Source organism: Salmo trutta, chromosome 27, assembly GCF_901001165.1.
Source record: "Salmo trutta chromosome 27, fSalTru1.1, whole genome shotgun sequence".
NCBI lineage: Eukaryota > Metazoa > Chordata > Actinopteri > Salmoniformes > Salmonidae > Salmo > Salmo trutta.
The window spans coordinates 14,617,370-14,689,458 of record NC_042983.1 but is presented as its reverse complement, the minus strand read 5'-3'; the positions used below and the strand labels follow the sequence as shown (position 1 = coordinate 14,689,458).

The 72,089-nt window shown below is 41.5% G+C and overlaps 1 long non-coding RNA gene and 1 pseudogene across 1 annotated transcript in view; both read left to right on the top strand.

Annotated features, from left to right (window-relative positions):
* The window catches only part of LOC115165175 (uncharacterized), a 9,598-nt gene extending 248 nt beyond the window's left edge, over nucleotides 1-9,350 (top strand). The window contains exon 2 of the long non-coding RNA XR_003870092.1: nucleotides 9,195-9,350. This is a non-coding gene — a long non-coding RNA (uncharacterized LOC115165175). The remainder of the gene's footprint in view (nucleotides 1-9,194) is intronic.
* A 33,602-nt stretch (nucleotides 9,351-42,952) lies between these two features.
* LOC115164050 (UDP-glucuronosyltransferase 2A1 pseudogene) lies at nucleotides 42,953-52,325 on the top strand (annotated as a pseudogene).
* Nucleotides 52,326-72,089: the final 19,764 nt, after the last annotated feature.

Below are 72,089 nucleotides of genomic sequence, written 5' to 3'. Positions count from 1 at the left end.
AAAATAAAAATAGATGGAGGTATCCATTCAATCACTTCTCTGAATTGTTTAATTGGGATAGGCTACTCTAGCATGTAGTCCTCTCATGTAGTCTGGTTTTTGGGTAAAGAAGATATTTGAAGAGGAAACACAGCTTTACTGGGATACTCAAGAACTGTCATCTAACCATCCTTTCTTAAAAAATACTGTCCGGCCTGCTGATGTCATTGCTATACAAAAACAGACAACTTTTCCATAACCCTAATTATAACACATTGCTCTGAATAGATCCCCTCTAGACCGGGCGGTCAGTTACAATGCTGAGTTTCTCCTCCTAGAACTTCATGACATCCATTGTGCATTTGGCCACTCTCAGTGCTGGACTGAAAAGCTTTGGTTGCTCCCTGTGTGGAGTGGACTGACATAAGGCTAGAGCAGAGGGCAGTGGAAATGAGCGAGACATGTGAAGGGTAGCCGGGAGGGAAATGGGGTTAGAACTGTCAAGGGCACTGCTTTTGAGTCACTCTGACAACTCAGTTGATGCAAATCAATCAATAAATAGTTTCCGATAATAGACCGGCTGACTCCACTTAGCTTGTAATTGAGCTGAGAGTAGGAAGCACAGCTGTTTCCATGGCAACTCTCCCACCCACCCCCAGCAAAGCACAACGATACATCCGGAGGTTCTGTTAGTCACTCTACTTTATAGGCTCATCAAACATGGCCAAATCAATTGATGAACCCAGATAGAGTATTCCCCTTTCCTTTCAGTATGTGTTTACCAGAACAGACTGAATTGAAATAGGATTGACACCTGTTATTTACAAATCTACACATACATTTCTCTTGCCAAATATGATCCACCCTAAATAAGAAGAGGACTGGACCTTTACTGTTGACCGTGTGAGCAGACAATGCTTGGTTTAAATGTTTGTCTGTGTTAAATGTTTAGGCCAAGCCACACATCCCGGGGGATATCCTCTGTTTGGCCAACCAGGCGGATGACATGGGAACAATGCTCCCAAAGAGGGTTTAGGGTATTATCCAGAGGGACAGGAAGAGTTAGTTGGTGATTGGTCAACAGTACTGCTATTAGTAGGAGTGGGAATTATAAACAGGATTCTTCAATGAAGTGTTTGTTGTCGTTCAACGAGAGATAACTAGTTTTCATGCAGATTTTTCCCTTGAGAAATACCCGCACCAAACATCTTAGTTAGATGTAAAATTGCCCAAATACGACCTCGTTGGCAAAAACATCAAAATGAATGACAGATTTCTTGATTCGTTTTAGATTAATTCAGACTATTTTGAGGAAGTATACTGGCTATATTGTTACGTCGTCTAAAGAGAGACAAACATTACTATTTTTAAGGGAGTATGCGAGGCACAGGTCTTTTAGGGGAGTATGCGAGGCACAGATGTTCACTTCGCCTAGCCGAGTTCTGCCAGGAGCATACCAAACCTAGTATGCAGGCGCCTTTATAAAGACTCTTCTCGTCTTGGATGAGTCTACCTTGTTGTTGTCACACACTGACGTTCTCACTGCTCACCTGTGTAAATATTTGGCTGTTACTCCACAGTCTGAACCCCTAATCCATGCTGACAGATTGATGCTCAGAGGAGGGTAACTCTGAGACAAACATGGTTACTCAACAGACAGCGGTTTGTCAGGATGACTCCCTATCTGTATGCGCGTCTGTGTATAGAATTACCTTGTTGTTTAACTCACGGTTTGGATAAATCAGTGCTGTCACGTGTGTGAGTAGTTATTTGCGTGTGAGCGCATGTGTTCAGCATGTGCATTCATCTCTGGATTAGATATATGCCTGTAAACACTGTAATGACGAGATATACAGTGCCTTTAGAAAGTATTCATACCCCTTGTTTTAGCCCACATTTTGTTGTTACAGCCTGAATTCAAAATGGATGAAATAGTTTTTTTCTCTCACCCACCTACACACAATACCCCATAATTATGAAGTGAAAACCTGTTTTTCGAAACTTTTGCTGATTTATTAAAAATGAATACAGAAAACTAATTTGACTTCGTCTCGGGCCTAACAACAACTGTGCCAATATATCCTCCAAACACCGGCTTCTCGGGCATTATCACTTAATTATACAATGGGTGGGTCTAATCTTGAATGCCGATTGATTAAAACCGCATTCCAGCCAGCGTCTATTCCACAAGTTGCCACCGGCTAAATCTATGACGTTATAATGCCTATTGACTCTGTTCCATTTGACTGTGCAATCCACTGTCTCACCAGCCCAGCCAAGCAACTTATAAACTTGATCTCCACTATAAAAAGCATCTAGACATTATTTTAGACTAACATTTCCTTTTCAACAGCGGAGATTTGTATAAACCTTGCTGTCTGTCTCTCCGACATTTGCAACATTATTTCAATTATCAAATTTTATCTCCAACTGTCCTATAGTAATGAACGTGTCGGGAGTCGAGACAGACAGGCAGGCAGCGTTTCTCAGCCAATCGAAATCATGAATCAGCTGGCATCATTTTATGGATATATACAAAAAAATGTCAATTGAATCAAGGTAAAACGAAACACAGCTAATTTGCAGTCTTTCCAGCTTCAATTTGAAGTGATTGTGTTACTGTAGCTGTGTTGTTGGCTAGAACAACAGTGTCCTGACGAGTGAGCACATTTTCTATGCCAGGCGAAATCGCTCCTCATTGACTCATGTTATGGATGTATTCAAATAAATGTCACTAGAAAACAGTTTAAGCAAATGGAAATGCAGCTACTTTGCTGTTATTCTGGCTGACTGTAAATTAGCCGTAGTTGACTAGCTAGCAAGCAAGGGATAAGAACGTTGCCAGCCAGTATGGCAATGGAACATTTAGAACAAACGACTGGGTCATGTCCATCGATACAGAACAAAAAGAATGAACAAAATAGTATGAATAAATTAATCAAAATAACTTTTTTTATGAAAATATGTCAATCATTATTTGAATATGTTGGAAACTCGTTTCGGGCCTAACAACACCCATGCCAATATATCCTCCAAACACCGGCTTCTCGGGCATTATCACTTAATTAGAGTGAGTCTGCTGTGAGTCTGCACACCTGGATTGTAAGATATTTGCACATTATTCTTTTAAAAATTCTTCAAGCGCTGTCAAGTTGGCTGTTGATCATTGCTAGAAAACCATTTTAAAATCTTGCCATAGATTTTCAAGCCAATCTAAGTCAAAACTGTAACCAGGCCACTAAGGAACACTTAATGTCATCTTGGTACGCAACTCCAGTTTATATTTGGCCATGTGTTTTAGGTTATTGTCCTGCTGAAAGGTGAATTTGTCTCCCAGTGTCTGTTGGAAAGCAGACTGAACCAGGTTTTCCTCTGAGATGTTTCCTGTGCTTAACTCTATTCCGTTTATTTTTATCCTAAAAAACTCCCTAGTCCTTGCCGATGACAAGCATACCCATAACATGATGCAACCACCACCATATTTGAAAATGTGCCTTTTTCTTTTCACTCTGTCAATTAGGTTAGTATTGTGGAGTAACTGCACTGTTGTTGATCTATTCTCAAGTTTTCTCCTATCACAGCCATTAAACTCTGTAACCGTTTTAAAAGTTCTCATTGGCCTCAAGGTGAAATCCATCTTTGGCAACTGAGTTAGGAAGGACAACTGTATCTTTGTAGTGACTGGGTGTATTTGTGCAACATCCATAGTGTAATTAATAACTTCACGATGCTCGAAGGGATATTCACTGTCTGTATTTGTATTTTTACCCATATACCAATAGGTGTACTTCTTTGCAAACCCTTGGAAAACCTCCCTGGCTTTTGTGTTTGAATCTGTGCTTGAAATTCAAATCAAATCAAATTTTATTTGTCGCATATTTAGCAGATGTTATTGCGGGTGTATCGAAATGCTTGTGTTCCTAGCTCCAAAATTGTAGTAATATCTAACAATACACACAAATCTAAAAGTAAAATACATATTACGACGAGCAATGTCGGAGTCCGGAGTGTATATAATATACATATTGTAAATATATACTGTATGTGAAAGACATTATGGACAGTATGTGGATAGAATATGTAGTATATCTGAAGAATACATGGATAGAATAGTATATGTACAGGAAAAGTTTAATAAGATGGTGTAACGCCCTGGCCATAGAGAGGGGTTTTTTGTTCTTTATTTTGGTTAGGCCAGGGTGTTACATTGGGTGGGCATTCTATGTTCTTTTTCTAGGTTTTTTGTATTTCTTTGTTTTGGGCCATGTGTGACTCCCAATCAGGCACAGCTGAAGTTTGTTGTTGTTGATTGGGAGTCACACATAAGGAGCAGGTTTTTCCTTTGGGTTTTGTGGGGGATTGTTTTCTGTCTCGTTCGTTTTTGACCAGACAGGACTGTTAGCTTTCGTTGCTGTTTGATGTTTTGTTTATAGTGGTTCATTTTATTAAATATTTATAATGAATCCACAACCTCCGCTGCATCTTGGTTTTCTTGCGACGACAGCCGTTACAGATGGCCTTGACTAGAATACAGTATATACATATGAAATGGTAAAAAAAATAGTATGTAAACATTATTAAAGTCACCAGTGTTCCATTATTAAAGTGACCAGTGTTCCATGTTTATGTATGTAGGGCAGCAGGGATGAGTAACCGGGTGGTAGCCTGCTAGTGACAGTGACTAAGTTCAGGGCAGGGTACTGGGTGGAGGCCGTCTAGTGATGGCTATTAAACAGCCTGATGGCCTTGAAATAGAAGCTGTTTTTCAGTCTCTTGGTCCCAGCTTTGACGCACCTGAAGTGACCTCGCCTTCTGGATGATAACGGGGTGAACAGACTGTGGCTTGGGTGTCTGAGGTCCTGGATGATCTTCTTGGCCTTCCTGTGACACCGGGTGCTGTAGATGTCTTGAAGGGCAGGCAGTGTGCTCCTGGTGATGCGTTGGGCTGACCGCACCACCCTCTGGAGAGTCCTGTGGTTGCAGACTGTGCAGTTGTCGTACCAGGCGGTGATACAGCCTGACAGGATGTTCTCAATGGTGCAACTGTAAAAGTTTGTGAGGGTCTTAGGGGCCAAGCCAAATTTCTTCAGCCTCCTGAGGTTGAAGAGGTGCTGTTGCGCCTTTTTCACCACACTGTCTGTGTGTGTGGACCATCTCAGATTGTCAGTGATGTGTACGCTGAGGAACTTGAAGCTTTTCACCTTCTCCACTGCAGCCGTCGATGTGGCTGGGATGTGTACTCCATCTGCTGTTTCCTGAGGTCCACAATCAGCTCCTTCATTTTGCTGACGTCGAGGAAGAGGTTATTTTCCTGGCACCACTCCTCCAGGGCCCTCACCTCCTCCCTGTAGGCTGTCTCATCGTTGCTGGTAATCAGGCCTACCACTCTTGTGTCGTCTGCAAACTTGATGATTGAGTTAGAGGCGTGTTTGGCCACGCAGTTATGGGTAAACATGGAGTACAGGAGGGGGCTGAGCACGCACCCTTGTGGGGCCCCTGTGTTAAGGAGCAGCGTAGTGGAGGTGTTGTTGCCTATCTTCACCACCTGGGGACGACCTGTCAGGAAGTCCAGGACCTAGTTGCACAGGGCGGGGTTCAGACCCAGGGCCCCAAGCTTAATGATGAGCTTGAAGGGTACTATGGTGTTGAAGACTGAGCTGTAGTCAATGAACAGCATTCAAATATACACTACATGACCAAAAGTATGTGAACACCTGCTCGTCGAACATCTCATTCCAAAACCATTGGCATTAATATGGAGTTGGTCCCCCCTTTGCGGCTATAACGGCCTGCACTCTTCTGGGAAGGCTTTCCACTAGATGTTGGAACATCGCTGCGGTGACTTGTTTCCATTAAGTATTAGTGAGATCAGGCACTGATGTTGAGTGAGTAGGCCTGGATCACAGTCAGTGTTCCAATTCATCCCAAAGGTGTTCGATGGGGTTGAGGTTAGGGCTCTGTGCAGGCCAGTCAAGTTCTTCCCCGCCGATCGAGACAAACCATTTCTCTATGGACCTCACTTTGTGCACGGGGGCATTGCCATGCTGAAACAGGAAAGGGCCTTCCCAAACTGTTGCCACAAAGTTGGAAGTACAGAATTGTCTAGAATGTCATTGTATTGTATGCTGTAGCATTAAGATTTCCCTTCACTGGAACTAAGGGGCCTAGCCCGAACCATGAAAAACAGCCCCAGACCATTATTCCTTCTCCACTAAACTTTACAGTGGGCACTACGCATTCGGGCAGGTAGCGTTCTTCTGGCACCCGCCAAACCCAAATTTGTCCATTGGACTGCCGATGGGGAAGGGTGATTCATCACTCCAGAGAACGCGTTTCCACTGCTCCAGAGTCCAATGGCGGCGAGCTTTACACCACTCCAGCCGACACTTGGCATTGCACATGGTGATCTTAGGCTTGTGTGCGGCTGCTCAGCCATGGAAAACCATTTCATGAAGCTCCTGACGAACAGTTCTTGTGCTGCATTTATTCCAGAGGCAGTTTGGAACTCGGTAGTGAGTGTTGAAACCGAAGACAGATGATTTTTATGCGCTTTAGCGCTCAGCAATCCCGTTCTTGTGTAGCCTACCACTTCGCAGCTGAGCTGTTGTTGCTCCTAAACGTTTCCACTTATACGTTTCCACAATAATAGCCCTTACAGATGATCCGGGCATGTGTAGCAGGGAAGAAATTTGACGAACTGACTTGTTGGAAAGGTGGAATACTATGACGGCGCCACATTGAAAGTCACTAAGCTCTTCAGTAAGGCCATTCTACTGCCAATGATTGTCTATGGAGATTTCATGGCTATGTGCTCGATTTTATAGACCTGTCAGCAACAGGTGTGGCTGAATCCACTAATTTGAAGGGGTGTCCATATACTTTTGTATTTATACTGTAGGTATTCCTCCTGTCCGGGTGGGAAAGGGCAGCGCACAGTGTGATTGCTTCATCCGTGGATCTATTGGGTTGGTATATGAATTGTAGTAGGTCTAGGGTTTTGGGTAAGGTGAAGGTGATATGATCCTTAACTAGCCTCTCAAAGCATGATGATGACAGAAGTTAGTGCTACGGAACGATAGTCATTTCATTCAGTTACCTTTATTTTCTTGGGTACAGGAACAATGGTGGACATCTTGAAGCAAGTGGGGACAGCAGACTGCTCGACTGACATTATGGTGTATTGTGTGTAGAACAGTGACACAAAATCTTAATTTAATCCATTTTAAATTCAGGCTGTAACACAACAAAAACAATTCAAGGTGTGAATACTTTCTGAAGGCACTATATAGCGTTTTGGAAATGAACTCGTCATACAGTGCATTCGGAAACTATTCAGTATTCAGTTTTTTTTCCTTCATCAATCTGACACAATACTCCATAATAACAAAGCAAAAACAGGTTTTTAGAAATTTTTCCAAATATATAAAAAATAAAAAACTGAAATATTGCATTTACATAAGTATTCAGACCCTTACTCAGTACTTTGAACACCTTTGGCAGCGATTACAGCCTCGAGTCTTCTTGGGTATGACCCTACAAGCTTGGCACATCTGTATTTGGGGAGTTTCTCCCATTCTTCTCTGCAGATCCTCTCAAACTCTGTTAGGTTGGATTTTCAGGTCTCTTCAGAGATGCTCGATCGGGTTCAAGTCCGGGTTCTGGCTCGGCCACTCAAGGACATTCAGAGACTTGTCCTGAAGCCACTCCTGCATTGTCTTGTGCTTAGGGTTGTTGTCCTGTTGGAAGGTGAACCTTCGCCCCAGTCTGAGGTCCTGCTCAGTTTGGCCGGGCGGCCAGCTCTAGAAAGAGTCTTGGTTGTTCCAAACTTATTCCATTTAATAATGATGGAGGTCACTGTGTTTTGGGGACCTTCAATGCTGCAGAATTTTTTTTGTACCCTTCACCAGATCTGTGCCTCAACACAATCTTGTCTCAGACCTCTACGGACAATTCCTTCGACCTCATGGGCTTGGTTTTTGCTCCCAACTGTGGGACTTTATATAGACATTTCCAAATTATGTCCAATCAATTGAATTTGCCACCGATGGACTCCAATCAAGTTGAAGATACATCTCAAGGATGATCAACGGAAACAGGATGCACCTGAGCTCAATTTCCAGTCTCATAGCAAAAAGTCTAAATACTTAAGTAAATCAAGTATTTCTGTTTTGTTTTGTTTTTATCTATTTGCAAAAATGTCTAAAAACCTGTTTTCCCTTTGTCATTATGGGGTATTGTGTGTAGATTGATGGGTATAATTTTTTAAAATCCATTTTAGAATAAGGGTGTAATGTAACAAAATATGGAAAAAGGGAAGGGGTCTGAATACTTTCCAAATGCACTGTATGTTGTCATGACGCCATATTCCCAATCAACCATAGTCCAACATCATCCACTCCTTACATACTGATAAAGTGGATCTTACTCTACAGTGAAAGACACAAAGCCAAAGAGAGAACACGACTTGGGAATTCAACATTCAGCCCCTGTCCTTGAACATGATCAGACATGAATCGCTTCAACACCCAGAATCTCACATACTGTACACCACCATTCCCTATCATGATATGCTTAGTGCCGCACATTCTCGACGATGTGCTCACCACTCACATTGATGATACATAAGATTTGTTCGTTGTCTTTTGTGCATACGAGTGTGTACATACATTGTCCAACGGAGGACAACAACTTAGAGATAGAGCTCAATCTCTGTCTGAAGTTGGAGGGTGGTGGGCGCCATGTATTGTATCTTGTCCTAGAGATACAGGATAAGATGTCAATCAGCTTAATGTAGCCTACCTGTCTCAAGGTGTAGTTATCTCTAGAAGTAACACGTGCAAACAGACACACTTTAGGAAAGTTTTTTTTTTGGAAGTCCATGGAGGTATTTTTAGAGGCTCCAGAAGGTATTTTTGTACTTTTAACCGCCGCAATTGAACGCTCCTCCCCGTTTCTTTATCATCTTACCAGGAATAGAGGCTAATTCAGGCAGTCAGCATTCAGTGATGTTATCTCTTATTCAAAGCCCAGGCATTGAAGGCTGTCACAGTGCTGACTTGTGTTCTGTCCCACTGAAGGATTCTTTTAGCGCTATCATGTATTTTTATCATCTCTGCCTGGTTTATGAATTTCCCTCTAGCAGACATTTTCGGGAAGTTGGATTGTGAGATAAAGGTGACAGACATAATGATGTCTCTCTCTCTCTCTCCTGCCAGGCAAAGACATGAGGTCATTGTTGAATCTGTATGCAACTGGAACTGGAACCTGAGCTCTGAAAACTCTGGGGCTACAGATGTTGGAGCATTAATCTAACATTGTCTTACAAAAAAGGCATTACAGCCAAAACATCAAAAAATAAAGTCTCCAATCTATATCCTTGCATTGGCTTTTCTATAACTGTACAAACACATCAAGCTCCAGAAGTGTGTGTAATAGAACAATGTTGTAGGAGCTTTGTGTTAAAGGAAGAACAATTTTATAATTTTTTTGTACGATTTTATACAATTTTCTTTAGAAAATAGACAAAGACAATAGACAACTAAACAATTCACAGACATGGATCGACTAAACTCGACATGACATTGGCTGGGACTTAACGCCTGACCTTCAACATAACATAAAGGAAGTACTGTTAATATTCTCTCCTAAAGCTCTCATTTCATTTCCCCCCACATCACCCGGAGGCAGATAGTGGGAGTCAGAAGAAGACCACAGTGACACCAACACACACCCCAGATGAGACTGAAAGACCAGCCATTGGTCTGGGAGATGATGTGTGTGTCAGACACACTTACTGCCACAGGCCCAGAGGCAGGTGTCTTTAGAAAGGCATTATACACATACCCCTCTATATCGGTTTATGTAATAGCTAATCGTGCTCTGCATGTTGGTCCTACTGTATATGCCTATGCCTCCCAGGCAGTAATACTATTCCAGTTTTGGACTGCTCTGCCAGAAACAAGTAGTTACATCACCGTGGAGTAATTCATGTAGCCAACATGATTGATTATGTGACAGTCTCCTTTCACAGATCACTTAATAAACCTGAGCGTGAGTTCTACACAGACAGAATCCCAATCTTTCTTGCAAAGGAATAGTGTCTAAAAACTCAGAGTAGGTATTTCTTGTATTGCTAACATCCCACCTACAACATTGACCCAGGCCAACAATGTTAAGGCACTGCAGGTTTCAGAGCTAGACAAAAGGTTATACTGTACTGCAACCAGAGCCATGCCATTTACAATATTTAAAATTCTAAATACATGGCTCAGCTGTATATGTTCCTTAGCTGCCTACTAGCTGGCAATGTGTGAACCCACAGCAGTAGAGAACTCCAGTATATTTTGTATTCACTGCATTGTTCAATTAGCTGCTGTTGCTAGCTGGGTCTGGAGAATGAGTCACCTCTTAATGTGTGAAGGTCGTGTGTGGGGAGGGAGGGGGGGTAGAGGCAGAGGAGGCAGGGCCGTTGCTGTTTCTGTCCACTGTAGGTGGATGGGGGGGGGGGTTAAGCATGTGTGTGGGGCAGGGGATGGGGCAGGAAATCAGAGTCAGTGATGACGCAAGGACCTTGCTGAGAGGGCTTCCGATACTTATGGGCTATCAGCACTCAGTAGCTCAAACGCTGTGACACAGGGTAGAATAATAGAAAGGAGCTATAGAGAAGAACACAAACACAGCAGTGTACCACAGGAGGTTGGTGGCACCTTAATTGGGGAGGACAGGCTCGTGGTAATGGCTGGAGCGGAATGTGTGGAATGGTATCAAATACATCAAACACATGGTTTCTATTCCATAAGCTCCTTTCCAGACATTATTATGAGCCGCCCTCTCCTCAGCAGTGTGTGTGTGTGTGTGTGTGTGTGTGTGTGTGTGTCTGACCCACTGGAATTGTGATACAGTGAATTATAAGTGAAATAATCTGTCTATAAACAATTGTTGGAAAAATGACTTGTGTCATGCACAAAGTAGATGTCCTAACCGACATGCCAAAACTATAGTTTGTTAACAAGAAATTTGTGGAGTGGTTGAAAAACAAGTTTTAATGACTCCAACCTAAGTGTATGGAAACTTCCGACTTCAACTGTATGTGTCAATTAATCCCATAAGGGATGGGTTGCCAATTGGAGATTTGACACGAAAATACAATTCCATTCATAAAAAAAAATGTAACTCATTCCTTCATCTCCGGCCCTCTGTGTGTCCTTAACACATTTAAAATATATACAATTTTCAAGTAAGCTGATTTTAAAATATAAAAAACTGAATGATAAAGTTCTGAAACATTAATATGAGGGTTTCAGCATTGTCACGTCCTGACCAGTAATAGGAGTTATTGTTTATTGTAGTTTGGTCAGGACGTGGCAGGGGGTATTTGTTTTATGTGGTTCAGGGTTTAATGGTATATGTATTTATGTAAGAGGGGTGTTTGATTTATGTGTTCCGGGATTTTTGGGTAATGTTCTTGTTTTGTATTTCTATGGTTTTCTATGTTGTGTATTTCTTTGTGTTGGCCTGGTATGGCTCTCAATCAGGAACAGCTGTACATCGTTGTTGCTGATTGAGAGTCATACTTAGGTAGCCCTGTTTCACCTGTCCCTTTGTGGGAAGTTGTATTCGTGCACTGCTATGTTTAGCCTGCAGAACTGTTAGCTGTCGTTCGTTTTTGTGTGGTGTTCGTACTAAAATAAATATGAGCATTCATGTACCCGCTGCATTTTGGTCCACTTCCCACGATGGCCGTTACAAGCATGAAATATATTTTTTTACACACTTGTATTTATTTGACTATTGTCAATATAGCTTTTTTGCAAATGTTTTAGTGCCAAACTAGTGGCAGTTCTGAAAAAAAGTCAATAGTTGTAAGAGTTGCAGTCTTTGTTACTGCTTATTTGAATGTAGGATGATCAACTATGGTTATCTTCAGTGTCACTGACCTCAGAGAGAGTTGAGTGTCATCACCCCCTTGACCCAGTCTGGATGGGCATGAGCATCAAAAGCAGTGACATCACAAAGACACTAATGCTGCATTCACATGCCATTCGAGACTAGTAAGCATTGACATTTCAGACTTGCTAACTGGTTGCATTGAATAATAATACTAAAATGTAATTTAATATTAACAATAACAAGCACTACAAATAACATGATTAAGGTTTAGTGAACCTACCGGTTCCAAGTGGAATAAGCATCTACTTTATTTTTCCGTGCACTGTAATTTACAACATGATAAGAGCTAGGTAAACAGTAGCGGTGCGTGGGTAAAATCACTGGGGAAGCCAAGTCAGGAAGAAATAGTAATTTTACAACCTACAGTGCCTTTAGAAAGTAATCATACCCCGTGACTTATTCCACATTTTGTTATGTTAGAGCCTGAATTAAAAATGTATTCAGTAGATTTTTTCCCCATCTGCACACATACCCCATAATCACAATCACATGTTTTTAGACATTTTTGCACATTTATTGAAAATGAAATACAGAAATATCTCATTTACATAAGTATTCACATCCCTGAGTCAATACTTCGTAGAAGCACCTTTGTCAGCGATTACATCTGAGTCTCTCTGGGTAAGTCTCTTAGAGCTTTCCACACCTGGATTGTGCAACATTTGCTCAAGCTCTGTCAAATTGGTTGTTGATCATTGCTAGACAACCATTTTTAGGTCTTCAGGGTTTAATGGCTGGGAAAGGAGAAAACTAAAGATGGATCAGCAACATTGTAGTTACTCCACAATACTAACCTAGAGTAGAGAAAAAATAAGGAATCCTGTACAGAAAAAAAATATTCCAAAACATGCATCCTGTTTGCAACAAGGCACTAAAGTACTACTGCAAAAAATGTGGCAAAGCAAGTAACGTTTTGTCCTGAATACGAAGTGTTATGTTTGGAGCGAATCCAATACAACATATTACTGAGTACCACTCTTCATATTTTCAAGCATAGTGGTGGCTGCATCATGTTATGGGTATGCTTGTAACTGTTAAGGACTGGGGAGTTTTTCAGAATAGAAAAGAAAAGGAATGGCGCTAAACACAGGCAAAATCCTAGAGAAAAACCTGGTTCAGTCTGCTTTCTACCAGACACTGGGAAATGACTTTACCATTCAGCAGGACAATAACCTAAAACACAAGGCCAAATCTACACTGGAGTTGCTTACCAAGAAGACAATGAATGTTCCTGAGTGGCCGAGTTACAGTTTTGACTTTAATCTGCTTGAAAATCTATGGCAAGACCTAAAAATGGTTGTCTAGCAATGATCAACAACCAATTTAACAGAACTTGAAGAATTTTGAAAATAATAATGTGCAAATGTTGAACAATCCAGGTGTGGAAAGCTCTTAGAGACTTACTGTCACGACTTCCGGCGAAGTTGGTGCCTCGCTTTGTTCGGGCGGCGTTCGGCGGTCGACGTCACCGGCTTTCTAGCCTCCACCGATCTACATTTCTTTTTCCATTTGTTTTGTCTGTATTGTACACACCTGGTTCCCATTTCGTTTGAATTATTTCCCTATTTAACCCTCTGGAGCCATCATGGTTTTGTGCGTGTTTATTGTTGTCAGTTGTCTCATTTATGTGATTCTGGATTTTCGTTCTCCTTGTTGGAAGATTATTTTTGAGTAAAGTTACTATTATTACTCATCTCTGTGTCCTGCGCCTGACTCCGCCTTACCCACATCACCTAGACTCTGACAGAAACACGCACCTTCACTGGAGTCAGCAGGTGCACACAACCCTCCTCTACCTATGGAGGAGCGCGTCCAGCAGCACGCGACTATGTTGCAAAGTCTCGGCACAGCCATGGATCGCGTGCTGCAAACCATGGAGCAATGGGAGAGAGGGGGATTTCCAGCAACCCCATCATCATCACCCCACTCCACTATGTATGATAACGCAGGGGGATCATAAGGAGAGAATTAGTCTCTTTCTGATCGATTCACCTGCGTTTCCTGTGGTGTTGTTGGGGCGTCCCTGGTTGGCCAATCATGACCCCACTATTTCGTGGAAACAGGGGACTCTCAAAGGATGGTCACGTCAGTGCTCAGGGAGGTGTGTAGGTGTTTCCATAGGTGCAACTACGGTGGAGGGTCCAAACCAGGTCTCCACCATGCACATCCCCCCTGAATATGCCGATTTGGCTCTCACCTTCTGTAAGAAGAAGACGACTCAACTACCACCCCATCGACGGGGGGATTGTGCGATAAATCTCCTGGTAGACGCAGCACTTCCCAGGAGTCACGTGTATCCTTTGTCACAGGAGGAGACGGCAGCTATGGAAACATGTCTCCGAATCTCTGGGACAGGGATACATTCGGCCTTCCACTTCACCAGCCTCCTCGAGTTTCTTTTTTGTGAAGAGGAAGGATGGAGGTTTACGCCCGTCTATTAACTATCGAGGTATAAATCAGATCACGGTGAAGTACAGTTACCCGCTGCCTCTCATAGCCAGTGTGACAGAGTCATTGCGCGGGGTGCGCTTCTTCACAAAATTGGATCTCAGGAGCGCTTACAACCTGGTGCGTATCCGGGAGGGGGATGAGTGGAAGACAGCATTTAGTACCACCTCTGGGCACTATGAGTACCTCGTCATGCCGTACGGGTTGATGAATGCTCCATCAGTCTTTCAATCCTTTGTAGACGAGATTTCCAGGGACCTGCACGGGCAGGGTGTAGTGGTGTATATTGATGACATTCTGACTCCACTTTACCCACATCACCTAGACTCTGACACCTACCCAGAAAGGCTCACAGCTGTAATTGCTGCCAAATGTGATTATAACATGTATTGGCTCAGGGGTGTGAATACTTATCTAATCAAGATGTACACTAAGTGACCAAATGTATGTGGACACCTGCTCGTCGAACATCTCATTCCAAAATCATGGGCATTAATATGGAGTTGGTGTTTTATTTTTTATATGGGGATTTTGCTATGGTTATTTTGCATTCAACTTTCCCACAACTCTCTGTGAATGACACATGATAGTTGCTTGGCTTTGGAACATTATCAGCATATTTAAGGAACTTGACAAAATAACGTTATTTTCTTGGTATTTCATTACTTTAACAGAACGTTTCCTAAAAGTTCCAACATGGTTACATTTAATAACATTTTTGGTAGTTCAAGGAACATTCTCCAACTGGTTTGACATTTGGGAATTTTCTCAAATAGTTCATCGAATGTTCAGAAACAACGTTCTTGTGTGGGAATTTCAGTGCTTCAGCGTAACATTTTCAGCAGGCTTCCTCATGGTTCCATTTAAAGTACTGTTTTCAGAACATTCAGAGAACGTTAAGAAACAACGTTCTTCTTTGGGAATTTCAGTACTTCAGCATAACGTTTTCTGCCTGTTTCCTCATTGTTCTATTTAAAGTCAACATTCACATTCAAAGAATGTTCTAAGAATATTATTTAAAACATATACATTCTGTTCTTAGCACCACTAATTGGCCACACCTGATCTTAATGTGCTTGTTTCCTGAAATGGGGTCTGTTTTAAAATCCTAAAATGATCAGCTTTCAATAAATAAATAAAACACGGCATGCTAGCTCCTTCCTGGTGGCGCAGCGGACTAAATCCATGTATGGAGGTCAGAAGATCATAGCTTCAAATCTCACTGGTGCTGTGCCACAATAATAAAAAATATATATATATATAACTTAAGAAAACTTTCAGGGAACCATTGTAGGTTCTCAGAACAGGCTACATTTTCACTCCGTTCTCAAAACGTTTAAAAATGTTCAGTTTTACCGGTCAGGAAACATATGGCTTCGTTCCCAGAAACAATGGGAAACCACAAACGTACGTTCCCACAACTTCCAAGGAACCACATTTGATGTGCTTGCTGGGTAGCGAGGTCTGGTCATGTCTGGGACCACACACAAGAACGTGTGCACACACACATAGTGCCTTTACTGTTTGTCCCATCAAACCCTGATTCGTAGCTCAAGACTAGATATCAGATATTTACAGGACTGCACGTGTCTACACTCATATAGCTCTGCAGTTAGATACACTCTACTCTATACTTACTCCTCAGATACCAGGTCTCAGTTGCAGCCTACAGCCTCAGACTCAAACTCAATGTTTACAAATACTGCAACAAATGGCCTTGAAAACAATCCACTGTCACATCTTACATTTTGTCTCCAGCCTAATTCCCATGCTGTAGTTATGCAAGACAGGTTTTGTCTATTCAGTTCACCATCACTGCCATTGATCTCATGCATTCTCTCAAACACCCACTGTATGCATAACGATTACTGTGTGAAATGGGCAGAACAACACACAAAACAAGCACACGCACACACTTACTGTGCCCGTTTACAGTAATGGACAGAAAACGTGCCACACTGGGAAGTACAGTGTGAAAGGGACTGAAAGAGTCTACAGTGTGTGTGTTTGTATGTGATTATGCTGTGATGAAATAATCTGTTTGAACAAATGCATTCCTGTAAACCACACTGTGGCATTCAAAACATTTTGCTTTCTCTCAAGCCCTCTCTGTATTGTTCTCCCTCCTTCTGTTTGCTCTGTTTTCTATCGCCTTCCTGTGTGTGCGTGTGTGCGTGTGCGCGTGCGTGTGTGTGCGTGCGTGCGCGTGCGTGTGTGTGTGTGTGTGTGTGTGTGTGTGTGTGTGTGTGAGAGAGAGTTGAAAAGGGAGAGAAATAGTCATCTGTATGTGTGTGGAAGCACAGGAGAGAGACAGCAGGAGAGAGAGGCAACTGAGAGACTGCATTAGCGCTTTATGGTTAGTATAACAAGTAATACACTGTGGAGAGGCTGGGAGAGTGAAGCACCATGTCTGTCTGTCCATCCACTCAATGTATCAGTGCGACTGTCTGTAAGCAGCCCAGCCATCAGTGAGAACAGACTTTTAGTGCTATTCCCACAATGGGGCCATGGTCTGTTTCTGAGAGAAGTGGTTGTCTATGTGCTGCTTCTGGCTATAAACTAACCAGAAACAACCACGTTAGAACACGCAGTTTCCAAGAGGGCACATTAACCCATACCTCATATCTCTCTGATCAATCAATGACCTATATTCTCTCTCTCTGTATCCCCCTCCATAAGATCTGTTTCTGGGTCTTCTTCTCTTTCCCCCATATTCTCTCTCTCTGTATCCCCCTCCATAAGATCTATTTCTGGGTCTTCTTCTCTTTCCCCCATATTCTCTCTCTCTGTATCCCCCTCCATAAGATCTGTTCCTGGATCTTCTTCTCTTTCCCCCATATTCTCTCTCTCTCTGTATCCCCCTCCATAAGATCTGTTTCTGGATCTTCTTCTCTTTCCCCCATATTCTCTCTCTTTCTCTGTATCCCCCTCCATAAGATCTGTTCCTGGATCTTCTTCTCTTTCCCCCATATTCTCTCTCTCTCTGTATCCCCCTCCATAAGATCTGTTTCTGGATCTTCTTCTCTTTCCCCCATATTCTCTCTCTCTCTGTATCCCCCTCCATAAGATCTGTTTCTGGATCTTCTTCTCTTTCCCCCATATTCTCTCTCTCTCTGTATCCCCCTCCATAAGATCTGTTTCTGGATCTTCTTCTCTTTCCCCCATATTCTCTCTCTCTCTGTATCCCCCTCCATAAGATCTGTTCCTGGATCTTCTTCTCTTTCCCCCATATTCTCTCTCTCTATTATTCCATATTCTCTCTCGCTACATAGTCTAGTCTTTTGAGGAGCCCTATCAACATCAACATGGTATAATTTCCATGTCCTACAACTCACGTTTCATTTCATGCAATAGTCTGGGTAACCTTTTGATTAGCTGTTTAGGAGTCTTATGGCTTGGGGGTAGAAGCTGTTTAGAAGCTTCTTGGACCTAGACTTGGCGCTCCGGTACAGCTTGCCGTACGGTACCGGACAGTACCTCACTCATGAAATAGTTTCCGGTGAATGTGTGGAGCTGCGGGTTGGGGTTGTATGTTGTAGTAGGGCATTTTCATGCACTGTAAAAGGACCGATGAGCAACAAAGTGAAGTTCATAGGAACATGTCAAATTGGGTGTCAAATGAAGGCTAAGAAACATTATAAACTGTGTGGTTCGAGCCCTGAATGCTTATTGGCTGAAAGCCGTGGTATAGCAGACTGATTACCATGGGTATGACAAAACATTTATTTTCCCTACTCAATTATGTTGGTAGCCAGTTTATAATAGCAATAAGGCACCTCGGGGGTGCAACAATTTCAACGATTTTACTGAGCTACAGTTCATATAAGGAAATCAGTCAATTTAAATAAATTCACTAGGCCCTAATCTATAGATTCCACATGACTGGGCAGGGGAGCAGTCATGTGGGCCTGGCTCCCAAGTGGGTGGAAGAGGGCTACCCAATTCTGAGCCAGGCCCACCCACTGGGGAGCCAGGCCCAGCCAATCAGAATTAGTTTTCACCACAAAATAACTTTATTACAGACTGAAATACTCCTCAGTTTCATCAGCTGTCCAGGTGGCTAGTCTCAGACGATTCCGCAGGTGAAGAAACCGGATGTGGAGGTCCTGGACTGGCGTGGTTACACATAGTCTGTGGTTGTGAAGCCAGTTTTATGTACTGCCAAATTCTCTAAAACGACATTGGAGGCGGCTTATGGAAGAGAAATTAACATTCAATTCTCTGGCAACAGCTCTGGTGGACATTCCTGCAGTCAGCATGCCAATTGCAAAACCCAAGACATCTGTGGCATTGTGTTGTGTGACAAAACTGCACATTTTAGAGTGGCTTTATATTGTCCCCAGCACAAGGTGCACCTGTGTAATGATCATGCTATTTAATCAGCTTCTTGATATTCCACACTAGTCAGGTGGGTGGATTATCTTGACAAAGGAGAAACGCTCACTAACAGGGATGTAAACAAATTTGTGCACAAAATTTTAGAGAAATAAGCTTTTTGTGCATATGGAACATTTCTGGGGTCTTTTATTTCAGCTCATGAAACATGGAAGCAAACACTTTACATGTTGTGTTTATATTTTTGTTCTCAATAATATCAACACTTATATTTAGTTTTGAATAAATTATTTGCCATCTGCTTTGTAATTCCGTTACCAAAAACCCACATAATGTTTCATGACATTTTCTAATTTCTCAACCTCATGAGGGAGGATAATGAAAGTTCACAGAAATAACAAGTAAAGGTAGACCTACCAATTAGCTATAGTGTTTTTAGTGATATTATTTTTTTTATTGAGTATTAAGTTAATCGGTAACAGAATTACCAAAAAATCGGTAACAGAATTACTGCAATTGGACTGGCTACAATGGGAATTCATAGTAGTGACAAACCACAATTGCTACTGCTGCTGTCCTCCCTTCCACTGACATGCTGTTATGTTCAGCTCATAACACTTTTATTTCTCTTTCTGTAGTCTGTTGGTCCAAGCAAGTGTGAAACCAGTCTGAACAACCCCTCTCTCTCACTCTCCCTCTGTCTCTCCCTGTCTCTCTTCTCTCTCTCTCCAGTTAATGTCACCTCTCCCAGCTCTTACTGACACATACCCATGAGGCCCCTCTCTTTCCATTTACTGTAACCAGCATCCTCACCCACGTAGCACTGACGACACCGGATGTACATGGAAGTTGACATTTGGTCAGTATGCCCTAGCCTTGATTTCAACGTCCACAGATGTAGTTTTATTGGTCTGGTCCGGACTGGCCTTAATTTAGGCCAAACATTGTGGTCCATGATTGGTTTAGATTTCATAATTCTGTTACTGATTAACTTATTAATTAAACAAAATTGATATCATTAAAAACACTATAACTAATTGGTAGGACTAACATTACATGTTACTTCTGTGAACTTTCGTTATCCTCCCTCCTCATGAGGGTGAGAAATAAAAAAATATCTTGAAGATATGTGGGTTTTTGGTAACGGAATAACAAGGGACATGTATATTTCTCCAAACAAAATATAGGTGTTGATATTAGTTGGCAAGTTTGGAAAGCACAGTACAGTACAGTAGAGCACAATAGAATACAGAACAGTACAGTAAAGAAAAGTAGAGTAGAGTAGCCAGGCCAGGCTAGTTAGCACATTTGGTTCATAGGAAGTGGTGAGAACTTACATTTTTGGCTTCCCATCGGTTCTAGGAACGAAGCCATACGTTTCTTGACTGGTAAAACTGAGAACGTTTTTTAAATGTTCTGAGAACCAAAAATGTGCCTGTTCTGGGAAGTACATTTTTAGGTTGCAGGAAGATTCTGATAACGTTTCACAACATGTGAAGAAGAAAAAAAACAGAACGTTAATAAAACATCACAGGAAAACTTTCAAGGAACCAAAGTAAAACGTTTCCAGAATTTCCCTGCAACCTAAAATGTATGTTCTCAGAACAGGCAAAATGTTCACTTCCATTCTCAGAACGTTAAAAAAATCTTCAGTTTTACCGGTCCGGAAACATATGGCTTTGTTCCCAGAACCAATGGGAAACTTTCAATCCAACAACTTTCACGGAACCAAATGTGCTAGCTGGGATCTTTTTTAGATACATTTTTATTACTTGTTAAAAAATAAATAATTATCTGAGGAATTTAAAAAAAAAATTGCATAGAATATATTTCAGTATTTGTATTATCTATTTTATACAGTGTTTTTTGCTCAAGGGCTCTCTGCAAGCCTGACTCAAACATGCATTCATTATGGTTCCTAATGACTGGGACATGATATAAGGTTGCACACATAATTACCGGTCTCAGGTAGGCCACTGTACAACACCAATTACATTTGCTTGAGTATAAGGAATTTGCAATGTACTCGGATGACTATGAATATGACAGTGTCTAACACTAAGGCCATACACATTAAAAACCTCATGATAACTTTTAGATAGAGTAGACTGTGTCGGAATGTGTTCCTACCCATGGTCTACATGAAATACATGCCTGGAGATGTTGTGGAGGAGTCAATGGAACAATGAACTCATGCAACACAACTATCACATTTCTACAGAGGAAAGAACACGGACAGAGGACTGTACAGCAATTAGAGGGAACTATCATGTTACAGACAAACAAACAACACCCAATGTGTTTCTGAACAACATTGGAAATGTATACAGTGCCTTCAGAAAGTATTCACACATCTTGACTTTTTCAACATTTTGTTGTGTTATAGCCTGTATTTAAAATGGATTCAATTGAGATTTTGTGTCACTGTCCTACACACAATACCCCATAATGTCAGTGTTATTATGTCTTTACAAATTTTTACAAATTAACAAAAAAATGAAAAGCTGAAATGTCTTGAGTCAATAACTATTCAACCCCTTTGTTATGACAAGTCTAAATAAGTTCAGGAGTAATAACATAATAAGTTGCATGGACTCACTCTGTGTTTAATAATAGTGTTTAACATGCTTTCTGAATGACTACCTCATCTCTGTACCCCACACATACAACTATCTGGAAGGTCCCTCAGTCGAGCAGTGAATCTCAAACGCAGATTCAACCACAAAGACCAGGGAGGATTTCACCTACTGGTAAATGGGTAAAAAAAAAAAAAAATTGACATTGAATATCTCTTTGAGCATGGTTATTAAAACCTGTTGAGGACAGACGTTCTGCTAGCGGAACGCCTCGCCAATATCCAATGGAAGAACGTGGCGCGAAATACAAAAACCTCAAAAATGCAATAATTTCAATTTTTCAAACATACGACTATTTTACACCATTTTAAAGATAAGACTCTCGTTAATCTAACCACATTGTCCGATTTCAAAAAGGCTTTACAGCGAAAGCAAAACATTAGATTATGTTAGGAGAGTACATAGCCAAAAATAATCACGCAGCCATTTTCCAAGCAAGCATATATGTCACAAAAACCCAAAACACAGCTAAATGAAGCACTAACCTTTGATGATCTTCATCAGATGACACTCCTAGGACATTATGTTATACAATACATGCATGTTTTGTTCAATCAAGTTCATATTTATATCCAAAAACAGCTTTTTACATTGGCATGTGATGTTCAGAACATGCATTCCCACCCAAAACTTCCGGTGAATTTACTAAATTACTCATCATAAACGTTGACAAAATACATAACAATTATTTTAAGAATTATAGATACAGAACTCCTTTATGCAATCGCTATGTCAGATTTTAAAATAGCTTTTCGGCGAAAGCACATTTTGCAATATTCTGAGTACGTAGCTCAGCCATCACGGCTAGCTATTTTGACACCCGCCAAGTTCGGGGCTCACTAAACTCAAAATTAGTATTAGAAAAATTGTATTACCTTTGCTGATCTTCGTCAGAATGCACTCCCAGGACTGCTACTTCCACAAGAAATGTTTCTTTTTGTTTGAAATAATCCATAGTTATGTCCAAATACCTCCGTTTTGTTCGTGCGTCACTATCCAAAAGGTAACGCGCGAGGGTATTTTGAGACAAAAAATTCAACATGTTCCATTACCGTACATAGAAGCATGTCAAACGCTGTTTAAAATCAATTTTTATGGTATTTTTCTCGTAAAATAGCGATAATACTCCAACCGGACAATAGTGTATTCATTCAAAGAGGAAAAGAAAAAACAGCATGGTCACATGAACGCGCATATCCAATCTCTTTGTCACCAGGCAGACCACTGACAAACTAAGCTACTATACTCTGCCCAGAGACAGAAGACACCTCAATCCGCTTTCTGAAGGCTTTAGAGAGCCAATGGAAGCCTTAGAAAGTGCTACGTAACCCCACAGATACTGTAGTTTCGATAGAGAATCAAAAGAAGAACTACAAATTCTCAGACAGGCCGCTTCCTGCTTGGAATCTTCTCAGGTTTTTGCCTGCCATATGAGTTCTGTTATACTCACAGACACCATTCAAACAGTTTTAGAAACGTCAGAGTGTTTTCTATCCAAATCTACTAATAATATGCATGCAAGCGTAGTAACCAGTTTAAATCAGGTACGTTTTTTCTTCCGGCCGTGAAAATACTGCCCCCTATCCCTTAAGTTATTAATTACACTGGATGGTGTATCAATACACCCAGTTACTACAAAGATACAGGCATCCTTCCTAACTCAGTTGCCGGAGAGGCTGTGATAGGAGAAAACTGAGGATAGATCAACAACATTGTAGTTACTCCACAATACTAACCTAAATGACACAGTGAAAAAGAAGGAAGCCTGTACAGAATAAAAATATTCCAAAACATGCATCTTGTTTGCCATAAGGCACTAAAGTAAAACTACCAAAAACTTTGGCAACAAGTCACTGAGTACCACTGTTCATATTTTCAAGCATGGTGGTGGCTGCATCATGTTATGGGTACATTTGCCATCGGCAAGGACTAGGGAGATTTTTAGGATAAAAAGAAACGGAATAGAGCTAAGCGCAGGCAAAATCCTAGAGGAAAACCTAGTTCAGTCTGCTTTCCACAAGACACTGAGAGACAAATTCACCTTTCAGCAGGACAATAACCTAAAACATCACAGCCAAATAGACACTGGAGCAGCTTACCAAGACTAAATTGAATGTTCCTGAGTGGCCTACAGTAGTTACACTTTTGACTTAAATCAGCTTGAAAATCTATGGCAAGACTTGGAAATGGCTACATTGCAATGATCAACAACCAACTTGATAGAGGTTGAAGAATTTTAAAAAGAACAATGGCAAATATTGAACAATCCAGATCTGCAAAGCTCTTAGAGATGTAACCAGAAAGACTCACAGCTGTAATCGCTGCCAAAGGTGATTCTAACAAGTATTGACTCAGGGGTGTGAAATGTTATATTTAAATTTTGTGTTTTATTTTTAATACATTTCGCAAAAATGTCTTAAAACATGTTTTCACTTTGTCATTATGAGGTCTAGTGTGTACATGGGTGAGATTCTGTTTAATTTAATCCATTTTAAATTCAGGCTGTAACACAACAAATGTGGCATGAGTCAAGATCTTTCTGAAGGCACCTTCCCTGTGTTCTGTGAGCTCACTCAAACAACCTGGAAAGTAGGTTCTGATGTGCCATTGTCTACTATGCCATCTGGTGACCTTATATACAGTCACGAAGCCTGGGCTTCGGTTACCTTTTTCTTATTTCAGATCAAGTTTGTGTACTTCCCCTTCCACTCTTTTCTCCATTATCCTCTGCATTCAAAACAGATTATTAATGCCACTTGTATTCACAGCCTTCACAAATATAATTTCCCCCTTCTGCTGGATTAGTCACACATGGAGTTACCTTCATTAACATCACCAGACTGAGACACAGCAGTAGCTGCGTGCTTTGCTTATTACTCTGAATATTCTCTCTCTCTCTCTCACACACACACACGCACGCACGCACGCACGCACGCACGCACACACACACACACACACACACACACACACACACACACACACACACACACACACAGTTTAATCTCAACACAGATAATATACATTACACACACACTGTTGTTGTTATTCAGTAAGGGGTCCGAGTGCACCTGTCAAGGAAAGCAGACTATTTAGAGCAGGAAGAGGAGTAAAGTTCACTCCACCCATTGGTAAACATTGCCCTGGAGTGAGTGAGTGGACACGTAGGCAGCCTCATCACGGCTAACAGCATAGAAATAGGTAAAATAGAGGAGGTATTACTGAGTTGGGCAATGTTTGGTTGTGTGAAACCAAAAGGGTACACTAACAGAGGGCCAATATGGTATTGAACGGTCAATTGCTACATATTGCAGTGCTTTATGTTATTTATCTAATAGGGGTGGCAGGTAGCCTAGTGGTTAGAGTGTTGGGCCAGTAACTGAAAGGTTGATGGATCGAATCCCTGAGCTGACAAGGTAAAAATATGTCGTTCTGCCCCTGAACAAGGCAGTTAACCGACTGTTCCTAGGCCGTCATTGTAAATAAGAATGTGTTCTTAACTGACTTGCCTAGTTAAATAAAGGTCAAATAAAAAAAAATAAAAAAATGAGGTATACAACAGACTGAGAAAGCACAGATGGTACAGTGCTTTGCAGTGTAAACAACATGAGAGAGCTGGAGAGGGAGAAATACTATTGGTGCTCTATGGTTCAGTATTGAGGCAGGAAAAGGGGCTGTGTTAATTTAGCCCACAGGAAGCCCAGTGCTTAGACAGGCATCCCTTTATTGTAGGAAGGAAAGGTGTGATCTCCTGCCCACTCTCACAGCATGGCAGCTGTACATCCCTGTGTGCACCACCACTACAGTCAGGGCTGGTAATGACTTCAAATAAAAATATGCTTCTGGAAAATGAAGCTACAATTATCTGTAAGGTCCCTCAGTCAAGCAGTGCATTTCAAGTACAGATTCAACCACAAAGAGCAGGGAGGTTTTCCAGTGGTTCGCAAAGAAGAGCACCTAATAGTACATGGGTAAAAAAAAGCTGACATTGATTATCCCTTTAAGAATGGTGCAATTATTAATTACACTTGGGATGGTGTATCAATACACCCAGTCCCTACAAAGATACAGGTGCCCTTCCTAACTCAGTTACAGGAGAGGAAGGAAACCACTCAGGGATTTCACCATGAGGCTAATGGTGACTTTAAAACAATTACAGAGTTTAATGGTTGTGATAGGAGAAAACTGAGGATGGATCAACAACAGTCTAGTTACCCCACAATGCTAACATAAATAACAGAGTGGAAAGAAGGAAGCTTGTACAGAATAAAAATATTCCAAAACATGCATCCTGTTTGCAATAAAGTAACACTGAAAGAATTGTGGCAAAGAATTGTTAGTTTTGTCCTGAATACAAAGTGTTATGTTTGGGGCAAGTCTAACACAACGCATCACGGTGTACCACTCTTCATATTTTCAAGCATGGTGCTGGCTGCATCATGTTATGGGTATGCTTGTCATCGGCAAGGACTAGGGAGTTTCTCTGAATAAAAAGATACAGAATAGGGCTAGGCACAGGCAAAATCCTAGAGGAAAACTTGGTTCAGTCTGCCTTCCACCAGACACTGGGAGACAAATTCACCTTTCAGCATGACAATTACCTAAAACACAAGGACAAATATACACTGGAGTTGCTTACCAAGACAACATTAATCGTTCATGAGTGGCCTAGTTACAGTTTTGACTTAAATCGGCTTGAAAATCTATGGCAAGACTTGAAAATGGTTGTCTAGCAATGATCAACAGACAACTTGACAGAGCTTGAATAATTGTTCTTAGAATAATGGGCAAATATTGTACAATCCAAATGTGCAAAGCTCTTACAGACTTATAGCGCACTATGGGCCCTGGTCAAAACTAGTGCACTACATAGGGAATAGAGTGCCATTTCAGACGTAACCAGTGTGTTCTGGAAGGCTCCATCTCCTCCTGATGAGTTCCAGTCCCAACACTGATGGGCTCCACAACACTAAAGACTGTAGTACTCCAAGCATTTCATTTGACAAGGTTGTATTTAAGTAAAGTACTGTAATGAGAGTCAGAACTCGATGGTTTGGTGTATAGGCAAAATGTTATGTGACATTTGCATAATTTCCATTTCTTGGTCATGGTGCATTTCTTGGTCAAATGAAATGTGGGTGGACTACGTAAACATAAACGGTACTGTAGATCTGCCTTTATACTATTGGGCTACCTACTGTATGTAAACGCAGCCTTTGCATCTATCTATTTATGTTGATATTGTATATTGTTTATATACGTAAGCAAACATTACAATATTTCAATGTTAATTATTCTTCTGGTTTTCTCTGCATTGCGCATCGCATAAAGAGTGAAAGAATGTAAGGTACAAATCAATACACAATAGTAAATAAGGTTATCCAAACAATAATTATATCCCTAGGGCAGTAAAATAATATAGATACATACAGTTGAAGTCGGAAGTTTACATACACTTAGGTTTTTCAACCGCTCCACAAATATCTTGTTAACAAACTATAGTTTTGGCAAGTTGGTTAGGACATTTACTTTGTGCATGACACAAGTAATTTTTCCAACAATTGTTTACAGACAGATTATTTCACTTATAACTTAAGAACACCATCCCACGGGGGTGGCAGCATCATGTTGCGGGGGTGCTTTGCTGCAGGAGGGACTGGTGCACTTCACAAAATAGATGGCATCATGAGGACGGAAAATTATGTGGATATATTGAAGCAACATCTCAAGACATCAGTCAGGAAGTTAAAGCTTGGTCGCAAATGGGTCTTCCAAATGGACAATGACCCCAAGCATACTTCCAAAGTTGTGTCAAAATGGCTTAAGGACAACAAAGTTAAGGTATCGGAGTGGCCATCACAAAGCCCTGACCTCAATCCCATAGAACATTTGTGGGCAGAACTGAAAAAGCGTGTGCGAGCAAGGAGGCCAACAAACCTGATTCAGTTACACCAGCTCTGTCAGGAGGAATGGGCCAAAATTCACCCAACTTATTGTGGGAAGCTTGTGGAAGGCTCCCCGAAACCTTTAACCCAAGTTAAACAATTTAAAGGCAATGGTACCAAATACTAATTTAGTGTATGTAAACTTCTGACCCACTGGGAATGTGATGAAAGAAATAAAAGCTGAAATAAATAATTCTCTCTACTATTATTCTGACATTTCCCATTCTTAAAATAAAGTGGTGATCCTAACTGACTTAAGACAGGTAATTTTTACTAGGATTAAATGTCAGGAATTGTGAAAACTGAGTTTAAATGTATTTGGCTAAGGTGTATGTAAACTTCCAACTTCAACTTGTTTATTTTTAAACAATGTTTATTTTTAAACAGAACATGATAGGAAATGTGCAGTGGAGATTATAAAGGACAAAGATAACTAGTTTATAATGCAGTTTCGGGAGGAGAGCTTCAGATGACATATCTAATCCACAACAGGAACTTCCATATATGGGCTCGCAGCCCTAGAGCATGATCTCCATATATGGGCACAGATTTTCATATTGTAACATGGCCTGGAGCAGGAACTCTATAAATGAGCACCGCCATTCATATTGGAACGCAGCCCTGGAGCTGGAACTCCATATATGATCATAGGGCTGTGACCACGCCAATTTGTTCACCTGCATCCAATCTTCATTAGCCACATGCCGACTCACCAGTCTGAATCTCCTTGCTTAATCAACCACCCCCATAGTATTTAAACACCATCCTTCTTCATGTCTTTGTACATTACCCTAACAGTCTTTACAGCAAGTGCTTGCTGGTGCATGACACACGACCCCATCAAGTCACCCTCCAGGCTTCCTGCGTGATGATTATGGCCAGGAGTTGGCCCTGCCAGCAGGCTCACCACAACACCAGTCCACGACTGGGAGCTGATGCTGCTAGGAGGCTAGCTACCAACCTCGGTCCAAAACTGGGGGCTGGCCTCCCCATCAACTCACCCTCCAGGCTTCCTGCACCATGGCGGGCCAGCTCAACACCGGTCCATGACCGGGGGCTGGCCTCTACACCCACCATCCAAGCAAAAACACCTCATTCCAAACTCCATCAACTACTACCCCTTCCAACATGTTTGTCAGATGGTGAGAAGCCAAACTCATGAAAGACCAAGTAGACAAAAAAGGAAACATGGCGAACACTCCGTGAATGAGGTTGTGTCCCAAATGGCACCCTATTCTAGAACTTCAAAAATAGTGCACTATAAAGGGAATAGGGTGCCATTTGGGACGGACTACTAAATAGCATGGAAGGAATCTGGGACCATACCCCCCTCATTCATACATACATTTTCAGTGTCATTATCTGTCTTTCACATACTGTCTTCCTCAGTTATGCCATCCAACGTTTGCATTCCATAACGGCAAAACATGAAGCATCTCAAAAATGATTTGAAAATATTGCAATTGGGTTTTGGGATCTACAGTGGGAAGGAAAAGTATGTGATTCCTTTAGGATAACCTGGGTTTCTGCATAAATTGGTCATAAAATGTTATCTGATCTTCCTCTAAGTCATAACTATAGATAAACACAGCCTGCTTAAACTAATAACACACAAACAATTATAATTTTTCATGTCTTTATTGAACACACCGTGTAAACATTCAAAGTGTAGGTTGGAAAAAGTATGTGAACCCTTGAATGTAATAACAGGTTGACCCTCCTTTTCAGCAATAACCTCAACTAAACGTTTTCTGTAGTTGCAACTCAGACCTGCGCAATGGTCAGGATTAATTTTGGACCATTCCTCTTTACAAACCTGTTTCAGTTCTATAATATTCTTGGGATGTCTGGTGTGAACCGCTCTCTTGAGGTCATGCCACAGCATCTCAATCGGGTTGAGGTCAGGACTCTGACTGGGCCACTCCAGAAGGCGTATTTTCTTCTGTTGAAGCCATTCTGTTGTTGATTTACTTCTGTGTTTTGGGTTGTTGTCCTGTTACATCACCTAACTTCTGTTGAGCTTCAATTGGAGGACAGATTGCCTTACATTCTCCTGCAAAATGTCTTGATAAACTTGAGAATTCATTTTTCCGCCAATGATTGCAAGTTGTCCAGGCCCTGAGGCAGCAAAGCAGCCCCAAACCATGATGCTCCCTCCACCATACTTTATAGTTGGGATGAGGTTTTGATGTTGGTGTGCTGTGCCTTTTTCTCCACACATAGTGTTGTATGTTCCTTCCAAATAACACAACTTTAATTTCCTCTGTCCACAGAATACTTTGCCAGTAGCGCTGTGGAACATCCAGGTGCTCTTTTGCTAACTTCAGAGGTGCAGCAATGTTTTTTTGGACAGCAGTGGCTTCTTCCGTGGTGTCCTCCCATGAACCCCATTCTTGTTTAGTGTTTTACATATTGTAGACTCGTCAACAGAGATGTTAGCATGTTCCAGAGATTTCTGTAAGTCTTTAGCTGACACTCTAGGATTCTTCTTAACCTTATTGAGCATTCTGCGCTGTGCTCTTGCAGTCATTTTTGCAGGACGGCCACTCCTAGGGAGAGTAACAACAGTGCTAAAATTTCTCCATTTATAGACAATTTGTCTTACCGTGGACTGACTTTTAGAGATAATTTTGTAACCCTTTCCAGCTTCATGCAAGGCAACAATTCTTAATCTTAGGTCTTCTGAGATCTCTTTTGTTCGAGGCACAGTTCACATCAGGCAATGCTTCTTGTGAATAGCAAACTCAAATTTTGTCAGTGTTTTTTATAGGGCAAGGCAGCTCTAACCAAAATCTCCAATCTCATCTCATTGATTGGACTCCAGGTTAGTTGACTCCTGACTCCAATTAGCTTTTGGAGAAGTCATCAGCCTAGTGGTTCACATACTTTTTCCAACCTACACTGTGAATGTTGAAATGATGTACTCAATATAGACAAGAAAAATACAATAATTTGTGTGTTATTAGTTTAAGCACACTTTGTTTGACTATTGTTGTGACTTAGATGAAGATCAGATCAAATTTTCTGTCAAATTTATGCAGAAATCCAGGTAATTGCGAAGGGTTCACTTACTTTTTCTTGCCACTGTAGGTAGCTAAACTACTTCGGCTACCACACAGAAATATGACATCCTGTCTCCGCTTAGTCTCAAGATCAATGAATACCTGCCATGCCTCTTTTAAGTTGTAAACAGCCTTCTTCTACTACGTGGAAGTTCAGAATATTTTCTTCAGTTATTCCAAACATTCAAACTGGCCAGGTAACTTGTGTCTTTGAGGAAGTTCAAAAAGGAAGTTCAAGAAAATTCATCTAATGACAGTGAGCATATTGTTTGCTATCTTACCCTGATTTAACAGCCTATTCCCCACTGTTGACCAGTACATTCATATTTTAAAGTACATAATTATGATATGGTCTGATGTACAGGACATACCTGCCATGCTTTGCATCATCATGGCCTTTGTCTCTGTCTTACATAACTCCTTCATCCTGTATCAGTGACCAGGTTAAAATGCATTGCGTGACCCAAGGCACATTGATGTTAAATATTAAGCTCTAATGCATTCATCTAGGGTCGTTTTGTCCTGGACCCTCCAAAGGTCCCTCGGAAGGGTCCCCCACAAGCTGTTTTGAAAGTCCGATTTATATTAATGAAGCAATCCATTGAACAGCGAGGATTTCAAAAGCTTCAATGATTCATTTCCAAGAGGGGACAGCGGGTAGACGGATGGACAATCTTGTTTTTGTTAGTTGTATTTCTATACTATAGCACAGCTGGCACATACTGGCCACGCAGAGGGAAAATGCTATTTTGAAGCTTGAGGAGGTTTAGTCGACCTGTTTTGAAGACTAATGTATACAGTACCTCTAGTACATCCAGGTTGTTGTTTCACTATGAACATCAATGTCCAAGATCCCCATCATGTTAGTATTCTCTATTGTTGTAGAATGCGATAAGTTTAGCTCTTTATACAACCTTGACCGAGTTACTACTTATCAGATTGAGGGTTAAGATACATTCAGTGTGGTGGTCAAGTATACACTTTAACACGCTGACTGAGCAGGTGAATTTTCCAATGATGAGAGAAAACTGTATTTTTCTGGACCTGTGTTCTTTCGTGGGAGTTTCCACGTTGGAAACAGTGCTGAAAACACACCAGGGAGCCACACAACACAACCTAGCCACAGTCAGCAGGATAGAGGTTTCCAGAATAATAAAAAGGCTGTCAATATGAGAGAAAAATAAAGCATTTAATGGCTTAATATCAGTCTATTTACAAAACCATAAAGCAAATGGAGCGTGTCACAAATAAAACATTTTAAGTGAACAGGGACACAGTAGCTAACAGACGTTTCATCATCCCAAGGTCTTTAGTATTCAGAATGCCTCGTTCACTTGTCACAGCTGCCTCTTCCAATTTACAGCCATATCATTAAAGTTACTGAAGTTTGAATCATATTAGCATTTATTTCTCCCCAAAAATATTTTCTCTAGACATAGAAGAAGAGTACCAAACTTGTTGCCATAACAACTTCCACTAGCTACGTAAGCCGCATCTCCACACATTAGTTTTAATTGATTGTACACCACTTGTTCTGGTGCCTCTGTGGTGTCCATGGTAACGTTGACGGACGTTTTTTGGAGCAGTGATACTTTAACACGTCTCCCACATATCTCTCTCTATTTCTCTCTCTTTCAGAGCGAGAGCAGCGGCATTTCACTGAAGTTTCAGTAAAATAAGTGGTGTCCTAAGTCCTATCATAGCTTACTGCACGGACATGAAACAAACTCAGGCCTCTGGAACTTCAGTAGATGAGGCATGGGTTTATGTTTATGCCTGGAGCAATGTGTTCTGAAAACTGTCTGAAAACTGTAACAGACAGTGCCCCCCCCCCCCCCCCCCCACTCCCCCGAGGCAGCTTCCTGTCTGGCGCACAATCTAAAGCTGCTTTTTAGAATCTAGTGAAATGAGATACTGTAGGGGGGTTGAATTGAAAACAGTGAATCTTTGGCTCAATCTACAGTACTACAACCTTGTCAATCTACCAATTGTCAGCTGTCAGTCTCATGAGGAGGTGGATGAGGGATGTGTGTGATGTAGAGTATGATGTGTGTGTGCATGATGACACAGTGCTGGAGCTGACACACACACTGTACAAATAGACATACATATTCACAAGCCCATCCCCATGCCCTGGCTGATTCTTCTCTCCTCTACTCCAGGTGGAGTGGCATGTAATTACAGATAAGACTCCCAGAATCTCCTCTCCTGTGTCTGGCTCTCCTCTGAGGAGGGCATGGAAAGACTCCCCAAGCTCTGTGGAATGTTACTTTAAACTCTTCATTCTCTCTCTCTCAAGATTGTGTAGAATTTAGTTATTTATGTATGACTGCAGTACAGTTCCTCAATAGTCATTCTCAGGACCAGGGATTTTTTGCATGGATGAACTTTCATCCCGTCAACAATTCCAATTGAAAACAAGTCAGAGGTTTGCTCACCAGCAGTAGGCTACACTGTGTTTTCAGCAGGGGAAACAGACAGAGCAGGCTGGAGACATAGAAGGACATAGGTAACCCTGCCCAGTGTGTGTGTGTGTGTGTGTGTGTGTGTGTGTGTGTGTGTGTGTGTGTGTGTGTGTGTGTGTGTGCGTGTGCGCGAGTGTGTGTGTGTGTGTGTGTGTGTGCGTGTGTGTGCGCGAGTGTGTGTGTGTGTGTGTGTGTGTGTGTGTGTGTGTGTGTGTGTGTGTGTGTGTGTGTGTGTGCGCGAGTGTGTCGGTGTAAACAGTGACAAGGCTTCAAACAGCTCTACTGTTGGCCATAAGTACACACAAACACCCTTTTCAGTCAGACTAGAGGATTGGAGATGAGAGGTGGGTGTTTGTGTAGGTTGTATGTATGACACACCCCTTTTGGATGTACAAATTAATGTCCACCAGTTAAAAAACAAACAAATGTTTCAACTAAATCTCACCAGGACTAACAGTGATAGGCTGTATGACTCAGTGTAATAGGCAGCGGGAAACCAGGCACTGACACATTGTGACAAAGTGAAAATAGCCACATTTCAATGCTGGGTGCCAAGAATAAAGTGCTCCTCTTTCTCTACTAGAACAGTTAATTGGCAACTTACAATTCAACTGTCTCAGATGACTCAGTGCAAACAGACAATACTGTCTGTCACCTCTACCTGAATGCAGAAGTGTCGTTAATGATTTGCCAAACTCTCTCTCTCTCGTTTCACACTTCTTTCCCACTGGGCACAGATGTGAACTCAATGTTTGTTCCATGTTGGTTCAACTTAATTACATTGAAATGACATGGAAACAAAGTTGATTCAACCAGTGTGTGCCCAGTGGGTTGAGTTCCCAAGTGGAAGGTTACTAACCAACCAACCATTGTATTTAATCTAGACTACTATTAGCTGAATAATGTGTCATTGCTGGGCTAGAACAAAAGCCTGCACCCACTACAGCCCTCCCAGGACCTGAGTTTCCCACCCCTGCAGTATTAGATCCAAGTTTATTTTGTTTGTTTATTTTGCCTAAAACAGACCCATGAATGATGTCACTGCCCTGCTTTGGCGTGTTGTTTTGGCCGGAGCAGCTGTTGCTCAGTGGTGCAGTGTGATGTGGTGTGGCTGTGAGTAGGCCCAGTGTTGTGTACAGAAGTGTAACCAGGTAGGGGGGGGTTTCCTATCCTCAGGGAGGGGTCCTGTTTAGGTTGTTTACAGGGGAAGGCCACTGCTTGCTTCACATCATTGTTTGCTTTCCCAGATGTCTAGAGTGAATGGAAAACAAGGCTAGAGCGGTCCCTCTCCCCTCCCTCTTACCATTTCTTCTTCAAAACATCCCTGGAAGAAAAGCAAGTTGACCTGGTAAAATGACCTCACCTATTGTCCCCAGGCTAACTCTGACAGGCGTTCAAATATTGACACAGAGAATGACAGCTGCCTTCGACTTGCACTTGTCAACAGCAAGGGAGCTGTGTTTGTTTTCGGTGAAGAACACATGTACAATATCCCAATATAAGCCATACATTTTCCATGTTAACATGACACTTACCAAAGGTGCTCTTTGGTTTACAAACATCATGGCAATCTAAGTAGTGTATATAGTATATTACTGATAATGTAGCCATCATGGGAGGGGTCGGTACAATATGTATAACAGTGCAGATTGAGAATGACTTATTGCTAATCATTGTCATGTGATTTAATTGAGATGATTTTGGATGAAATTTCCTATAATAAAGTCACAGGCTTTTGCTCTTCATGTTTCTCCCATTCTTGGGGTCTTGTTTAAAATATATATTTGACATACATCTCACTGGGCACACCATGTTATGTCAACACGGAGAATTGGGTCATATAGATCACATCCTACACCTGTATATTCACCCACTCACAAAAAAAGACAGCCAAAAGTTTGTTGAATTCTCAATGTGTTGTAACTATGCGTTCAACCATCTAAAAGTAGAGATATTTTTTCATTTATACAACATCTTTAATGTGTTATCACTGGGCTTCATCAAATAGCGGAACCAAATGACCTGAATTGACCTGAATTATAGCAATTGTGAAGCTCTCCACAGACCTGCGACCTTTGCATGCTATTTTGAACATGCATGCTTTCTATTACATAAGAAGACGTTTATAGTTACAGTAACACCAAAATGTGGCCATGGGTGTTTTACTCATTTTAACGTTGAATAAATACTGTTACTTTAGTTTATAAGATAGCCTTCACTTTAGTTTATTTCCTGTGTTACAAAAGTAATAGTGAATTGTGTTTGGTTGTCTACACAACCAAATATCAAAATTAAAGGAGATGTCCTGCTTGAATAGTTCCATTCGTGCCACTGGCTTCGTCCCATCCTTCATTTTTGGTTGAGATGGAAACCTGAATCCAACATATCATTATTAACTTGTTAATAAACTGGAATTACTGTAAAAGTTAAATCAACCAAAGCTTAAAACCCTAGGCCTATATTTATTGTCTACTTTTTGATGAATCCTGGGTTAAATTGAAACAATAGTTGTTGATGACTTTTCGTAAAATGCTATATAGACGTAAATAGCATCATTGATGAAATATGATTGCATTGATGAAGTATGGTTTAATTTGCTTTGTTAAATCATCCCTTTGGAATTACATTTAAAAATAGCAACAGTGGGAAGTGGAAACTCTCCAACAATCATTCTCAGGATAGCACATTGGTAATAGACAGTGACAAATATCAAAGCTAAGCAGGGCTGGACTTGGTTAAAGACCTGAATAGGAGATGAAAGGGATAGATAGATCAACTGTCCAGTAGGAGGTCCTGCCGGCCTCTTGCTTTTTCTGATAGTGGATATACCGTTGAAGATCTGACATTCAACATATTTTATACAAGGTTTGTGTTGAAAATTGGTTGACATAATGACATATTTCTGTGGTTGAAATTTCAACCTCAAAACAGTATTTTTTTATGACTTATTGCAAATCCAATGTTTTTTACACGTAGATTCCACATCACAATACAATGACAAATTACGTTGAAACAACGTTGATTCAAGCAGTTTGTGGCCAATGGGATATGACTAGATGCTAGATAATGTGAAAAAATACTACTGAAACAGCAGTTATACAACTGAACACAAACTCATCCTGTTTCGTATAGTGAATAGGTGACCTGACCTCAGAGACAGAAGAGAAGCAGTACTTGGAGAGTCTGTGGGAAGAGGAAGCCTCAGAGTGTACACTTGTACTTTGGGCACTGGGCCAAGACTCTGCCACGTTGGCTCTAACTTTGTACACATAATTGTTCATTTTGCTAGCTATTTTAGATTTAGTTTTAAACTTTGTCTTTGACTAAATTACCTTTTTGTCATAGTCCCATTCTATTCATTTCATGCTTCTTAGTTTTTGTGATTAAATTGTACCTCTTAGTAACAGCTTAGGTCACCTGGCATTGCGACAACTACAACCTTTCACAGGAAGTGAAGGAGTTCAGAGTAATCATTTAGTTAATCCTTGCAGGAAATCAGGAACAGTCCACGCCCTCTGTAAGAGCAAGCTTTGCCATATTCCAGAACCATAAGAAGGCCAGTGACACAATTCCATCCATTCCATTGCACTTGAGGTGACAGATGGATGATCTCGCACAAAGGTTGCTATTCCCTTCAACAACTTTTTATCCTCTTCACTAGGTTTGAGTTCAGTGACTTGGATGAGAAAAGGTGATGAGGGGTGACCTCACAAACCTGTTACCTCACATGTAGTCACCATTTTCTCCTCACAGATGTCCACCAAAGATGACATCACCCTCCTCTTGGCTTCTGCTCTCTCACCTTTGGAAAAAGCCTGTGATGACACATCGGGTTTGGTGAACGTTGGTTGGGTTGTTGTTTGGCACACACACACACGTGTGAGAACTCCAGAAAGGCAGATGGAGAAAAGAAGAGCAGAGAGTGTCTGAATGTTAAGTTCTACAAATGAACTTTATTTCCAAAACGCTATATCCACAAATGTTTCACATTTGTGTTTTTGTTATCAGAAATGATTGCTTTTGGGTACATTCGTGTGTGTGTCAAATATTAGTGTCCTCAGATTTTTAATTCATAGATTTTAGATGTGTATGAAAATATGTTTTTTTGCAAAACGCAGAACATCAGTTGTTTAGCTGGAATGGAATATTTGTATCCTGTATATTTGACTGTGATATGTGGTTGTCTCACCTAGCTATCTTAAGATGAATGCACTTACTGTAAGTTGCTCTGGATAAGACCAGTGCTAAATGAATAAAATGTAAAATGTAAATGTTTTACATACAGATCTCAAATTACTGTATATAAATTTTAAAAAATGATTGATGTCACAAATGTAGAATTAGTACAGTTCTTTATAAAAAAATGTTATTTGTTACATTTGTCTGTCTAAAACCTAGCAGTACTACTTATTTCTCTGAGAGTAAGGCGTATATATAGCATTTTGCAAAAATGCCGTCTCTCTGAAATGAAACCAAGTGATAGATTATTAACAAATACATGTCTGTCATTGAACAACCCCATGCCTCTTTTATAATTCCTTTAAGCAATAAAATATCATTTACCAACATTTTGGAAAATGTATATATAGCGTTTTGGAAGTAAACTCTTTAAATATTGATAGCTATCATATCAAGGTGTCATGGCGGCTTTGTGTCATTTTCTTACAAACAGATTAATCGGATGAAACATGATGAACATATTGTAATGACCTTAAACCATATTAAACCATATTGTAATACCTAGCAACCTCGTCAAGGGGTCTCTTATCGTAATGGCTAAGGTGTTGGGTCTACAGTCACTGCTACAAAAGGACACTTGTATAATCTACTGTAAAAAATATTTAAAAAAATAATTGCTCATCCAGGGGTGTCAATTGGATATGGCAGAGTATAGCAGTCGCCATACCCTACCTCAACACCAACAATTTGAAATAGGCTACTAAAATCATTCCAATCCCAATAAAAGGCACATGCAGTGTAGCGGTATTGGGCTGGCTTTAGGACCATGCGGATGGCTCAGAGAAGGGCAGGAAGGCTGTTTGGCCGCTGGCTGGGTTTTAGGAATGTATGGACAGTGCATCGATGCAGCTCTGCAGTGAAAAGTGCAAATTTCTCTCAAAACAGTGCAGAGGTGGAAGATGGCAGTAGATGACTAGGTAACTTCTGTTTGACTTGACATGAAACTAAACTACAGTTTTTTATCCCGGTGTTGAGCAAGTGCCTAGCAGCTAATTGCTGTATGACGTGTTTGTAGAATGTTAAGTCCCCATATTGACTGAGGTGAATGAAGTTACAGCAGCCAAGGTGATAATGGCTGGAGTCAATTTTTGTTGTTTTTGCTGTTCTTAAAATTGCATTTGAGTTTTCCATGATGCAGAAATGCAGTAAATGAGCTTCAACTTTAAAACAATCCCCCTCCAGTCACTTTGCCATACCCTAGGTTTAGCTGAATGATGCCCCTGTGCTCATCATCTAAAAATAATGATTTATCTCCCTTTGGAGGTTCTGCCAGGGTGTTGAATGAGAGTCGTAGGCTCCTAGCCCTGGTGGGAAGGCTTTCCTCAGGAGAAGCCGGAGGGGAGTTTCACCCACCTGGACAATCGCTGGGTTCCGATGATTCAACTGTTTAACAAGCTCTCCAGCAGACCGTCCTCCGCCCCTCCACCCTTCCACCCAAGCCAACAGGCCTGCAGTCTGTCTCACAATCCTCCTCCTTCAGCTTTTAGTCATAGCTGCCGCTTTTCACACTGAGTCAAAAGCAATCCCCTGATTTAGGCTAACTGGCCTGTGTGGGTTGAGTACTCCCCCTGTGTTGAGGCACCAGTATTGCAGGTATGGGCTGGTGGAGGAAACTCCTGAGCATGGAGAAAAATGTCTTCTCATGTGGTCTGCAGGAGTAGGGAATGTGGTCTCAGGGCAATTCGTATTATTCTGTAAGTAAATCTGTGACATGCTGTTTAGTATGATATGTTACGTTATGTTACATTATGAATGGTATAGCGTCGTACAATATCATATGAAATTAGAGGACGCAAATGTCTTACCCGGTCGTACAGTATCACTAAAATTGGATGATGTAGCTTATCATACCTCTTGGAGGGTGTAGAGTATTATACACATTCCTCTGAGACCAAGTTGCTTGTTGTGTTAACAACAACGGAGAATTAAGGGGAGAATTTATGTTGGTGGTTAGATGAACTAACGACAAAGGGTAGGATAATTAATGTGAAAGGTTAGGGTTTAATAAAACGACAAAGGTTAGGTGAATTTATGTATCAGGCTAGGGGAATTTGGTAAAATGTTGAATAAGCTTTAGGGCAAGGGTTCGCTAAAATGCTACAGTTGTCCCCGACACGACTTGAACACGCAACGTTTGGATTGCTAGACGGTCACGGATTACGCCTACCCATCCTCCCTACTTTTTTTCGGTCTAAAGTAAGTAGTTAGTTAGTAGCTAGTTAGCTAGTAAACAAGCTTGTTAGTTCATAGCTAGTTAGTTAGTAAGCATTAGTAGGTATCATACGTCTTGGAGGTGCTCAGAAATACGCAAAGTAGGTTTCGTACGGCTCTGAGGCCAGGCTGTTATATAAAGCAAGAAAGCATCTCAGTAATAGAGATTTGATAATACAGCTCTTATCATAAAACTGAACTTACTGTGAACCAGTGGAAAGTTCTGGCCTTTTTTATCAGATAGGAATAAAAGAGGGAGAAAATAAACCCAGAAAGCTAAAATATGAATCTGTCTTCCTTTAGTCCAAGACATAATATCTTCAATATTCTAAACTTGTCACCTTATTGTTTTTACATGTGGGGTCTATATGGATGCAGTGTTGATGCTTTTAGGCTTGGTCATTATCAGGGTGAAGGAAGCTCCACTGCTACAGGTGGATGTCATACATTAATCCCATCTGAAGTGACCTTCAAAGCTAAGGGCTTCTTCTTATGAAATGTCATACACTCAATTAGTATTTGATAGCATTGCCTTTAAATTGTTGAACTTGGGTCAAACGTTTCAGGTAGCCTTCCACAAGCATCCCACAATAAGTTGGTGAATTTTGGCACATTCCTCCTGACAGAGCTGGTGTAACTGAGTCAGGTTTGTGTGTCTCCTTGCTCGCACACGCTTTTTCCGTTTTGCCCACATATTTTCTAAGGGATTGAGGTCTGGGCTTTGTGATGGCCGCTCCAATACCTTGACTTTGTTGTCCTTAAGCCATTTTGCCACAACTTTGGAAGTATACTTGGGGTCATTGTCCATTTGGAAGACCAATTGCGACCAAGCTTTAACTTCCTGACTGATGTCTTGAGCTGTTGCTTCAATATATCCACATAATGTTTTGGAGCAGTGGCTTCTTCCTTGCTGAGCGGCCTTTCAGGTTATATCGATATAGGACTCGTTTTACTGTGGATATAGATACTTTTGTACCTGTTTCCTCCAACATCTTCACAAGGTCCTTTGCTGTTGTTCTGGGATTGATTTGTACTTTTCACACCAAAATACGTTCATCTCTAGGAGACTCTAGGAGACTCTAGGTCTCCTTCCTGAGCGGTATGATGGCTGCGTGGTCCCATGGTGTTTATACTTGCGTACTATTGATTGTACAGATGAACGTGCTACCTTCAGGCATTTCAAAATTGCTCCCAAGGATGAACCAGACTTGTGGAGGTCTACAACTTTTTTTCTGAGGTCTTGGCTGATTTATTTTGGTTTTCCCATGATATCAAGCAAAGAGGCATTGAGTTTGAAGGCAGGCCTTGAAATACATCCACAGGTACACCTCCAATTGACTCAAATTATGTTAATTAGCCTATCAGAAGCTTCTAAAGCCATGACATCATTTTCTGGAATTTTCCAAGCTGTTTAAAGGCACAGTCAACTTAGTGTATGTACACTTCTGACCCACTGGAATTGTGATAAGTTAAATAATCTGTCTATAAACAATTGTTGGAAAAAATTACTTGTGTCATGCACAAAGTAGATGTCCTAACCGGCTTGCCAAAACGATAGTTTGTTAACAAGAAACTTGTGGAGAAGTTGAAAAACGAGTTTTAATGACTCCAACCTAAGTGTATGTAAACTTCCGACTTCAACTGTATGTGACCAATACAATTTGATTTGATCTGATTTGAAAAGAGAATGGTCTATTCTGTGCATTCTCCTCCTATAGTTCGGCATACTTTGTGAACACCTTGTTTGCGCCATAAGTTCTAAGACAATTGTCTTCTAATTGGATGCATTTGAATGTTATTGTCATGAAATGTTTTCAGCCAACATCGAGAACAGTTGATCACTTTCTGTGACACTAGCTCCAACTGGGCTGTAGGTTCCTATTCTGTGTACCACACACCTCCGGACATCCCTGTTGAACTTGAATGCGGAGGTGTTAGGGTTTGGGACGGGAGGAACCATCTGCAGGGAGGGGAGTGATGGCATCCTTCCCTTCAAGAGGCCAGGAAGCAGGGTGAAGGAGGGAAACAGGAAGTGAACTCCTCCAATGTTAAACTGAAGGGATCTGGCGAGAAAGTCAACCTGTACCAGTTTTATGTACTGGTGAGAGATTTAGAAGTGTCTTCTGGGTGAAGGAGTATCAGAGAGAGAGGCTGTTTGGTCCGATGTCAGTGTATGTAGGATGTCCTGTTATCTGGTTCTATATTTTGTGTTTGGTGTAAGAATGTGTCTATATATTGTGTTGTTGATGGGAGACCAAACAAAGAAGACTATGAAATAAGTCTAAGCTCACAAACAGAGCAGTGTGTCTTACTCATGACACCTCTCTTCTACTTTTTGTTTTAGCTTTATTATTGTTTTGATATGTAATCAGAAGTAATAAGTGGTTCACATAGCAACGTGACGTTTTTCCCTCCATGCTCTATTTTAACCTGGTGATTATGTTTGGACAGCTTTTGGAAAACGCAGTCTGGGCTTTGGTGACACAGAAAGTGGGTGATAAGCAGAGCAGAGGCAATAACTGCATCCCAAATGGCACCCTATTTTCTTTACTATGCACTACTTTAGACCAGGGCCCGTATGGCTCTGTTCAAAAGTAGAGCACTATATAAGGAATAGGGTGCCATTTGGAACACAAAGTTCCATCTCAGACCTCCACATCTACAGTCTGCCCTGTAAAAGCTGCCTGTGTCCCATTAAATAATCACACTGCTATAAAAGGTACAGTATGGGTGAATAGTGGTAGGGCTACTGGTTTTTACAGCAACTGTATGATTGAGTGTTTCATTCATCCATGAAGGGTGGAATAGTTTCATTGCACAGCAAATGCATTTTGACCATGTGACCAATAATCGATTTTACCAATGGCGCTTACAATGAATTATACCTACAAAGCTTCATCCCACTGGGACAGACGTCAGTTCAACATCTAGTTTTGATTTACGTTTGGTTGAATGTCACAATGTCATTGGATTTAGGTGAAAATGTTGGTGAAAAAAAGACTAAATGAGTTTTCCCCGTTGATTCAATGTCATCACTTCAATTTTTGCGGTTGAAATGACATGAAAACAACGTTGATTTTTGCCCAGTGGGAAGAAAAGCTTTGCTCTAGGATAACGGACTATGGCGCCAATCTATACTTCCCAGTTTCCAATTGTGGGATGAATAAACCTTTATTACATTGAGCTGAACTAAAAACAACTGTCCACCAGCACTGGCAAAGGTGCACGTGTTAGAATGGCTATCGCCATGCTGCTGTGCTGTGCAATACGGGTCCTAGTGGTTGGCTCTACTGCAGCCAAGCAGAAAGATTATCACTTACTGCACTGAAACAATAAACAGTCAAGTCACATACAGCAGGCCTACAACACGTAGATTCATGTCTTATCTTCCACCTGATGACAGCATACTGTCAGAATACACTTTAGCACTCTAGCATGTTTAAATCAGGCAGACATCTGGGCATCAGTTAATCTGTCAGGACCCAGCCACTAAGAGCTTTCCCATGCATAGATGTAGCCCGAGATAAATAGGCGATAAACTCTAATATCTTTGACTGGCCAGCTAAGCATGAGCGTCTATCCTTTTTTCTGTATCAGCATTGGCTATTGTTATTGTATGTCCAGCCAGGAGTAGCATTTATATCAGACCACTGTTCTCCTTTATCACCCAGGTTTCTCCCACAGCAATGGAGAGGAAACCCCAGGTCAGTAACTGACACAGAGAGCATGGGAATAGAGACCACTGGTTGCTAACATGTGAACATGTAGATGACCCTGACCTGTTCACCGGACATGCTTGTTGCACCCTCGACAACTACTATGATTATTATTATTTGACCATGCTGGTCATTTATGAACATTTTAACATCTTGACCATGTTCTGTTATAATATCCACCCGGCACAGCCAGAAGAGGACTGGCCACCCCTCATAGCCTGGTTCCTCTCTAGGTTTCTTCCTAGGATTTTGGCCTTTCTAGGGAGTTTTTCCTAGGGAGTTGTTCCTAGCCACCGTGCTTCTTTCACATGCATTGCTTGCTGTTTGGGGTTTTAGGCTGTGTTTCTGTACAGCACTTTGAGATTTCAGCTGATGTACGAAGGGCTATATAAATACATTTGATTTGATTTGATTTGATGAGAGATTTTGTGTGGTGTATAATACTGTGCATTTCCTGTCAAATAAATGGCTGTTGATATTGACAGTGAACTTGATGCAGTGATCATATTGTGGCAGTTTTATTGGAATAACTATATTCGTCATGCCACCACACTACAGTGCGTAGGCTGCAGTATGGTACCGTTTAGCCAGCGTCGATGAGCAATAGATCATCACGTGTCCTTCATTGTGTCTGTCATAAAGACAGTAAATCATGGATACGGCCACGTGGAATTTGTGGAGAAGTTTTCTTCTGCAATGCCTTTACGGTACTGTTGGTATATCATGTTGATAAAACCTTATACTTATTTATTTTGTGTGTGTGTTCATTTTGTATTTGGATGAATTCCACCAACCTGGTCTAGAGCATTTCGTATTATTCTGTACGTAAATTATATGTTACGTTTCGTATGGTATGTACTAATTTGTGGTTGTCCATCACCCATTTCGTATGATATGTTACGAATTACAATTCATATTATATGCTACGAATTTACAAAACATACAATATGTAAAAAATTTGAACAATTTATGATGTGTTACGAATTCTAGCTAGGTGGCTATGGTTAGCTAGCTGGCTAACATTAGCTAGGCTAGGGGTTAGGATTAAGGTTAAGATTAGGAGTCGGGTTAAAGGGTTAAGGTTAGGGTTAGGGGAAGATTTATCTAACATGCTAAATAGTTGTAAAGTAGCTAAAAAGTAGTAAGTAGTTGAAAAGTTGCTAATTAGCTAAAGTTGTCTGTGATGAGATTCGAACTTTCAACCTTTGGGTTGCTAGACGTTCGTGTTATATGTCCACCCACCCACCCTACTTTTGTTTTTGGCTTAAGTAACCATCTGTGTAACCATACCAAACGTAACATATCATACGAATTTGAGAGTCCCGGATTTAAGTTTACTATGTTACGTCTAGTCTATGAGACCAGGCTGATTCCACAGGCATTTTGGTACTCTAGTATATCCCTGTCATGGTGTTTTTCTTCTTCCAGGACTCTCCATGCAGACGGTGTCATGCTTCAGCAATCATGTTTCCTTGTGCTATCAGGAAGGTGTTTCTGCAGACGTAAGCAGACGTGCTTCTGACTGCATCTCACCGCCCCTGGGGGTCAAAACTAGAACAGAGGGGGACATCCTGAGCTCAAGGAGAGAGTGTGTGTGTGTGTGTGGGAACAGCTGCGGCAGAACTTCCTGTCCTGAACAGGAAACAAGATGGCGGAGGACGGAACGTTCAGAACAATGCTGTGAAAGTCAGTTGCCACCCAGGTCACGGTGGGAGGGCCTTGTGAATCAGAGGGGAGAGACCTGGACTGAAAACGTCCCAGGCTCTCCATTAGAATGATATAGTCAAATATTGTTACCCCAAGGGCTTTACAGTATGTCCATCATTATGACAGCACGGTGTGAACCAGTTTACTGTGACATTTAATCCCAGTGGCATTTGGTCTGGTCTAGTCTGGTTTGATATAATTTCATTCGATTTTTTGAAAACACATACAAAAAAAAGATCTTAAATCCATTATACAAATATGTTGTTTTCACTATGGTCCTCCTACATTGCAGGCTTTTTGACAGTATGATGGAGGCTTCATCTTCTTTTGTAAACTGATCTGGGTCTGGCTTTGACGTTTAAATCATAGTGGATTTTGTTAGTTTGATTCTTACCCTTTCCAAGAGATATCTATTCGATAATTGACTTTGACCTTATTTTTAATTACAGTTCTAGAAGTAACAGACTTGTGACTTCCTCTGTCAAGGTTTCCATGTCATTCTGCCAAAACATATTTTGTCATGAGCATTCTCACGTTTCAAAACCCCATTCATTGATTAGAATAGCAAGGAGGATGCAAATGGAAACAACAACTTCCTTGTTTTTAGGATGTCACACAGGCCCTATATTTAGCCTGACGGACCTACAATAGGCTAGGAATGGCTGTATTCTCCTCGTGACATGCAAACTTGGGAAAGTGTCTTGCAGAGTGACTACTGGGGTAAAGAGGAGACACACGTACACTCAAGGTTTCACAAATACACACAGACACAGGTATACACAAACATACAGTTGAAGTCGGAAGTTTACATACACTTAGTTTAGAGTCATTAAAACTCGTTTTTCAACCGCTCCACACATTTCTTGTTAACAAACTATAGTTTTGGCAAGTCGGTTAAGACATCTACTTAATGACCATTGTTATGTTTGGATGAAAAAAAGAGGGAGGCTTGCAAGCCAAAGAACACCATCCCAACCGTGAAGCATGGGGGTGGCAGCATCATGTTGTGATTGTGCTTTGCTGCAGGAGGGACTGGTGCACTTCACAAAATAAATGGCATCATGAAGACGGAAAATAATGTTGATATATTGAAGCAACAGCTCAAGACATCAGTCAGGAATTTAAAGCTTGGTCGCAAATGGGTCTTCCAAATGGACAATGACCCCAAGCATAATTCCAAAGTTGTGACAAAACGGCTTAAGGACAACAAAGTCAAGGTATTGGAGTGGCCATCACAAAGCCCTGACCTCAATCCCATAGAACATTTGTGGGCAGAACTGAAAACGCGTGTGCGAGCAAGGAGGCATACAAACCTGACCCCGTTACACCAGCTCTGTCAGGAGGAATGGGCCAAAATTCACCCAACTTATTGTGGGAAGCTTGTGGAAGGCTACCCGAAACGTTTGACCCAAGTTCAACAATTTAAAGGTAATGCTACCAAATACTAATTGAGTGTATGTAAACTTCTGACCCACTGGGAATGTGATGAAAGAAATAAAAGCTGAAATAAATCATTCTCTCTACTATTATTCTGACATTTCACATTCTTAAAATTAAGTGGTGATCCTAATTGACCTAAGACAGGTAATTTTTACTAGGATTAAATGTCAGGAATTGTGAAAACGGAGTTTAAATGTATTTGGCTAAGGTGTACGTAAACTTCCGACTTCAACACGGATATAGAATTAGAACACGGATATAGAATTAGAACACGGATATAGAATTAGAACACCGATATAGAATTAGAACACCGATATAGAATTAGAACACGGATATAGAATTAGAACACCGATATAGAATTAGAACACGGATATAGAATTAGAACACCGATATAGAATTAGAACACCGATATAGAATTAGAACACGGATATAGAATTAGAACACCGATATAGAATTAGAACACCGATATAGAATTAGAACACCGATATAGAATTAGAACACGGATATAGAATTAGAACACTGATATAGAATTAGAACACTGATCTCAGACACTGATACAGAATTCTGTGCAAGGCTTCCTGTGCCGTAGCAGAGGCTAAAGGAGGGATGAAGGTGGAAAGGAAACTCAGCCAAGGGAAATATATACCATAATATTATCCTATTCCTCCGGGATATCCTTTTCCAATTCCAAACAAACCACTCACCCTCCTTAAAGAAGCCTGTAATTGTGAGGTAGAGGGGCCACAATGGAAACACAATGAGTGGGATTTATCAAATATACTAAGAGCAGGGTTGCATGTACCAGTCAGCATTGGTTCGGTGTTCCTCTCCATCACCACCTCAGGCTGGTTCCATCATCTAAAGCAAACAGGGGTGGAGTTTCCGGATACGTCCCAAATTGCAATATTTTCCCTATAAATTGAACATCTTTTGGCCAGAGAGTTCTGGTGGAAAGTAGTGCACTATATAAGGAATAAGGTTGATTAGCTGTGCTTTCCAAAAATAGAATTTCAGTACATTTTACATAAAATAGACACTGACAAACTAGATCAATCATCCATCCATCAAACAAAATAATCACACTACTGAAAATGAAAAATGTATTTTGTTTTGTTTTTGATTTTCATAGCAAAATGGAGAAGGGCCAATCAAGACAGAAACAAAAAGTACCACGGCTCATCATTACTTTACAATTTAATAATTATCATGTACAGCAGGGATGGGCAACTTTGATGCAGGTGTGGGGCACAAAAAAATCTGAACTCATCATGAGGGGCCGCAGTTGCTCGCGGGTCTGCGTACCCACATCCATACATATTCTATCAACGTTAATTCAGAAGCTGCTCACGTAACACACTCTCCTCTCACTCTGTTAGAATTTCAGCTCCCCAAAGTGAGTTTGAAAGGAGCAGAGGAGCTAAAAAGTCATTAATCATTTTCATTTTTGTCTACATTTAAATCTGATACCTGCTCACAAAATGGAGCCTCCCCAGCAGACACAGCTGTGTGTGATAATGGAAAGAGACAGATTAACAGTTGGCGATTCACTGATAACAGAGGCCCCAGGGATGAAAATCCCAGAATGAGAAGGACCCTTATCGTGTCTCACAGGTGTCTCTGAGTCTTACTGAACATACACCTGGCTGTGTGTTCCTGAGAGCTCTGCTTACATAACTGCCTCATATCCAGCTCCTCTCACAACAAGACAGATGAGAGCTATGCCCTGCAGAGAAACAGGCTGATTGGATCAATCAAGTGTGATTTTGAGAATTACTGTGATGATAATGACAATATAATCTCCTGGTCTTTAAAAACACCTGGCGGGGAAATGGCTCTCGCTTGTCAAGGGTGACTGTGATGAACAATCAGGTACTGTGTAGTTAGTATGGCAATGGTGGTCCACACAGTTGAAAGGAGAGCTAATCTTTTGGTCGAATCTTCCGTAAATGCAATAGGCCTACTCTATCTATCCCTGAACTCAATGTATTTTCAGACCAACTGCTAAACTAATGTAGATACAGTATCTCCATTGGATTTAAGAGAAACTACATTTGTACTGCACATACTTTTATTATTACAGAACGAAACGTGCCAGTTAAATAGATTTTTTATTTAACCAGGCAAGTCAGTTAAGATCAAATTCTTATTTACAATGATGGCCTACACCGGCCAAACCCAGACGACGCTGGGCCAATGGTGTGCCGCCCTATGGGACCCCCAATCACGGCCGGTTGTGATACAGCCTAGAATCAAACCAGGGTCTGTAGTGACACCTCTAGCACCGAGATGCAGTGCCTTAGACCACTGCGTCACTCGGGATGTTTGTCCATATGTGTGATTTCAAATGTGTCTACTAAGAGATTATGATTAATGACAGCAGCAAAGGGGTCTTGTCTTTCAAGCAATATCTGATGGTCATCAAGATGCCGTATCACCGAGCTAAAATATAGCGTTCCTTCACTGCACGTCTACTCAGATGCTTTGTCATGCTTACAGGGTGCTAACGGCACGTCATGCTTAATCCAACCTGTCCTGTGATAAATTGACACCCTGTCAACAGAGGTGCTCTAATGAAAATGAAAAATGATTTGCATCTGTCAGTAGACTGTTCCTGTTGAACAGGCTTATTATCGGTTCAATTGAAATTCTTTCTTTCTCTTTCTTTCTCTCCCCCTTCTCCCTTTCGCTCTCTCTCTCCATACCTCTCTCTCTCTCTTTCTCTCTCCCTCTCTCACCCTCTCTCGCCATTCCTTAATCTCTCTCCCCTCCCTCTTTCTGTCCGACACCGAAGCGTATTCTTCTTCATTAAAGCCTGTCTGAGGTTCTGGGAGAGTGATGCAATACTAATGGGAAGACAGCAGTGTCCCCTCTCTGTGAAGGATCCCATCAGGAGGCAACCCAGCAGTCCAATACAGGTTAAAGCATTAGACCCATGTAGGCTTCCCATTGGGATGATGCGCCATTGCTCAGTGGTGACATGTTGGCCCCAAGGTAGGTGGCCCCAAGGGCAGTCTTCACTTTGCTTGAAATAAGCCCACCCTTTTGGATCAGCTGTCGCTATCATATAGAAGGTATTCACACCCCTTTTCCATTTTTTTTGTGTTACAGCCTGAATTTAAAACAGATTAAATTGAGATTTTGTGTCACTGGCCCATAATGTCAAAGTGGAATTATGTTTTTAAACATTTTTACAGATGAATAAAAAATGAAAAGACGAAATGTCTTGAGTCAATAAGTTTTCAACCCCTTTGTTATGGAAAGCCTAAGTAAGTTCAGGAGTAAAACTGTGCTTAACAAGTCACATAATAAGTTGCATGGACTCACTCACAATGCCTCGCAAAGAAGGGCACCTATTGGTAGATGGCAACAACAACAAAAATATCCCTTTGAGCATGGTGAAGTAATTAATTACATTTTGGATGGTGTATCAATACAGCCAGTCACTACAATGATACAGGCGTCCATCCTAACTCAGTTGCCAGAGAGGAAGGAAACCGCTCAGGGATTTCACTTTGAAGCCAATGGTGACTTAAAACAGTTACAGAGTTCAATGGCTGTGATAGGAGAAAACTGAGGATGGATCAACAACAGTAGTTACTCCACAGTAGTAACCTAGATTTTCAAGCATGGTGGTGGCTGCATCATGTTATGGGTACGCTTGTCATCAGCAAGGACTAGGAAGTGTTTTAGGATAAAAATAAATGGAATAGAGCTAAGCAAAGGCAAAAGCCTAGAGGAAAACCTGGTGTTCAGTCTGCTTTCCAACAGACACTGGGAGACAAATTCACCTGTCAGCAGGACAATAACCTAAAACACAAGGCCAAATATACACCGGAGTTGCTTACCAAGACGACATTATTTGTTCCTGAGTGGCCTAGTTACAGTTTTACCTTAAATAGGCTTAAACAAGACTTGAAAATGGCTGTCAAGTTGATCAAAAACTTGACAGCGCTTGAAGAATGTTAATGTGCAAATATTGTATAATCCAGGTGTGCATAGCTCTTAGGTACTTACCCAGAGAGACTCACAGCTGTAATCGCTGCCAAAGGTGATTCTAAAATTAGATATTTCTGTATTTCATTTTCAATACATTTGCTAACATTTTCAAAAACATGTTTTCACTTTGAAAAAAAAATATTTAATCCATTTTGAATTCAGGCTGTAACACAGCAAAATTTGGAATAAGTGAAGGAGTATGAATACTTTCTGAAGGCACTGTATTTACACTGAGTATACAAAACATTATGAACACCTGCTCTATCCATGACATAGACTGACCAGGTGAACACTATGATCCCTTATTGATGTCACTTGTTAAATCCACTTCAATCAGTGTAGATGAAGGGGAGGAGACAGGTTAAAGAAGGATGTTTAAGTCTTGAGACAATTGAGGCATGGATTGTGTATGTGTGCCATTCAGAGGGTGAATGGACAAGACTAAATATTTAAGTGCATTTGAACATGGTATGGTAGTAGATCGGCAGTGTACAATTTACAAAAACGTTTTATATTACACAACAGAACACTTAACTTAGATTTTTGGTTGAGATGGAAACGTGAATCCAACATTTAAATTATGAATTTGTATCTAAATGACTAAAATGTAAATGTTCTTGGCTGATAAAGCCAGTGTATTCATTCTCCTGAACTCTGGATAATTATTGTTCTATGGCCGAGGGGGTGCCTTGTAACCTTATCCAGTTTGGATGTTTGGATAGAAAGCTTCATATTTGTAGATAACTGAAGAAGTCTGACCTTGGTATATTAAACTCAGAGCACAGTTTTTCAAATTATTTTAGAGTACCCTTTTCTAGTAATTGATGGACATATTGAAGTTTCAAGTGTGTCTAGTTTCTAAAACTTGTGTCTAAATCGTAGTGTTTTGAAACCCTTAATTTTTCCCTCAGGGAATACAGATAGAGGGACTGAAGTACATTCTGACTTTTCTATTTCCAGCCATCTTCTACCTACAGCTTCAGACATCCATACTATCATGGCCCTAAGTTGGGTTGCAAACCAGTAACTTCTAATACGAGTGGGATGGTGTGGCTTCGTGACAATGAGAAGTCGCTTTGATTTGACAGCTCTAACCCTGCCAGATTTGCAGGTGTCGGCTATCGCCAGTTAACACTTGATCTGATCTAGGCCTTTGTTGGGCTTTTAAATGGTTGAAAAGGGCAGTGATAACACATATGGATGACAACTAAACCAAAAATTGGACAATGTTTTTTCATTGGAATTTGGTTGCCCTTTGAGATGGCTCCAGTGATAACACATTGAGAATTCAACAAACTTCTGGCTGTCTTCTGGGTGGGTGAATAAAGGTTGAAATCTCATTGATCAACACCTCAACCAAATATTACCCACATTTCCACATTGAAATGACATGGTGTGTCCACTGGGATGTCCTGTTTCATTATTTTAATTGGGGGGGCGAATCGCATACGTACTAAACCATTAGCTACATTTCGTTTGTCCATCGTCACTTCGGCCCTGACATTCACTACATGGCTTTTTCCAGGCAGCAGTCATTTGGCTCATGAAGAATTACTTTACCTTGGAGTTTCCGTGTCCCACCATTCCAAACATGGCCTACATGGGCGGCTTCCAGTGCAAGCCCTCCAAGCCGCTTCCCCAGGACATGGAGGACTTTGTCCAGAGCTCTGGGGACCATGGGGTCATCATCATATCCCTGGAGACCTTGGTAGGACAGCTACCTGAGGGCAACGCTGAGGAAATCGCCGCTGCCATTGCCCAACTGCCTCAGAAGGTCATCTGGAGGCACACTAGGAAGAGACCCGCCTCCCTGGGCATCAGCACCTTACTGGTGGACTGACTCCCCCACAATGACCTCCTGGGACACCCCAAGACCCGGGCCTTCATTGGCCACGGCGGCACCAACGGAGTCCAGGAGGCCATCTACCAAGGTGTCCCCATAGTTGGCCTCCCATTTATCTTCGATCCGCCTGATAACCTCAACAGGAGGAGGGCTAAGGGAGTGGCTAAGATAGTGGACATCGCCACCTTAGACAGAGACGTCTTCCTGGAGATGGTGAAGGCTGTTCTCTATGAGCGGTCCTACAGGGAGAACATGCAAAGGCTGTCCAGGCTACACAAAGACCAGCCTAGGGGACCCTACTCTTTGTTTTGCAGTACTTTAGGTCTTGGGGAAGGTGACCTCATTGTGAGATACTAAGCTAGCGTTGATTAGCGGTCATCTGCTACACTTTCCCATTAGAGCTACAGGCCTAAGTGGCTGCTGTGCCAGCTTGTTGTTCAGTGCCAGTGAATTTCAGTCAACATGGTCAGGGCTCTCCACCAGCCCCCACACTCTCTAAGTGCATCGGTAGGACATCAGAGATTTCATCCTCGAAATGCCATTACTCAATGTTTACTGAATAGATCCTGAATCAAGCCCACACTAGGCTACCATTATGAGCATAGAGGAAAGTATTGCATTACTCAACGCTTTTTCCAATATTGTTGGTGAAAACACCATACAGTATTAAACGCAGAGAATGTCTCAAGGACAAGGTCTTGAGGATTGCTGGGTGAATACAAATTGCCATCATTGGCAGGACGTTATGGAAAGGGAAGAGTTCAGAGTGGAATGGAAGAAGACAGATGTATCCTCATGTGAAGTCTGGCAGACTAGAGTTCACTCCATGCTTTATTTAAAGGTAGACAGCCATTTGCTGTAGATGCAGAAAGTAAACAGCATAGTGGGTCAAAACTGGGTCATTGTATTGTTCGATTTAGCAGCATGGCAGAAATGTCATACATAATTCACATTGAGTACAACTGCCACTGCCACTCATATAATATACATGTCTGTGTTGATGTTGATCTGTTTAGCTCATGGTGCCCCTTTAAAGATAATACAGTCAGAGAGGGAGTTCCAGACAAACACAGACATTCACCACGTTGCTCTTTCAGCATTTTTCATCATTTAATAATAAGGATGAAGCAATTTCTTTGTTTCCATTAAAACAATCACTTTCTTTTTTATTATGGTGATCATGATGAAGCAGCTTCCCAGCAAACATGACCCCATTGTCCCCATATGGGTATTTGGTGGGCAGGGTTTGCAGGGCCTGGCCCACACAAAGCCCACACCAAGCCCACACCACACAAACACGGATTGGCCCATCACAGGCTAGCCCACAGCAAGCCAACACTAGCCCAACATGGGCTAGCCTACACCAGCCCAACACAGGCTATCCCACAACAGGCTATCCCCCAACACAGGCTATCCTACATAATGTAGGCAGGGGTATTAGAATATTTGGGGGAGTGGTTTGCAAATACTCCAATTCATGGTGTTAAGTTAAAAAGAATACAAGATATAAATAGTTGACACCATTCAAACCAACGAGGGTTCAGAACTTCAAAGCCAATTATCTCTGAATCCTATTTTTTCAGATAGAACCTTGTAGTTCTAAGGTCACAAGTAGTTTTTATGCAACCATTACCGAGAGTGTCATTCCAGAATAGGAATGGCAGAATTCTTAAACTTCAATAATTGGTTGAGATGGAGATGTGAATCCAACACATTAATTGTTAATCAAAAAAAAAAAAAGGAGGACCAAGGCACTCTTCATATAATTAATTAAAATGCCTTTATTTGTATGGCATGTTCAATAGAAACAAAGTTTTAAAAATCCAACGCAATTCAGGCTGCACGGCCTTCGTCGGGGAGTACATTAATTGTTAACTTTAAGATTAAATTTGAAATCAACCAAAGTATGAAAACCTACTGTAATGGTATATAGGAAATATATATACTGTAATATATATAGGACATTCTATTATTTTATACTAATACAATTGCTCAGCAAAAGAGAAGGCAGGGTAAAGTGACTAGTCATCAGGATGGATAATAATAAAAGTAAAATAAAAAGAACAGAGCAGCAGCAGCAAATTAAGATTGTAAAAGTGTGTGTGTGTGTATGTGTGTGTGGAGTGATCAGTCTATGGCTTGGGCGGCTGGAATCTTTGGAAAATGTTCAGGCCTTTCTCAGACACCGCCTGATATAGAGGTCCTGGATGACAGGGAGCTCGGCCCCAGTGATGTACTGGGCTGTCCGCACCACCCTCTGTAGCACTTTGAGGTCAAGGGCGGTGCATTTGCCATACCAAGGGGTGATGCAGCCAGTCAAGATGCTCTCGATGGTGCAGCTGTAGAACTTTTTTGGGACCCGAGGGCCGATGACAAATCTTTTTAATCTCACGAGGGGGAAGAGGCACTGTCATGCCCGCTTCCCGACTGTGTGGTGTGTGTGGACCATGTTAGGTCCTTAGTGATGAGGATGCCAAGGAACTTGAAGCTCTCGACCCGCTCCACAAAAGCCCTGTCGATATTCTCCTATAATCCATAATCGGCTCCTTGGTCTTACTGACGTTGAGGGAGAGGTTGTTGTCATGGCACCACACTGCTACATCTCTGACCTCTTCCCTGCAGGCTGACTCATCACTTTCAGTGATCAGGCCTACCACCGTTGTGTGTTGGTGTTGGAGTCATGCGTGGCCACATAGTCATGGGTGAACAAGGAGTACAGGAGGGGACTAAGCACACACCCCTGAGGGGTCCCCGTGTTGAGGATCAGCGTGGCGGAGGTGTTGTTGCCTACCCTCACCACCTGGGCGCGGCCGTCAGGAAGTCCAGGATCCAGTTGCAGAGGGAGGGGTTTAGTTCCAGGGTCCCTAGCTTGGTGATGAGCTTTGATGGGACTGGTGTTGAATGCTGAGCTGCAGTCTATGAACAGCATTCTCACATAGTTATTTCCCCTCTTGTCCAGGTGGGAAGGGCAGTGTGAAGTGCAATTGAGTTTGCGTCGTCTGTGGATCTGTTGGGGCGGTATGCGAATTGGAGTGGGTCTAGTGTGTCTGGGATGGTGGTGATGGTGGTGATGTGTGTCATGACCAGCCTTACAAAGCACTTCATAATTACAGATCTGAGTGCTGCAGGGCGATAGTCAGTTACCAAGGCAGTTACCTTGGAGCTCTTGGGAGCAGGGACAATGGTAGTCAGCTTGAAATATGTAGGGATTTGTCATGTGTGCTCCCACTCTGGCCTCTAGGTCACCAGACTGCTCGTTATGGCGCACACCTGTCACCATCGTAACGCGCACCTCCGCGTCATCAGACTCCGCTGGACTCCATCACTTCCCTGATTACCTTCCCTATATATGTCACTCCCTTTGGTTCCTTCCCCAGGTGTTATTGTTTCTGTTTCAATTTATTGTCTGTGTGCCGTTAGTGTTTCTTGTTTTGTATTATGTTTATTTTATTAACACACTCACTCACTCCCTGAACGTGCTTCCTGACTCTCAGCGCACATCGTTACAGGATTACAGACTGGGAGAAGGATAGATTGAAAATGTCCTGGAAGACACTTCCCAGGTGGTCTGTGCATGCTTTGAGAACACGCCCTGGTATTCCGTCTGGCCCAGTGACCTTGTGGTTGTTAACCTGTTTCAACATTTGACTCACATCGGCCACCGAGATCACACAGTCATCCGGAAAAACAGGGGCTTTCATGAAAGGCACATTGTTATATTCCTCAAAATTATAAACTTTTGACTACTTTATTTAGGGGTGTCAATAGTTTTGACCCCTACCTTTTTGAGATTTTTTTAAAATTACGTGTTAAACAAAATCTCTTTCTCTGAGCAATTGTATTAGTATAAAGTCTATAATTTCCAATTTTTTGGAGAATACAATATAGCTCAGTATTTGAATTATTTATTTTATACTGTCATTATTGCACATTTTTATTAAGGGTGTCAATCATTTCAGACCCCACTGTTAACTATTTGGATAACTGTATAAATATATCAATGCTCCAGTAGGAGGAGCTGCACAGTTTGTTTGTTTCTTCTGATAGTGGATATAACGTTGCAAATCTCACGTTGTTTCAAAGGTACATTTTTCAACATATTTTATACAAGGTTTATCTTGTTGTTGAAATTTTTACCTCAAAACAACAGTTTAAGTTGATGACTTTTTGCAAATTCAATGTATTTTTCAAGTAGATTCCATGTCACAATACGTTGACAATGTACGAAACAATGTTGGTTCAACCAGTTTGTGCCCAGTCATTTTGTCTGTCAACTTTGCTCCAATCATTGGGACATATGAGAGAGGTGAGGGGGCAATCGCAAAGTGACTCTTGCCCTGGACTGTCCACCTGACGTTAAAGACAAAAGGAACACCAAGGCGTTGAGCCAGAAACACAGACCCACCATTTGCAGGATCCATCAGAAACAGGTCATAGTTAGCATCACGGAATGACAGCAACAGTTCAGTATCTTCAAATATCTGAGTCACCATCTCCAACCCATCCCTGTGTAACTGTGTAAAGTGCTTCATCCCTTTAAGATGCAGACCCTTTAGAGACAACAAGCCTTGACCATCTCTTTGGATCTGCGGTAGTCTGGGCACAAACCAACTAAAGAACTCCTTGTCAAGTCCACCACCAGAGATAGGGATGGTGATGCTTGAGTAGTGAGGGTACTTTTTCTTAATGTGCCAGTTGGTGGATGGACAAATCACTGTGATGCTTTGGCCTCTTGAGTGCAGGTCTTTGATGAGGACCTTCATGTTCACCCAGTGGCTTCCATCCAATGGGACGACCAGCACCTTCCCCCCATAGACACTGATCAGAGAGAAGAGCTGGTTGATGCATCTCTAAGGGGAATCCTTTGATGGAACATACAACCCACTGGGCACAGACGTCAATTCAACATCTATTCCACGTGGGTTCAATGTAATTTCATTTAAATGATGTGGAAACAATGTTCATTCAACCAGTGTGTGCCCAGTGGGAAGGGAAGAATTGTTATTTACAGAGGAACTTCATCACTAATTTCCTCTGCAATAGCCACAGGATTTAGTCAGTTTTCCAACATAATTATATTGGACTTTGGATTTAATCACTATATTAAAACAAAGAAAAAACTAAAATATAAACACAACATGCAACAATTTCAAAGATTTTACTGAGTTACAGTTCATATAAGGAAATAAATTCATTAGGCCCTAGTTTATGGATTTCACATGACTGGGAATACAGATATGCCTCTGTTGGTCACAGATACCTTAAAAAAAAGGTAGGGGCGTGGATCAGAAAACCAGTCAGTATCTGGTGTGACCGACCCCCAGTTGCCTCATGGAGCGCGACATCTCCATCGCATAGTTGATCAGGCTTTTGATTGTGGCCTGTGAAATATGTTGTCCCTCTCCTCTTCAATGGCTGTGCGAAGTTGCTGGATATTGGTGGGAACTGGAACACGCTGCCATACACGTCGATCCAAAGCATCCCAAACCTGCTCAATGGGTGACCTGTCTAGTGAGTATGCAGGCCATAGAAGAACTGGGACATTTCCAGCTTCCGGTATTTGTGTACAGATCCTTGCGACATGGGGCCGTGCATTATCATGCAGAAACATGAGGTGATGGCGGCAGATGAACGGCACAACAATGGGCCACAGGATCTCATCACGGTATCTCTGTGCATTCAAATTGCCATAGATAAAATGCAATTGTGTTTGTTGTCCATACCAAAACCCCATCGCCACCATGGGCACTCTGTTGTTCACAACGTTGACATCAGCAAACTGCTCAAACCACACGACGCCATAAACACTACACTGTCTGCCATTCGCCTGGGACATTGGAAATCGGGATTCATCTGTGAAGAGCACACTTATCCAGGGTGTCAGTGGCCATCAAAGGTGAGCATTTGCCCACTGAAGTCAGTTATGACGCCGAACTGCAGCCAGGTCAAGACCCTGGTGAGGGCGATGAGCACGCAGATGAGCTTCCCTGAGACAGTTTCTGACAGTTTGTGCAGACATTCTCTGGTTGTGCAATCCCATCGTTTTATCAGCTGTCCGGGTGCATGGTCTCAGATGATCCCACAGGTGAAGAAGCCAAATGTGGAGGTCTTGAGCTGGCATTGGTTACACATGGTTTGCGGTTGTGAGGCTGGTTGGACGTACTGCCAAATTCTCTAAAACAATGTTGGAGGTGGCTTATGATAGAGAAATGAACATTAAATTCTGTGGCAACCACTCTGGTGGACATTCCTGCAGTCAGCATGCCAATTTCACACTCCCTCAAAACTTGAGACATCTGTGGCTTTGTGTTGTGGGACATAACTGCACCTTTTTAGAGTGGCCTTGTATTGTTCCCAGCCCAAGGTACACTTGTGTAATGATCAGTGGTGCAACTTTCACCGGGGACGGGAGGGGACATGACCCCACTACATTCTGAAGTTGTATATTTGTCCCCCCCAGTTTTATCATTGCACTGTGATACACAATGCTGCACCAGTGTGCTTTAGGACCATGCAGACGCCTCAGAGTGGGTAGGCTGTTTTACGGTTTCATCCAGCAGAATTTGGACCTGCACGGACACCACAGAGTGTGCAGACAGGCTGTGTGAAGGCAAAACTTCTGAAAGGCTGGCGTATAGGACCAGCACAGGAGAGGTGAACAGAGGCAGCTGCTGTCTGTGTTGCACTTTTTCTCTGAGTTGTAAAAGCAAGCAGAGCTGAAAATGGTTACTCTTTAGTTGACTGATCTAGTTGGCAAGGTTATTGCTGTTTGACAGAGAAAAAAAGTATTTATTCCCAGTGCTGAGCTATTAGTGTAACTGACGTGTTACGTTAGCTAATGTTTCATCCCCTCTCAACTGAAGAATGAACTAGCTAGTAGCAGCTAGTTAGCTAGCTAGCAGCTACCACAGCCAGTTTAGCTCTAGCTTGCCTCTAGCAGTATCTAACAGCTGTTGTGCAAATGGAAAAGTTTTGTAGCCTTTGTTTTTCCCCGTTTCAACAGAATTAAATTTGATGATGTACCATTGTACCATTAGTTAGAGCTAGCTAAAAGTTGGCTAACGTTAGCTAGATCACTAACTTCAGCTATTATTTTTGCCTCAACCACACTAGACCTGAATCAAACTATGAAACCAGCTGCCAAACAATTGAAGACCGATATTCTGAATTTTTTTTCAACGCAATGTGAGTTTTTATTAGTCAGTATAGCAATGTACTGTTATTGATCTGTCAGTTTCCCTAGCTAATTCCCTACTTAGCTGTATAGATTATGTATTTTGGATGTTTTCAGTGTATTTTGAACGCTTTCCAAAAACAATTGGTGCACTCAAATTACAAAAACTTAACTCAAGTTAACTGATTAACTCTTAAACCCTGATGAAGACAGCTTGTCTGTCGAAACATTGGTTATTCAATTATTGCATCCGAGCTCCTAGAGTGTGCGGCTCTCCTTAAATTTTTCAACTGATTAACTCTGACACCCCTAGTAAATCACACATTACTGCTACTTCATGATGAAATTGTCTTGCGTAATAGTGGAGATCTCAGTCCAAACTGTTAATTATCTAGCAGCATTGTGTTTGCACTGTGGGGAGCAGCAACATGTCTATGTACACTGCCCTCCGTTTCATGCTGTGCTTCATCCACATTTTCACATTACAACTTCTATTTGCACTTCAGAGACACTTACCGCTGCCACCCAGCTACGTGCATACAGTACTTAGAACACTCTGCCAAAGGATTGTTCCAATCTAATAAACAATGACAGACAACATAGGGCACCTACTTCACCACTAGATAGATTGAGTAACAGTAGAGAGTGGGCTGTCAGTGCAGTGGGGTTTGCTACTGTTGGCCAGATGGGAGACAAAAAGACAGGAGGCAGGAGGGAGGGTGGACACTGACAGGCAGTACACAGTCTGAGGGGTGGAAGGCTGCAGTAGGTGGCTAGATTCTCATGTGAATAACATATAGGCAGAGAGATGGGAAAAGGAAACAGCCAGACACAAGGAGGAAGATGGGCTGAAGCACAAATACTGGGGTGACTGATTTCCAGACTGTTTGTACCTGCAAGTGCAAAGTTTGCACCTGCTATTTTCAGAAGAGAATAAAAAACATTAAAACAAAGCTAGAAGCATGAAACGGTCTTCAACTTTAAGATTTTATACACTTTATTTAACCTTTTGTTCTACTACTCCTGTAGGTCTTACTACCTTTGGAAAAGAACAGGTGCTAGCACTGTACACGTGGAAGCTGTACACACACACACAAATAAACAGTAAATCTGACCCTGGCCCTTGTATATAAACATAATAGGGGTTTCATTTAGCATGACTGGCAATCCATGTCTGTGCAGGTGGGAGTGCTGTCTGCCTTTGCCCCCGGCTGGAAGCTCCTAGGTTGCTCATCCACATTGATATGCCACAGCAATCAGGCAAGGTTGGTTGACACTGGGCTTGTTCGACATTGCAGCAGACTTAGCAGGCGAGTCAAGACTGACTGATCTACAAAGCACCAGGCATAATAAATAAATACTTGTTAATATTTGTAGATCTGTTAGTCACAATTTACCCACGGATTTGATCTGCTTGAACATGCCCATGGACTGTGCAGTAATATAAGTGTATTCCTGAAGTAAATCCGTTTTTCGAGGGCTAAACTACAAGTAACAGTGTATTTTACCCTCTTTTTTTCTCCCCAATTTCGATCTTGTCTCATCGCTGCAGCAGGCTCAGGAGGCTAAGGTCGAGTCATGAGTCCTCCCAAACATGACCCGCAAAACCACGCTTCTTAACACACCATTCACCCGACAACCGAGGTCAGCCTGCAAGCACCCGGCCCGCCACAAGGAGTCGCTAGAGCGCGATGAGCCAAGTAAAGCCCCTCCAGCCAAACCCTCCCCTAACCCGGACGACACTGGGCCACGTGCTATGGGACTCCTGATCAAGGCCAGTTGTGATACAGCCTGGGAACGAACCAGGGTCTGTAGTGATGCCTCTAGCACTGCAATGCAGTGCCTTAGACAGCTGCGCCACTCGGGAACCCAGTATAGGCTATTTCTATCCTGCATTGGGGCTGCAATATCATTGAGAGCAATTCTACCTTGATTAAATGTTTTGCCAGAGGTCAGCGCTCAGTACAACAGAAAGTCTTTGAATAATCCCGTCTGGATTACTGCAACTCCCTGTTGGCGGGGCTCCCTGCCTGTGCCATTAAACCCCTACAACTCATCCAGAACGCCGCAGCCTGTCTGGTGTTCAACCTTCCGAAGTTCTCTCACGTCACCCCGCTCCTCCGCACACTCCACTGGCTTCCAGTTGAAGCTCGCATCTGCTACAAGACCATGGTGCTTGCCTACGGAGCTGTGAGGGGAACGGCACCTCCGTACCTTCAGGCACTGATCAGGCCCTACACCCAAACAAGGGCACTGCGTTCATCCACCTCTGGCCTGCTGGCCCCCCTACCTCTGCGGAAGCACAGTTCCCACTCAGCCCAGTCAAAACTGTTCGCTGCTCTGGCACCCCAATGGTGGAACAAGCTCCCTCACGACACCAGGACAGCGGAGTCAATCACCACCTTCCGTAGACACCTGAAACCCCACCTCTTTAAGGAATACCTGGGATAGGATATAGTAATCCTTCTAACCCCCCCCCCCCAAAAAAAAATATATACAGATGTACTATTGTAAAGTGGTATCTTAAGGTGAATGCACCAATTTGTAAGTCGCCAAAGAGGGTGTGAATCATTGCTATTGAAAGGAGGCAGAAAACGTTTAGCGCTCTGTCTGACTCTGTTTATTGGCTCGGGCTTAGATAATGGTGGAAACTGTGCAAAGAGATCTTTGGTTCAGGTCAATTGGCAATCTTGTTCATCATGCAAGGGAGACCCAGGTGTTCCATCAGCAGCTGTTCCTTTAAATCAGAAATGAAGTGAATTAACAGATATGTAACAATGTCCTTACCAAGTAGGAAGTCACAGGCTTTTACACTATATAACTACAAAGCTAGCCCACTCCACAAGTATCTGCCGCTGCACTTTCTCTCATAGTTGTCTTGTTTTTGCCAGCTAGTGTGTGAGCAAGTTTCTAAATGAGTTAGTCCTGTGAACATTTGGCAATGCATTTTATAGTATGTGTGGGAGTATGAGATTCCCCTTTCAAGAATCTCACCTTCCAGTGTACAGTAACGTATGTGCTTGGGCAACTGTTCTGGTCATAGATGGTTTTCTATAGTAATAGCATCACCCACATGGTTTTTCACACACCCAAAATTCTCAGTCTATTCTATATTCCTCAATGTATTTGTTTGTAAGATAATGCACTTCAACACAGGAGGGAAAAAGACACATTGTTAAACAAATGTTAAATAAAATGAAACCTACAGTAAATATACATATGGATTAGTCTTGACCACTCCGGAAAGCATCATTCCATTACTCACACAGGGATGTTTTGCAGATGAGCAACTACGAGGATTCTAAATTGAAAAAGCTAGGTCTGAAGCTAGGTCTAGCTTTAAATGGCCATTTCCGTTGTGGAAAAAGTAATTTAATATAGAAGTCTGCTGTGTGACGCAAAGTAGAGATACATACACACCTCCGCACCTAGTCACAGGAGTGTAATACAGTGAGAGTAAAACAAATACATTATTGTGCCCACTCATTGTTCTTCTACTGCTCCAACTATTATTATGAGAGGACAGTGTGTGGGTACCAATGTAAATGACATTTTTCCATTACATAAATCAAAGTCTTCAGCGTTTATTCCACTGGTAGAAGACACAGCCACAAATGCTTCTTGGGGAAGAGGAAATGAAGGTAGAAAGTTCTCAAGAGATAACTACTTCACCTCCAGTTCAACCACACACACACACACACACACACACACACACACACACACACACACACACAGGTTTCCAGGCTTACATGAGAGGATGACTTATAAGGTAATGCAGTGTCGGATTTTCAAACATGTGCCTCATTTAGGTGAGATAGGTGAGAGTGCTATGTTAAGGTCCTAGTCTGCTGTGCTGTTCTGCAGGGCACAATGTGCTAACACCCAGAACCCTGATGATGGCATGGACACCAACCTACCAGCCACAACTTCACAGTGGAGGCTGGTGACTTGAAAAATTGAGAAGGATGGGAGACCTACAGTATAGGCGCGGAACGCATGGAGACGACAAAAGTGTGTTTCAAATATCGTCAAATTAGTTATTTTAACCTAAAGCATTTAATAAAGACATTTATAGTACAATATTATGTGGAATGGGAATGAGATGGCTACTTACACAGTGTTGGAAAGGGATCACAGCAGTGATTGAATGAGGGTATGAGGCATGAGATGAGGTGTTCAGAGGCTTGACCAGTGCAGGACAGGATTTGACTGGGAATACAAAAAAATTATAACACAACACATTACACAGTCAGACAAAAGAGCTAAGAATGAGTTAGTCCAAGCAAGGAGTAAAATTATTGATGTGTAATAATGTGAATGTTTTTGTGTATGTGATTGACGCACAGTAACGAGAGAAAATTAATAGGGGTACTCACAGTGCTTGGAAAGGAAACACTCAATGTGCCAGTGGATTAGCGAGACGTGGCTTCAGTTCATGTCATGTGAGGGTTGACAATGGTAGTGTAGTGGAGTGGTCATCACCTCTTAAATAGGGAGCAGGAGGGGGCTTAGCTGTAAATACAAATAGCAGGTACATTTCATCCAATTTGATTTGATCAGATAGGGTTAAAGTTAAAGTAGTGGAATAAGGTGATGGGTTTTAATGAGTATAGGGTCAGTAATTAAAATAAGTATATTTATTTTTCCCACTTCCCTTTTATATCATAAAGTGTAATTGATCTATACTATCGTTCAGTTGGGGGCGGTAATGCAACATATTGGATGCCAACCCCTGTTAAACCTCACCGAAGAAGAAGAAATCAGTGGGACCTCGCATTTTGCAACACACGATTTGAAAAAGCATGTGATCAAACGAAGCTTGATGAAGTACTTCTCCTCTGGTGGTGTGGTTCCTGAAAGGTGCGCGTTGCCTCAGACCAGTGTCTAAGCCTATGTCACCGACCTAGGGCCTGGCTTTTTATAGTTCAATAAGCTATATAAACTTAAATTGTTATGCTTCCCTGGGGGCAGAAATGTAAAATTCTACACTAAACTAGCTTGCTAAGCAGATAGCTAGCTACCTCTTACTAATGTTGAATAGCTAGCCATCTAGCTCTCAAATATGCCAGTAAATTAGAAAATGATAAGAAGCTAAAATAATTGGTAAGATTAAACTTAAACTAGAAATTTGAATGCACTCTTTAAATACTGCTCCAGGGGCAGTAATGTTAGTTTGGGTGAAGATAACCATAGGATATAATTTAGATAAATTCATGGCTACCCCTAGGGCAGTAAAAACATTTTATGTATTAGCTTTTGATCTTGAAGTCTGCTCTTAGGGGACCAAAGTGATCTTGTCCCAAGCTAACATTACTTTTTCCCCCCTTTTCCTTTATTTAACAAGGCAAGTCAGTTAAGAACAAATTCTTATTTACAATGACTGCCTACCCCTGCCAAACCTGGACGATTGTGCACCGCCCTATGGTACTCCCAATCACGGTCAGGTGTGATGCAGCCTGGATTTGAACCAGGTACTGCAGTGACACCTCTTGCACTGAGATGCAGTGTCTTAGACCACTGCACCACTCAGGAGCCTCTTTACTACTCCTGGGGAGACATGTAATCAGTGCATTCAAATGGCTGCCCCGAGGGCAAATAAAAAAGTATTATGTTTGCTTCAAGTCAGGAGAACAGTTGTATCTTAGAGATAGTGACATTTGTCTGACTACTGTAGCACAATAATGATTTCAAAACGTTACAACTCAACATTTTATTTACAAGATTCTCAGTTCAAACCTCCGCCATGTTTTCAAAAGTTGTACATCTGTTAAACTCCACCAATTGACTTTTAAGAAACTATTCGAATTTGTCCTGCCCTAAACCAAGGAGATTCATTCTGCTCTTAGAACAAAGTTGACTACACTTTATATCAATATGCCAGTGGCGAGGGAGATGGAAGCAATGTAAAATGTTTGGACATTTACAAAGTATCTGAAGATGGAAGGGACGTGTGGGGAAATCACTAGAAGAGAGTGGCAAAGGAATAAAGTGTTGTAACTGTGGTGGAGAACATGAGGCGACATCCTTGGAATGCCCAAATAGGGTAAAAGAGATGGAGGATGCCAAAATCAGGACAGTTCAGTCTTTCTCCTATGCAGAGGCAGTAAAAAGGGTAGAAAGATCAAAAGGTCCGATATTAGTGAATACCATACACATCAACATACACCGAAGCCTGCGTATCTTTAAGTGAAGAAAGTAGACTTTGTGTAATTTATAGCAATGGTGAAAAACACAACTGCACAAGTGGAAAAGAAGTCAAGAAAGATTGACATCATTGTTTCTGCAGCTGAACTCTTTCTGGGATAAAATATTTTACATCTGTGGCGCTACGTGGAGTACGGGCTCGTGCGTACCCACCCTCTCAGGGTGGATTAAAGATGCACTCTCAAACTTTTGTATCATTTCAGCCAGAGGTTTTGAAAGTGGTGCTCACAAGCCAAAAGTGGTCCCGTTTTTTATGTACTACGTCATCAAATTATGTACTATGTAATCCATTTCGTATGAAATGTTACTTCCTGCAAAAAAGGACGGAACATATTTTTGATTCGTATGATATGTTACGAATCCAATTTGTACTATATTTGATGAATTTCTAGTTCTTAAGATCCTGGAGTGCATCTTTGATGTAAATATTCACTTCCCATATGCAATGTACTTTTCCTTTGTATTTTTTTTCATCCCTGTCCAGTTGGTGGCGACAAAACCAGTTTGCCATAACATTTTAAGAAGAAGGCTTCTTGGAGCCCAAAACACAAAACATGGTGGACAGCAGACCTGGCATAACTATAATTTTAACTATGCTTTGTAGAAAGTTTTAAAAAATCCCGGGGGAAAAAAGTTGACTACAACCATTTGAATACAGATCCCAAAAAATACAGCTCTCAGAAAGTGACTACTTTTTAAAAACGATTTGAATACAGATTTGAGAAAACAACTAGACTGAACAAAAATATAAATGCAACTTAAAACTATTTCAAAGATTTTACTGAGTTACACTTCATTGAGTTACACTTCATATAAGAAAATCAGTCAATTGAAATAAATGAATTAGGCCCTAATCTATGGATTTCACATGACTGGAAATACAGATATGCATCTGTTGGTCACAGATACTGTATCTTAAAAAAAAGGTATGGGCCAGTCAGTATCTGGTGTGACCATCATTTTCCTCATGCAGCGTGACACATCTCCAAACCATAGAGTTGATCAGGCTGTTGATTGTAGCCTGTGGAATGTTGTCCCACTCCTCTTCAATGGCTGCAGGAAGTTGCTGGATATTGGAACACGCTGTCGTACAGCGGATGAATGGCACGACAATGGGCCTCAGGATCTCGTCACGGTATCACTGTGCATTTAAATTGCCATCAATAAAATGCAATTGTGTTCATTGTCCGTAGCTTATTCCTGCCCATACCATAACCCCACCTTCACCATGGGACACTCTGTTCACAACGTTGACGTCAACAAACTTCTAGCCCACATGATGCCATACATGTGGTCTGCCATCTGCCCGGCACAGTTGAAACCGGGATTCATCTGTGAAAAGCACACTTCTCCAACGTGCCAGTGGCCATCGAAGGTGAGCATTTGCTCACTGAAGTCGGTTATGACGCTGAACTGCAGTCAGGTCAAGACCGTGGTGAGGATGACAAGCACAAAGATGAGCTTCCCCGAGATCATTTCTGACAGTTTGTGCAGAAATTCTTCATTTGTGCAAACGCACAGTTTCATCAGCTGTCCGGGTGGCTGGTCTCAGATGATCCCACAGGTGAAGAAGCCAGATGTGGAGGTCCTGGGCTGGCGTGGTTACACGTGGTCTGCGGTTGTGAGGCTGGTTGGATGTACTGCCAAATTCTCTAAAATGACGTTGGAGGTGGTTTGGTAGAGAAATTAACATAAAATTCTCTGGCAACAGCTCTGGTGGACATTCCTGCAGTCAGCATGCCAATTTCACGCTCCCACAAAACTTGAGACATCTGTGTCATTGTGTTGTGTGACACACCGGCATATTTTAGTGGCCTTTTATTGTCCCCTGCACAAGGTGCACCTGTGTAATGATCATGCTGTTCAATCAGCTTCTTGATATGCCACCCCTGTCAGGTGGATGGATTATCTTGGCAAAGGAGAAATGCTCACTAACAGGGATGTAAACAAATTTGTGCACAAAATTTGAGAGAAATAAGCTTTGGTACGTATGGAACATTTCTCAGATCTTTTATTTCAGCCCATGAAACATGGGATCAACACTTTACATGTTGTGTTTATACTTTTGTTCAGTGGTACTTCAAAAAAATATTTGAATACAGATCTCAGGAAGTGGCTACTATTGGATTAGATATTGGATTGGCTGCCCTCAACTAATGGCAGGGCTGTATCAGGAACAACATGTTGAAGATAGAATTAATAGAGCACACAATCTCCTATACTATTCCAATCTACCTGACAGTCATATTTGATCTACAAAATACATTTCTGTCTGAACATTTTGTAAATGTCCATTCTCCTGAAAGTCCATTGCCCCAGGTATACATAATCAAGTCAAATCAATTAACCAATTATATTTTGTACAGATAAGTATAAATAAGTAAATAACTACTGTATGACTCTTTCAACATGCCACTGAAAAGGTTGAAAGCTGCAATTAATTTTATGATACCTGAAAATACTAGTAATTCAAAGCCATTTACAAACAACAAGTTGGACGCTTGGCAAAAACAACTTTGAACCTCTTTGTCCATCTGAGGGTAAGTGTTCTTGTTTCAAATGTACACTTTACCAGAGCTCGCCAACCCTGTTCCTGGAGAGCTACCATCCTGGAGGTTTTCACTCCAACCCTGTTCCTGGAGAGCTACCATCCTGGAGGTTTTCACTCCAACCCTGTTCCTGGAGAGCTACCATCCTGGAGGTTTTCACTCCAACCCTGTTCCTGGAGAGCTACCATCCTGGAGGTTTTCACTCCAACCCTGTTCCTGGAGAGCTACCATCCTGGAGGTTTTCACTCCAACCCTGTTCCTGGAGAGCTACCATCCTGGAGGTTTTCACTCCAACCCTGTTCCTGGAGAGCTACCATCCTGGAGGTTTTCACTCCAACCCTGTTCCTGGAGAGCTACCATCCTGGAGGTTTTCACTCCAACCCTGTTCCTGGAGAGCTACCATCCTGGAGGTTTTCACTCCAACCCTGTTCCTGGAGAGCTACCATCCTGGAGGTTTTCACTCCAACCCTAATCAGCGCACCTGGTTCTAATAATTAGCTGGTCGATAAACTGAATCCGGTTGTTATAACTGGGGATGAAGCGAGAACCTACAGGAGGGTAGCTGTCCAGTAACAGGGTTGGATAGCCTGCACTATATCATCTTTAAAGGGATAGTTTAATCAGATTACAAACTAAAATTATTTTCCACCTACCTTGGCTGTAGTTTATTCAATGATGGGTATTTAGTTTCCTTTCAACACCTAATAGCCATTTTGTTACTGTTAGCATTCTCAGTAACACTTAACAGTAAACTGTTATTTTGCCTGTGTAATAAAACTGAAAATACTTTGAGCAGCATTTTATCAGCATGTTGTTAATATAATACTTTGCTATGCAATTAAAATGTAATTACCAATGAGTGAGTTTGTGACTACTGTACAGGAGGAATAGTGACTGTTCCTTATTCCACTTATATAATAACTCCATTATTATTCAATTTATAAAGCAATTTCCAAAGTCCTATGTTACAAATGTTGCTATTGTAATAATGAAAGTTACTACACATATAAGAACTTAGTGTCATGTATTACTGTATTATCTTATGTCTCATCCATTATGAAAAATAGATTTTGAAGCTGCAAAAGAGATCTACTCTAATATTGAGGTAATTCCATATCCCTCATGTATTTGACTCTAGGCTATATTAAGAGCCTTTCAAACCATCAGCTTAATATCATATATTTAGACTAATTCAACTAACTGTTGTAGTTTTTGGTTGTTTATCAAATATTTGGCAGCCATCAAATAAAAATATATTTTTTGTTTGCAAATAACTTGCATATCTTCAAATACACACACACACACACACACACACACACATACACATATATATAATTTGTCTTTCAGCAATAAGACCAGAGCGAACACTTTGTGAGAGACTGCTGGGGTGGTGAAGGACAGCACAGTGACAGGAACCAACATCCCACAGCTGGTTGGACTGGAGGACGGTACTGTGGTGGTGGTGGTACTGTGGAAAGTTACAGTATGGCTGGCAACAACACCTGACTCCATACTTCAGGCCGCTGCCACAGATCAAGCAGTGTCAGCACTTTAGGTAATTATCATTGTCATTACATGGTATGAGCTTATTCTTATCAAATTATGTTATAGCTGGTATTCATGGTTTTGTCTTGTCTTTTTTTCCTGTTTTACAGCTTTGATGCTCTGTAGCCTGGTGTTATTGTTGCCAAGGAGCGTTCGGAGTCAGTCGGGACCAGGTTTCAGCTGCTGCGCAACGCTGACACCCCCCCCCCCCCCCCCAAGAGATGGTCTTACCTGTACAAACACCAGCTGGACTATAAACATGTTTTTGAGAAGATCAGGGAGTTTTGCGATGAAGAGGCCATGGTCATCACATGCCCTGCACCAAAGTCAAGGGCAGGACAGATTCAGGCTCTCAGAATATTGATTCCATTGTTGATGCAGTCGACCGAGTCCATCACTACAGTAAGACTGCTGAATAGCTAATCAATGGCTGTCTACCTGCACCCTGTATCTGCACAGATTATGCACACTTACATGACTCTCTTCTAACAGTCTCTCACTCACACATACACACACCCCTACCATACATTGCTGCTACTATTTATTATAAATGTGGTTTGATATAGTGTGTGTTTACCAGAGACAATAATGTGAAGACCAACATGACCTGGACCAAAGTCAGGTTAGGATACAGGCTAAGGACTAGATAGTGTATTTTTACCTGGAGTTATTCCTTATTGTAGCCTACTACTTCCACCACTTTCACTCTCATTCAGTTTAGAACAAAGCCATAGACAGACATGTCCGCATGTGAATCCTTAAAGAGATGGGTGGGGCTAAGCTTTAAGAGGGTGTGAACTATGCTGAAAACTTTTCTCAAAAAGGCTTTTCCTCAAAACTGGGTATACAAGATAATCAACTTTTAAATAAGGATACCTTTCTCCAACTGTAGTGTATTATATACCATTACGAGGTTGTGAGTCTATTCTTACATCCAAAAAAAAATACGCAAATCACTTGAATTTCACATAAGTCCCCATAGAGAAATTCAGACATATGTTCAACTCATATCTAGTTTATCCAGTGACCACTGCATTTACAAAGATGGCTACTGACTGAAATGTAGCTAGACTCAGGAGCTCATGGGCACACAGGCTACATTGGCAAATTGGTTAGATATGATTACACCACAGGCAACAATAACTGGTGACTAGTTTGTTTTCAGACAAATACACTGAGTATACAAACCATTAGGAACACCTGCTCTTTCTATGACAGACTGACCAGGTGAATCCAGGTGAAAATGATGATGATGTCACTTCTTAAATCCACTTCAAATCAGTGTAGATGAAGGGGAGGACACAGGTTAAAGAAGGATTTTTAAGCCTTGAGACAAATGAGAAATGGATTGTGTATGTGTGCAATTCAGAGGGTAAATGGGCAAGGCAATAGGTTTAGGTGCCTTTGAACAGGGTATGGTAGTAGGTGCCAGGCACACCGTTTTGAGTGTGTTAAGAACTGCAACGCTGCTGGGTCTTAGACGCTCAACAGTTTCCCGTGTGTATCAAGAATGGTCCACCCCCCAAAGGACATCCAGCCAACTTGACAACTGTGGGAAGCATTGGAGTCAACACAGGCCAGTATCCTTGTGGAACGCTTTCGATACCTTGTAGAGTCCATGCCCCGACGAATTGAGGCAAAGTGGGGTGCAACTCGATATTAAGAAGGTGTTCCTAATGTTTTGTACACTCAGTGTATGTTCAACTCCTCATTAGTTTATGCACTGCCACCGCATTCAGACTCATTACATCAGTCTAATGGTTTTAAGAAGAAAAAAATGTATTCACTCAAATATGGCCACACTGTACTGTACCTTTGTAACTGTCATGCTGTGAACAATGTTCATTGCTGGTCGCGGCTATATATATTACTTTTTAAAATAATTTTAAGTGAAAAGAATCACAGTAAAGTAATTCATTGTTACCCAGAAATCTATCCCTGGAATGTAATGAAATTCCAATGATCTGGATATCAGCATTTGTCCTACCACTTTTTAAAGGGGAAGATCCAACTCTTTGAAATAATTATAGGCCAATCTCAAAGCTGTCACCCCTGGTGAAAATACTTGAAACCCTTGTGAGTGAACAGCTAAAATAGTTTTTATATGCTAACTATATTTTATCAACGCACCAATCGGGCTTCAGGAAGAAGCACAATTACAGCAGCCATGAAGGTTTTAAATTATATCACTGAAGCCCTTGACAAAAAACAGCACTGTGTCTGACTTTTTATTGATCTCTAAGACTTTTGATACAGTTGATCATACTATACTGAGGCAGAGATTGTCGAGTGTAGGTATTTCGTAGCATGCAGTTGCATGGTTTGCTAACTATCTGTCTGATAGAACTCAGTGCACTCAATTTGATGGGCTCATGTCTGTTAAATTGTCTGTCTGTAATGGTGTGCCCCAGGGCTCTGTACTTGGTCCCCTCTTATTTACTATTTATATAAATAATTTAGACAAAGATGTGCAACGTCACTTTTATGCTGATGATACTGTTATTTATTGTTGTGCCTCGTCTCTCACAAAAGCTTTCCAAAACTTGCAAACGGCTTTTTATACTGTTCAACATACCTTGTGTCAACTGAAGCTTATCCTCAATACTGACAAAACTAAACTAATGGTGTTTTCTAAAGTAAGAAATAGAT